This window comes from Corvus hawaiiensis, chromosome 5, assembly GCF_020740725.1.
Source record: "Corvus hawaiiensis isolate bCorHaw1 chromosome 5, bCorHaw1.pri.cur, whole genome shotgun sequence".
In the NCBI taxonomy this organism is placed as follows: domain Eukaryota; kingdom Metazoa; phylum Chordata; class Aves; order Passeriformes; family Corvidae; genus Corvus; species Corvus hawaiiensis.
Genome location: NC_063217.1, coordinates 31,877,244 through 31,949,332, shown reverse-complemented (window position 1 = coordinate 31,949,332; position 72,089 = coordinate 31,877,244).

Below are 72,089 nucleotides of genomic sequence, written 5' to 3'. Positions count from 1 at the left end.
CAGGTATGTGTTTTGCACTGAAATTAAAAACAAATATTAGAAGTGCTACAATATTAATACCTCTACTTTTAGACTACATTTAAGAAACAAGGCAGGAATATTTCTGTGTGTGAAACAACTTAAAACAGTGCTCACATGCAATAGGAGCTCATTATAGTAGTACAGCCTGCAGACTGAAGAACAGGAACTGTGCACAAAAATACCTTTTTGAAAACCAAGTGGATTAGAATATATTTGCTTCTAAAAGGCAGTAAGAGCCATTTTCACTATTATTTTTCATAAATTTTAGTTAGAACACCTAATGTGTTCAGTCTTTTTTTAACATATGTTGTTACTTAAAAATCTTTTCACAGAAATGCATTTATTTCTTCAAAACATTCAGGAACAAACAAGACCAAACATTTAAGAAAATATTGTCCCTGTAAAATCCTAGGATAGCTACAAAACCAGACTTGTTTCTTTTACACTTAGAGATGAAGCATGAAGTGAATCTAATGGGAAGATCTAAAAAAGCTCAAATAACACTTGAAAAGGCTCAAATCAGGACTAAACTGAGCCCCATATAACATTTAGCTATTATTTTGGCACTCTACAGAGAGAAAATCGTAACTTTTGTGAACTCATTAGAGTTTCAAACACCATAACTCAGACCTCATTGATTTCACTGAAAGCAGCTGGCTAGGTGCAAAAATGAATGCCTACATTTATGTGTGTTTCTCCAGAAAGCTTTGAAACATCTACCTTCTTATCCATATACCAGCATGTGAAAATTCCCCCGAGTCACACTTTTTCCCTCTTGTGTACTTTCACATTGAGTAATTTCCCATGCCTTCTTTCCCTTTTTGCTTTCATTTTTCAAATTCCCTGGAGAATAAGGAAACTTACACACTTGAGCACCTTTCTCACTCTTAGTTCTGTACTCCAGCTTCAGTTTATTGCTTCTATCAAAGAATAAAGGAAGTTTTCTAGCCACTTCCATTTAAATGCAGTTATTTTCATGCAGAACTTTTGCTCAGCAAGAACCACAGATGCAGTGGCTTGTGGCTGTCATTACTGTCACAGATACATGTTTAGATTGTGAAGCAAGTGTAGACTTTCCTAAATTATTTTTTGTTATTATGAAAACCATAAAGAAACCATACCATTATATAAAATCATTTCAACAGAAGTTTATTTTCTTTTGTATCTTTTAGCCACTATAACATTATATTTCCATCTTGCTTCTGTGAGACTCTTTCACATTTATTTACTTTAAAACTCTTCATTTATCTTTGGAATGGCATTCTGGGGCATGCTGGATTTGCAATATATCATCCTCCCAATACATAGATTGCTAGTGGATATGTATATTCTGAACTTTTAGTCTTCTGTTCGGGACTCTTCTCTGGCCAGTATCACCAAAATATTTAGTCAAAATATTGGGCAGCACAAGAAGCATAAAATGTGTTTCGTTTTTAGTTCCATAGCAATGAACTGCTGAGAAATGAAAGAAAATGTAAGATATTTACAATCTTGTCTTTTTACCACGACAGAAGTCCTTGGGACAGATGAGACACTGGAAAATGTAGGCCTGTTTTCTATATTTCTTGGAAACATATACAGTGATTTCCCCGGGCTGCCAAGGAAAAGATACACAGTTAGAATGCGAACCACTCCACATTATACCGAAATAAACATTGTATTTTACTAGTAAGTAGGATTCTACTCCGTTTCAAGGGTTTATGATGTACTTCTTATTTATGAAGCAAGGGTATAGCAAAACCTCAATAAACTTTAACCAGTTTTACTGTAATAGTTTTTTGTAGATGTATTTAAAATTGCATGAAGTACCAATCAAACTTAAAACTACCCAAAGAAAGCTATTTTGTATGAAGTAGAAATAATCCACGGCTAGGACAAAGTCAAAGAAATACTGCTTATAATAATAATAATAATACATGGGGTGAGTAAGTATTCCTGGGGTTTTTGGTATATGTGCAAAAATAGGCTACTTTATCTACTCTAACATATTTTTTGGACTTCCACAAGCAGAAAGAAAGCATCTCAAAAATAAATTGTTATTCATACGGTTATCTCAAGCTGTTTCATTATCTTGTCTCAGTTTATATGAGTTTCTTTCTAATATTTTCAAAGAGCTTTACTGAGAAATTCTGCCCCATGTGTCATAGAGAAAGCACAGCTGGATCAACATAAGCACTTAGAAAATGTTAGACTCAATGTAATCAATCTTCCAGTCTCCAGTGTAACTGCAACTGATAGGACAACCCAAACAGAGTTCCTTCAGTCCCTTCAAATTCAAAAAGAGCTCTCAGAATTTTCATAGCTCTCAGTTCCATTAACTGTTCCTTAATATTGCAGCAAGATTTAAAATTAAAAAAAAAAAAATAGAAAAGCTCTAAGCTAGCACAGCCTAGCAAGGACAGACCTTATTGTGATGTACAGCCATTCTCAAATCAAGCACCCAGACTAAAACTTTAGGATTGCAACTGCGATCTCAATCTAATTTCTGAGTTTACCTTAATTAGAATAAAAAAAAGAAAGAAAAGTCAGAATGAAAAATTTGCATATGTGAGAGACTATCCTAATACCTAAAAAGCCATAGAAAAAATTTACAAGTTCTCAGAGCTAATGCACAATTCACTGCTATTTAGATCCCAGGTGCTAATTAACTAATCAAAGCCTTTCAAGCAGATCAAGCCAATCAGGGAAGGACCTCAGTAAGAAACTTCCAGAAATAGTTATAATGCCAGATGCAGAATTAGGAGCCCCTTTATCAAGGAAGGAGGACTTGATGAAATAAGTGAGCATATAGGTTGGTGAAGATCTCATAATGGTTGTGAAGGCTGAAAGAGGTTTATTTCTCTGCGTTCATTGGTACCGCTTATAAAAGAGGCTGACTTGAAACAAGAACCAGGGTCTCCTTTCCATGTCAGAAAAAAGATATGAAGGTAGAATTATAAAAATTAGGCAACTGTTACTGAGATTTTTATTTCAATTACTATATTGCATAATTACCTTCTGTCTGCGTAAGTGATAGAGATGGACGTGTACAGTCAAGTTAAACCTGAAGCATTCAAAAATACTTTTAGTCCTCTAGGTATGAATGGGTGTCCTAAGAGACCTGAGGGGAAAACTAGTTTTTCTTTTACTAGAAAAAAAATCTGTATTCCTAAGGATGTTAGTTGAAAGCTAAGTGCTAATTATTAATAGTATAACTTTGAAATAGGAAGATACAGAATCTGGTATGTAAACAGCTGATCTTGTCACCTTAGCCATTATAAAGAACAATTTAAATATGAATTTTGTAAGTACTGAACTAACTTCTACAAGGATCTAAGCAGAAATTTCTCTGCTGATTAGTGCATTGTTTTTAATTTACAGGAGTTATACTTTGCATCTCTATTTGGGAACTGTAAATAAGCAAGGTATTTGGGAAGACCATATTTTCAGTCACATCCTGACTATAGATTCAGAGCTCCTTTCCTTTTTCTAGAACTCTGATTTTCAGACAAGTTTCTGTGAAGCCAGTTAAAACCCAGAGGCTTCGAGGGAGCCCTGGACTCCCTCATGGCTGTGGTCACTTAACCAGGAGAGGATGGGCTGTGTTCTGGTTGACCTAAAATTCTTAACAAATGGATAAATTATACGATGACTCGTCAGGCTTTATAATTCTACTTGGTGCCTAACTCCAAAAAAATCTATAACCTACTGGAATGTTTCTACTTCACAAGTATTTTCTAGTAGGGTAGAGAAAAACTGTCTGAAATTCAACAAAGGTGAATGCAGGGTCCTGCACCTGGGGAGGAATAACCTCATGCAGCAGCACAGTCTGGGGATTGACCTGCTGGAAAGCAGCTCTGTAGAGAAGGACCTGAGGGTCCTGGTGGACAAAAAGCTGTCCATGAGCCAGCAGTGCCCTTGTGGCCTAGAGGGCCAATGGTATCCTGGGGTGCATTAGGAAGGGCACTGCCAGCAGGCTGAGGGAGGTGATCCTGCCCCTCTACTCAGCCCTGGTGAGGCACATCTGGAATACTGTGTCCAGTTCTGAGCTCCTCAGGACTAAAGAGATGTGGAGCTCAACAAATATGGTTGGGCGACTGGAGTATCTCTCTTACAAGGACAGGCTGAGGAAGCTGGGCCTGTTCAGCCTCAAGAAAAGAAAACTGAGAGGGGATCTCATTAATGTCTATAAGTATTTGAATGGAAGGTGCCAGAGGATGGAACCAGGCTCTTGGTGGTACTGAGCAATAGGACAAGAAACAATGGGCAGAAACTGATGCCCAGGAAGTTCCACCTGAATATGAGGAAGTTCTTCACTGTGTGGGTGACTGAGCACTGGAACAGATTGCCCAGAGAGGTTGTGGAGTCTCCCTCACTGGAGATACTCCAGAACTGCCTGGACACAATCCTGTGCCCTGTGCTCTAGGATGACCCTGCTTGAGCAGGAAGGTTGGACCAGATGACCCACTGTGATCCCTTCCAGTATTACCAATTCTATGATTCTTTTACAGAGTTTGAGCTTAGTTTTAGGAAGCATTTCACACTTCCACAATCAATGCTGCACTGCTCAGGAACATTCCTGAACTGCACTGTAATGCTTCTGTAGACGTAAGTGGTAAATGGCCAGTGGATTTTATATTGATAAATAAAAGCTGTTAGATCCACTACAGCGTGAATGGTTAGTGGTTACTGCAAAGACTGTAAGAGAAATAAACAATTGTAAGGATTTTACAGGACCAGTTTACAAGGCACTAAGAAACATAATGAGTTTCAATTTGAACAGGACTATACCTTCTTAGAACTTATAATTTGAGGATTTTCTAATATTCAAAATAAATTAGAATAGCTGCTGGCAGTGTGCAAGGCTGTTAAACCTACTCAGATGCAAAGCCAAGGGATTTGATAATGTATACAGTTTTTCCCTTGAGGCCAAAAATGTAATTATGAAAAAGTTCTGAACTGAAAAATAGTCTTGTCATCTGTTTTTATGAGAGATAAAAGATCATTTTAAGGTGAAGAGGTTACATATAAGAAAGAAAATTAAATTTAAAATACTCAACATGACCAACACTACAGCTGCTGAAGAATAGTAAGAAGAAAATTAAATATTATATTTAGAAGGGGAAATCATTCTACCTGTACTAGACATATGCTATTAAAATATTTAACTCATCTCCTGATTAATTCACTGGATGATATGAAGATTATTTCAGAGGTGATAAATCAGTAGATTAATATGTATTCAGCGGGGATATATGAGATAAGACTGAATTATCTTCCTAGATCAATAGGAGATGAGATAGACCCTTCTCACTGTATTGGTCTCGAGCAGAGTATCTTATTTTTACATGTGGTTCTAAATTATCTTACTATCTCAGTAACTCCAGATAAGGGAATATGATTAGAAACAGTCTACTGGTGCAAGCAATTTTAGCTGCTACTTTAAATACTTTTTCCTGACTTTTCTGAATAAATTTTCAGGTACACTTTGGTAAATGAATTCTTCTTAATTCTCTAGTTAAAAGTGATGGTGATATTGCCACTAACCTTTCCTCAGCAGATTGCATTCCCTTATATTTGGAAAAAAATATATCCATCAGACATGCTGTGTGTTTGTCTTATTCCAATCACCACATTCAGCTGTGTTAAATGGCTTCAAACTTTGGAGTCCTACATTGTTACAAGGTTTCTTATGACAAGACTTCCTAATGGGAATCTGGGAAAACAATTCAATATGCAATATGCACATAAGATCTTTAACATTCTTCATTATTTATATAAGGAAGCCTTTCAAACTGGAATATTTAAGATGAATAAGAGCATGAGATTATGTGGAAAAGATGGGAGACAAAAAAAAAAAAAGAGAAAGCAGAAAAGATACATTTTAATTTATTTTTCTTTTTAAAGAAAAAAAATCCCTACAGATGGCAAATAACCAGATAGTGGAAAAATATAGACTGAAAAAGTATAGTCAAATTTAAGCTGTATCTGAACAGGAACATATTTTCCTTGTCCTTAGGAATTTTCAGGTATACTAACAAGTTTTTTGGAATTATATTTCAAATCTGAAAAGAGAAAATTTTGCTTTCAGTGTCTCTACTTCCACTTATAAAGAGTGCCGTGATTCTTTTTCAGTTGTCACTTCAGACTATTTGATAGTGCAAGAGTAGAATGAATGAGAAGTTAAAAAAACATGCAGAAGGAAGAAAGTGAGGAAACAAATTCATTGAAAGGAAGATAGAAGATATTGGAAGTCGATGTCCAGGAATGGATGAAAGGAAGATAGATAAAAAGATTAAAAGTCGTTATTGGTTTCTAGCATGTCTGCACAAAAGTCAGTGTGGTAAGTCCTTGTTAAAGTTTTTTCAGAGTTTGTCAAGTGATTTCTTTTGGCTTAAACCGGGAGAGGAGGAGAAGGAATGGGTCTGAGACTAATGAAAGAGGATACAGCTGTTTACTATGCCACACTACTTAATGAACTGACAATAAAGTCATGGTTTCACTAGTGAATATTTTAAATACTGCTATTCAAATGATAGTGGTATCATGCAAACACTGATTTTATTTTGGAGATACACAAGACTCGGAATGGAAATATAAAGCATTCACCATGGATATTTCATAGTAGACTAGCATCCTGATAATTTCTTTTTCTGGAAAAATCTAATTTGTTGCATTTTTTTTGTCTAAAACTGTATTTTATCTGAATCTCAAGTACTGCATACTGGGAAGTTTGGAAATTAGGTTGGCAATAATGAGGTTCAGCTGAGACTTTGAAAAGAGACAAGTCAGCTGGTTGTATGGAAAGCTGATAATGTGTCAAGAGAAATTAACATACCATTTTCTTAATGATCTGGTGTAGGTTGATTGCTATTGAACAAATTCATTAGCAAAGTTCATAAAAGCAGGAAAAATATGTTAACTAATTTTACCATTGACACAAAGTTGGAAGATGTCATTAGAACTGAAGAGTTAGAATACTTGACAGGAAGATGAGGGTAACTAAGGAATAAGGAAATAGAAATAGGATTAAAATAATCATATCAAATTCAAGGTCTGAGCTGACAGTAATAGATGAGCTAGTCTTTATTAGCAACTCCAGCTTAGTATTGACTTTGAGTTCACTGACTAGGAGAGAAGGAGGAATTTTCTGTATATTAACCAACAACTGATTATGAGACTGTAACACATCAAGACTCTGAAGAGTGCAGGTGCCTCTCATAATACTTCATGTGAACCCTTCTCAGCTGAGATGGGGGAATATCAGATATCTTATAGATGGCTGCAGAGTTTCTAGTACGCTTAAGATGTTTTCTCAACCTCCCTTAAAACAAAGACTTGCTTTTGAAGCCAAAAAAAAAAAAAAAACCAAAAAAAAAACCTGAAGGGACAGAAAAAAATAAGTCATGGGCTATAAATGACAATCCTTCACTGAATATCAAAGATGAAATGGTATTTCAGGCTGGTGACATTGGCTGTAGCAAGACAATGGTATGACGTTATCCTATGCATAATTCTCTGCTTTGATTGAGTACGCGTACTAATTCCCGTTGCTTGAGCTCCACTGAGGTTTTTAATTCATCCAGGGAAAAGACGAGCATATGAGAACTATACTTGATGTAAAATCTGTCAAAAGAGCAAGTAGATATAAGCTGACTCTTGAAAAGCAGAAGAATTGTTATCACCCAAGGGCTGAATCTGTAACGGTGTTTAAAAAGCTGCAGAAAAGCAGAAAACCTCTTTTACTGAAAAGTAGAACTTAAAAAAGGATAAACAATGTATTTGATTGTCATATGAGGGACTAAACTTGATAAACTTTCTACTTTCGTATTGTAATGAATACATAGGTACAGCTGGGATTACTTCAACAATTTTCTGGTTTCATAAACAGACATGAACGGAGATCTTAGGAATTTGGAGAATGTACATAGTCTGGTTCCTTGTAGAACAGGGTACCATAAAAGCCATGCCACACTGATCATTTGGTGTTTCCAGTGCAGATTTGATGTGTTTCTCCTTTCCATTGAAATGGGATACTGGAGTTGTAGGCACCTCCAGCACTGAGATCAAAATTCCAAATACTAATGAGGTCAGAACTGCACATTGCTATCTGCAATTTATCCAATATCTGATGCTTGGATGTGGTCCTATTTCATTTTTATTATATCTGTAAAAGGCATAGAAAATGGCACAAAGTTAAGCCATTGAAAGAGAGTTTTAATAAAAATAGTTTAATATCTGTCATTCTGTGATAACTTATGACCAAAGAATTACTAGAATTTAAACGGGTTCATCAGTATTGCGTTTGTCAATTCATTGAGTTACCATTGTGTTAGCTGTATTCCTTCTGCCAATATCATTAAAACCAGTTCTGTAAATGGAAGGAGTTATATTGGGGACAAGGCCTTTTCTGTTCATATCTTCTATAACATAGTCATGATGACTTTAATACTCCTGATGGACTATCCTTAACAGTTTTCCTGATATAAGTCTAGGATTATAAGTACCTGAGAAATAAATAAAACAAAAAAAAACCCCTATTTTTCTTGCACAATATTTGGATGCATTTTCAATAGGAAATTATTTTAGTTTTTTTCTCTATACAATGATAAAATTATACAAAGTCTGAATCATGGCATCTTATTAAAATACTTCCAAAGCATAAAGGGAAGCAAAAGAAGGTTTAACAATGCAAAACGTTTGTTGAGTTCAGAAGGATTTCTATTCTTTCTTCCATAGGAATGAGATTAAGTGCCAGAAATGGTGAATACACATATCCATGTTTTGGAGAAATTCCAAAAACCAAGATAACCCAGTCAGAGGTCTACTATACCTACTATAGCTTTACAGTGTCCTTCTGTATTCACTACTTCTCAGTTTTTCACCAGACTCAAGAATGAGGGGAGAGGAATCTCTAATTCAATAGCACAGAACACGAAGCCACTATGTTAACGAATATTTGCATATATATGACTTATATTTTAGCTTAAAAATCTGCTTCTTTTTGTGGAAGGATAATTTTAGTTCAGAGTTCCTGTTTCCTTCTAAGTTCTACTCTTACAGTTTGATTCTTCTTTTCAGGGGTTTTCTGAAGGTAAAAGTTATATTTGGAGTCCATGTTGCACAAAATCTAGCAATGTATTAGTACTTTATAAGCTAGTCTGCTTTATCTGCAAATTGTGAGGATCAAAAAGCACAGGGAAGATTGTGAAAACAAATGCCAAGTGAGCAGATAAAAGCAGGAGGAAGGTTTTTTCCATTCTATGATTCTTGGACAAGTGTATATGCAATTTTCCTCATGTAGAACTCTAATATATCCTATAGGAACATATTAGCTTTATGATTCAGGAGGAGGTGTTTTTTGAAAATTATTTTAGCTGCATGTACAGGTTTTTTAGCAACAACACTGAGCGCTAGTAGTTTTTGCAATTTAAAATAAGCCAACTGGAGGAAACAGACTGATAGTAACTTAACCCAATTGCATATAAACACACAGATGTCTGCAACAATATAGATTTTCAAATAACACTGAACACATAGTGATCACCTTCAAAAAAAAACCAATCCTCTGTTAGGGGATAGAACAGATGCCAGATAAGGTACTGAAGCAATAAAGAAAAAAAATCCATTTGGATCTACTGCAACAGATCCTGACATTGTTTTATATACAGAGCTCTCCATGGCTTTGTAATAATTCTTATCCACAGTTTCTGCACTGCTAAACTTGGCACTGAGCCCCATATCTACAAACCCCAGAACATTAAATATTTAGGTTAAAGTAAGTAAAGAAAAGAAAAGCTAGTCAAACAAATCTTGCATTCACTTGTATGAATACACTGACCATTTGTCAGTGTAGTACACACATTGTGTTCAGCAGCATCACAGAATTATAGTAGTATTTTACTGATCCCTTTGGTCTTTGCTCAGACAGAAAGACACCTGAACAAACAGTTTTGCCAGCTTTACTATTACATGATAGATAAAACAAAATAAGCTATTCACTTACAAATAAGGGATTTTTAAAACCAAGACAAGATAATAGCTGCATGTGGGATTTGGTAAGAAAAGGCTGTGCAACATTCTTTGTTTGGGGAAAAATCTATAAAAGCACACAGGAAAACTGTACAACTAAGAGTGTATGCTTCAGAAGAAAGCACATTTCAGAAGTGCACAGGGGCTGTGTGATCTCTCCTAAACTGTGCTTATGATAGTCAGAGCCATAAGGGAGAACCCTTTTGATCCTGTAAATACCATTTCCCAGAAGGATCCTGACAAAAATAGAAGGCTGCCGTGTTGAACAGACAGAAGATATAGCCATAAAACCTGTTAATAAGAAACTGGCAGTTTTTCAGCCCTCTGCTAGGGTGCCAAGATCTCTAAGAGAAATTATTTGGGATTACAAACACAGAAGATTTGAGACCGGCCTTGAAAAACTTCTTATGGTGATTCCTCAAAAAAACTTGAAGCTGGTAATAAATTAACATGTAAGTTAATGATTTAATAATTAAGAAATAATACGTGATGCCACTCTATCGTACCATGTTTTCTGCTTTATAAATATTGTGCAAATTTAAATTACATCAATTGTGCAAAGTATATCTTACTGAATTATTTGGAGAAACAGTGCTCAAATCTGCAATGGTATCATGTTCTTAACATAAAAAGCCAAGGAACTGGACACACATAAATTAAATTTTAATACTGCATGATGTGAGATTACTAATGCTGGATTCATTAATTAAAGTCTTAGTAACTCCATAAGTTTTATGAATTTAAAGATCCATTTTCTCATTATCTAAAATCCCACAAAACGAAACTCGCGTGATGACTAAACTGTTTCTATTTTCTGAAATGCAAAGTGTTTCTTGTGCTGCAGAAAGGATTGCTGCATTGTAATATCTATTTTTTGACAACAAAATCAGTCATTGGACTGATTACTGTTTGAAAAACAACATGAATGTACACAGAAGTAGATGAAAAGAGTATTTGGGAAAGAAGTCTAACATACATGGAAGTGAAAAAAATCTTGATTCGCTGCTTTGGGGTATCATGATGAAATATCCTGTACATAGTCCTTGCAATTAGCCAGGATCAAGCTGGCTGTAGAAGGAAAGCAGCATATTTATACATGTCTGGTCCTGTGTCTAAGTCAATTAACCTCACTGAAAGCAAGTTCATTAGTTCAGTTTTGCAGAGTCTTAACTAACCTGGCAGCAGAGTGTCCACAAATGAAACCAGTACGTCTGCACTGCAAAAACATGGGAAGACATCAGATCTGCAGATGGTGAGCTGAATGTCTCTGTGCTACTTCTAGAGCACAAAACACTTGTACAGTCTGTGCGATTCTTCATATTGATGTCACTCCTTTGAATGTGTTAAATGAAGACAAATTGCAGAGATGTAATGGAACAAATTCACAGAGAGCTAGACAGAGATATATCTATTGACAGCAAATGATGGAACTGGGGGAAAGTCAATAAAATGGTACTAAAAACTAGAGTATAATTTTAAAGAGATTTCAGTGGGAAAAAAAATGAAATTTTGATAACAAAAAAATGATCACAAACCAATTATTACTTCACTGAATTTTTGGGGTTTTTCCAAAAATAATGCCAGCATGAAAAAGCAATTTCAAGTGAAATATTCCAGAAGTGTATTTGAAATCACTTTTATGAAATTTCCCTTAATATAGGAAAGCTCAAAATCAGCAACTTAAAAATTAGATTAATTGAAATGGTAGTAAAACACCACTTTCAGTTCCACCTAACTAAGGTTTCTGATAAACATCAGCAAACATATTGCTTGTTTAGCCCTACTTAGGATTCATTTCTGTGAGTTAAAATAATTTAATCTTTTTCATTTGCAACTGTGCATTAAGAATATTACTTCTGAATTCCACAAAGTTGTTCAGAATATGTACATCATTGAATACTTGGCAATGGTACAACGTATGAGGAACTGTGAATCAGCTGGGAGTAAACCAATCTAAAAATTGCATTCTATGTGGTAATGTAAAGAAGACAATTAAGTTTTCAGCATTCATGAATATAACCGTGCTGATTTTTATGTTCTGATTAGATTGCCAATTATTTAAGATGTATTTTCATTCTGCTAAGTATTGCAAATCATGATAAAATGCTGCTTATGGGAACCAAAGTAATCCTGTGAAAGAAGGCATTAGGCAACCCAACCAGCAACATAATATGTAGCAAACTACTACTGGATCATATATGGGCAACAATGCAAAACAAACTCATGGGATAAGACCTGGCGTAGTCTTGTGAGAGCAGAGTGATTTAGCATTCGACAGGCACACGCTGTGTGGTTTGCTGACTTTGGCAATGTTTTTATGACATGTCATTCCAATAGACCTTCAGTGATGATGACTTGTCTTAACATAAAAGCACATACTGCTTTCATACACTATTATGCTAATTTATGATGACCACTTTTCCATTTCCTTTTCTATGGGGTGAAAAGAGGACATAACCTTCAGCCACTAGCCCTGTCTGACCATGAAAACTCATGAGGGTTTACTGGACAAACCTACAACCGTCAGTTGGTTGCTGACCTATTGGCTGAGACAGCAATGTTCATTTTGTATTAAATACTCATCTTATCTTTGCTATTTCTCTCTTCTTCTTTCCTCCTCAGTTATTTTTAAGAGTGGATCACCATTCCAAACTGTTACCCTGCCTTGTTTTTTTTTCTAGGCAAGAAATCCAGATTTCATAGACCTGATATGCTTTTACGAGTCTAGAGATTGCCTTTTCAAAATTCATGAGTAGTAAGTCAATAAACAGATGAGATCAATAAATATACCCATGACCCTCATTGACATGTTTTTGCTGCTTACCAGAATTTGATACCGATACCTCAGATATTGTGCAGGCTCACAAAATACCTACTCACCTCTGAGCTTCCACTATATACTTGCTAACAGTCTTCAACAATATTTTTTAGTCTTAATTAAATCCTGATGTTTTAACAGTTCCCAGTGGCACAATCTAACCTTTCCATTGCCTATTCTACTTAATTTAGGGATAGTTTCTGTTCTTAAATGGGCTGGGACTTGGGAAAAAAATCTTTCCAATAAACTGAAGTTCTATGCTTACTTATTCTTACAATAGATGTTCCCATTATGATAAAAATGACACAAGAGGAACACAAAGGTGTAGAAATATTAATTATATCATCCAATTCTCATTTTTATTTTAGTTTTTTAATAATGTCTGAGAAAGCTCCATTTGTTAAACTTGAGCCTCTTCTCAGTATATCCACTGCTAGTTTACTCTTTTTGTGTTCATATACAGTCACAGCTTCTTGTGGAAAACTGTGTGTGTAAGAAAAAAATTGCAATACTTTAAAGTAAACCAAAAAAACTACTTTTGCCAAAGGGACTGTAGGTGTGACTCACACAAGCAGCTCTAAAGATCTGTTTCCTGCAAATGTAAGAAATCTCTGAAGTATCCTGGTTGGAATGGTGCTCCACAATTCATAGATTTTATCTTCTAATCAATGAGACTTACTGGCAACACAATGACATTAATAATCATTAACAATAAATATTCTGATTGTAACTAGTGAGATTAGAATGGTACCAAGGCATTTTGAAGAGTCTAAATCATTGTCCAAGTATCTATTTCTTGAGAGTTGTAAAATTAGCTGCAGTGGTCAGCTCATAGTAACATCAAGGAGCACTAAGGGAATTAAGTTCTCACAGTCACAGGGAATTATGAAGATAAGTTACTCCAGAAAGGCTTGCATATCTGTTTTATCCATTCCCAGAAAACAAAAGAACACCAGAACAACAAGCAAAAAAACCACCCAAAACATAACAACAACAAAAAAGCCCACCCACAAAAAACCCCTGTCTTAGGAGCATGATATGACTGAAATAAGAAAAATAAAATCCACCACAGAAGTAATAAGTCAAATGACAAATTGACAACACTACAGATTTGCAGGAGCATTGATTGAAGAATAATAATTGCAATTCCAAAAAGGCTCCAAAGGACACAAATATATAGAGCTGTAACATTAAACCTGGTTATCTCTTTCACTGCTACTTTATGCCACAGGTGTGGAATAGGCAAAATTATGCAGTGAGGGAGTGATGATAGGTCTGTATCCATACATCATTCCTATTGAATTGCATATGTGCACCTTTTATTTATTTAGGTATTTTCCTTATTACTCTTGGACGTGTTTCAGCAAGTTAGACTTTCTAATTGACTTAATGGAAACATTCTGAAAAAAAAAATCTGTTCTGAGAACATTTTGCTTGTGCATTTGACATTTGCCTGTTTTTCTTCTTATTAGGAGTATTTGCATGAAAAACATGGAGCACAGAAGTTCATTTGGTTCCAAGATCTATTTCCCACCTGAAGTCAGAATCAATTCCATATTAACTAATTGAACTTCAATGGATTTTAAGTAGATTTTATAACTACAGAAATACTCTGCTTAATGCAGAAGAGAAGAAGGTGAAATTGGCCTAAAGCCAGTCAAGCACTCTCCTGCTCATAGGTTAAATCCCAGTACAAGTTAAAATAGCCTCAGGCTTTCTGTAACTTGCACCAGATGGCAGAACCCCTTAGAGGCAATTACATTGGCAGGGATGACTGAAGCATGGTATGCTCCAAGTATAGTCCTTCCTGCCCCAGTACATTTCCAATAAGCATTTCCTTTGCCAAAATGCTGCAATGACAGCTTTACACTGCTCAGAGATTTCTCCCATGTGGGATAAATCCCCAGTTAGTCAGAACAGGTTTAATTCTGCTTAGAACTGCTAAAGCAATATATGGCCAACTTGGCTTAAACTAACAATTGGCCCCACATCCACAGCTAATGAATAAGCAATAGTCCAGTTCTGTATGACATCAGTTTTCTGTGTGCATTGGTTTTTTTAATGATTCTATTTTTTCTTCATCCTTGTAACAGTCCATACTTACAGGTTATCTGTATGGAAAAATGATTTCTGGTACCTACCCTAAATTGCTTTGCCTCTAACAGCTATTCACACCCACTTGTCCAATTAGCACAGTTTTACTGGAAAAATAAACTAGTCCCCCTTCCAAAGCTCCAGGTTAGCATCCAATACAGCATTTCAACAGCCTGCATTTTCAGACATTACGGATCTAAACTCTCAGCCTGCCCTCATAGCTTATAACCTTTAATCCTGACATCAATCTTGGTGCTCAGTGCAATTACTATAGTGCTATGTTCTGAAAACTGGCAGAGAATCAAGAAAAGTTTGTGAAAACTTGCAATTTCTCATTCATTTTCATTAGAAAACTGGTGAGACACAAGTCTCCTTCAGATATTCTTTGAAATTCCTCCTACTCATCAGTGAGGGATAGTATCTCTAATCTGTGAGGTTGAAAAATCACAGAAGACTGTTCTGTTTGTGTTACTGATTTCTACAGGTTGGCACAAGCCCTGCACAGATTTTCTAATTCCTTTCAGGAGTGGCTACTAATTTATTGTTTTACTTTAATCTAATTTCTGGTGTGAATGAACAACTTCAACACTGAAAATCTTAAAAGGATGCTCACTAGAGTCTCCATGTGTATTGAAAGTTCACAGTCTGTTTCTAGATCAGAAATTGTACTGCAATAATTATTTCTACATAGTGGCCCTGTTCAGAAAACAGAAAATGCAATAGGAGGAGCTTTTATGACATATACATTCTGGCATTTTGGGAACTACATGTATTTTAAAATGAGAATTATATCTGAGATGAAAAAAGTGAGGAAAGTTTTGCAGTAATAAAGGTCTCATATTCCCTGATAATTTCTCCACAGTCTTTGATAGAACACACCTTCTCCTCCCTAGCATGCAAATATTCTGTCCTGAGCTTTAGAGCTCAAAAGACCAAAACCTGAGGGGTGATTCAGATAGTGAAAATCTCATCTGAACTGCACATGGATGGGGTTAAAACTGGACTTTTATTTTAGAAAGTTGTCCCCTTGCTGCCTGTATCTTACCAGCAACAGCAGCAAAACCAGTGATGGGCTGTCTACCCAGTCTGAATCCTGGAGAAAGCAAGGTGGCAAGTTTCTGAAACAGAGCCTATGCATCATCTTCTTAAGTGCCTTCAGCAAAATGAATTACTTGTTCAGGCTGAAGGTATCAAATTGCTTTTTGAAACAGAGGTCTCTAAGATAATAGCGAAAGCACATTTTCTGGAAGCTGTTTTTTTCTCTATCTGAGCTCAGCAAGGTACCCAAGTTTGGTCTCCGAAAACATTTTTGCTTTGGTCCATTAAGTGGTATGGCTTAGCATTGATCTGAGGCTTTATTTCCCTGTGCATTTTCATAGCCTTAGAGTATAATCCTACAGTAATACAAGAAAACACATCAGACCACCTGCTTGTATTCCACTCTTTCCTGGCCTCTCTGATACCTTCTGCCCAGTGAGGAATGACCGTCTTCATCTTCATTAACATCATGGGTCTCATGATGAAACACTTATTTTCTCAGTTCTTTATATTCACTATGTTACACCCACAGCAGTGAAACTAGTGTTGTCTCACAAAAACTTCACTTTTAGATAACATCACCAGATTTTCTGCCATTCACAGATCAAGGAAAGAACATTGAAAATGTATAATTTGCCAAATACACAAGTTGAATATTTTACTGCCAATTACATATACCAACAGTTATTGTAAACACATACATCATTTATGAGTGTCTTTTACTTGGTTTTCTGATGAAACTCTAAAAAATACTTCAGCCCTGAAGACAAGTTTCAACAAGGACTGTCTAACAGTATAGAGAAATTAAGCAAACAAGTTAATATTGCTAGTGTAATGTTCTCTGACTGGTAAAATGTAGTGGAAGTAAGGAACACAGTTTCTGGAAAAAAAACCATTATATAAAGAATATACATACAATTCTTTTTTTTCTGTCTTTGAAAGTTCAGGTCTATGGGGTCTTATGTATCATCCTCAGTTTATTATTCTACAATTTTGTGATATTTTAGCAGCTTGGAAAACTGGAATTCAACAATGTTGTAAATTATATTGACAGCCTTTTGATTCCTAAGATTCATTTTTATTGTGCCTGTATCTTGTACAAATTGGCACATGAGATCCCATTAGATTAGACAGCTAGATAATTTGACATACAAAAAATATTTAATGTCACTCTATTTTGATGAAGGTCAATCAATACAGTTTGCTAGAAAAATCTTAGTCAGATTTCAGACCTTTAAGTCCTTTTTTTGAAGAAAAAAAATTTGAAAAATTGAAGACCAGATTTGAAAATAAACTGAAAGCAGGGTGTTACAATTCTGATACACTTACAGAAGTGTATCAGATTCTGATACACTTTATAAAGCCTATAAAGTCATTAATTCATCCCATAGCAAATGATACAAATCTCTCAGTCATAACTGTCATGAACATTTTGGGGGGACCAAATATATTCTTATTATTAAACCTTTGAACCGTAATACTATAAGGAAACATGATTTTGGGACATAAATGTGAGTCACTGGTAGAGACCTGATGATCACCATTTGAGAACGACCATTCTAAAACATATATCATTTTATTATTCACAAACACTAACAAATTTCAGAGTTTGTGTTACTAAAATAAGCCTAAGCTCATTAAATATTTTGATTCAAAATATGGCATTAGCAAGCATAAATAAAAGCCTTGTAGATTTTATTTATTATGTTACCTTGATCCCTGTTTCTATTATTGGGATCATTTCCTCCTAAGGTGAAGTCTTTAAAAACAGTGAACACCCAAATGCAGAGTCCTTTCTGTGCATAAGTTGAGAAGTTCTTATACTGAGGGTTAGCAGGAGTCTTGCATTATTAATATTTTTTCTTCTGAAAAACAATCTTGTGTGATAGGCACATAAATGACAAGGGCATTTCCTAACTGTGAATTTTAATTTCCAAATACAAAACCACTGATATTTCAAAGTCATGGAGAAAAGATGCAATCCATAACATAGGTTAACTGGACACAGGGCAAATCATCCAAGGTAACTGAATTTTTATTTCTGCAATTGTTGTATATTTGCATGCTCCATATGTAATCAATAAGCATTTACAAGCTTAGTGATGTTTTTCATAAATCTCCCCTTTACACTATTTGTTCTGTCTCCTAAGGAACCCATTTTTAAAAAAAATAATTGAACAATATACTCAGATATTTATGCTAAAACCAAACAAACATTTTTACACCCTTACAAAGGTGTTCACACACTGGTTGATTTTCCTCCTTGAGACTAGGTCTTAGAAACATAGGTGTTGTAAAGTATTTGAACCATGATAGTGTGCCCCAGCCAAACTATCTTTAGTTATTCTTATCAGAGGCCTCAGAGTGGGACCAGGCTGGAATTACCCTCACTGGCTTCACCTGGCCTTTCCACCTTCAGCTGCAGCACATCAGCCCCAAGAGGGTTTTTGAGCTCCAGTCTGAAGGTTGGAGGGGAAATAGGCTTATAATCTACTCCCTGTCCTTTGCTGTCTTGTTGTTTGGACTTCCTGGACTAACTTGGCTGCTGATCACTGGATGGGTTTTGTTGCTGGCATCATCTCAATGCTGCTTGCCTGGATCAGGAGCCCCACCTGTTAGAGCCCTCAGGAATTCATCAATTCATCAATTCATCAGGACTGAAAGGTAAACTGTGCTTAATTGGAAAAGAATTGAGAAAGAAGAAGCTGAAAAACTAAATACCAAGGCAACAAGGAATAGATAAAAAGGACTGTGCTGCACTAGATTAAAACCAATCATCAGAGCGTGTGGAGCTCATGGACAGAATGGAGAAACCAATCAAGCAGTGTGAGATCTCATGCACAGCAGTTGCAAAATGTATATGTACTGTATTATGTAAAAGTTGTAAAATGTATAAGTAGAGTATCATGTAAAGGTTGTAAGATGTATAGGCAGAGTAATATGTATAAGTAGCATAAGAGAAGGTAGAATGTATAACTAAGAAAAGTGCATAAGTAGGGTATAATGTCAAAGTTGTGAGATGTGTGAGTGGGGTGTATTTTAAACAATAAGAAGCTTCTGTGAAATCATATTGATTCATTGATCAGAAGGCATGAGTTCCCACACATAGGTGTGTGAACTAACATATATAAGTAACCAGGGCAAACACTGAGCCCCAGCTGAAATGCAGAGTAGATTTATTTCATTACCTTACTGACAATGCTGGGTGGCAGAGACTCACAGGGACGCAGGCTTCCTTAGGCTTAGTTCATCCTATCACTGCCAGCCCAAGATACCCATTGCACCTGCAGTTTGTCACAAGGCTGTGCTTTTAAGATCTCTCTCTCTCCCCCAGCAGGAAGCTCAAGCATGTCCATGTGAGTATGTTATTTCTACAGAGGAATTCTACTTCTCAAAACAGATAGAGGATGAACAACAGTAGGCATAGTAAATGGAGTTTTCCCACACCAACATTCCTAGCATTCTCAGCTGCAAGGTCACTTTGAGCAAAACCATTTACTCCTCACCAAATCTTCTAGTTTGAACCCTTTCCTCTCAACAAAAGGTATTAAGATAAAATGAGCATGTCTTGTCTTAGTCTTGAAGAATAATAATTTCAGTTTTCTTGAGGACTTTTTTTAATTTCAGATTCAAGAAAAGAGAGTTTTTTTCTAAGAAGAAATTATTTAGGCAGTGTGAACCTACACACTCTGACTGGAGTAGGGGAAACTTGAATTGTCCTTTACTTCTTTAGATTTAGCATGGGAAAGACATGGACATTTTTCTGGGGTATCAAATTCTCTTTACTTACCTTCCCATTAATTTATACTAAGGAAGGGAAACATTTCAAGGGTGAAGCCATCCAGGTAGTCAGGCTTCCCTCCACTTCCAAGAGAAAGCCAAAAGAGGGAAGCAGTTGAAGGAGTAAAGGGAACTGCTGGAAAACTGTCCTAGGACACAGCATGTCAGGACACCTGGTTTCCTGAATCTGTGGTTTCCTCTCTGCAGACAAGCTTTTCTTTTTGGTGTCTCTTTCTTACTCTCCTATCTAGTTTCTCCACAGTAAACACCCCCTTCTGTCTCCCTGTGATCACTTTAATCTTTTCTCTTCCTCCTCCTATCAGTATTATAGTTTTTTATCCTTTCTCATGGTTTTCTTTTAACCCAATTCCTTCATAGTTACAAGATAAATCCAGAACACAAAATTTGTCCCACAGAGTATTAGTCCTACTTTACGTTTTGATTCAACCTTTCTGATTTCCTTTTGCCACTTTTCTCTTACTATACAATTTTGACAGTGCTTATTTGTGCATCTAACTCTCTAAAATATTTTTCCAATTCTCCCTTCCTGCTAAAAGGGATGCCGATGAAGTGGATCAATGCTAAAGAGTTGTGATAGTATCTCAGCATCCTTAGAGATGCATTTTCTTTCTCAGACATAAAGTAGAACTATAGAAACTTTTTTTTCTTAACTCGATTAAATATCAAGTTACAATAGGAGCCACACAGTGATTTTTACTAGGAGGCATTTAGAGATGAGTACAGTCAACCACAAACCAGGTTTTAAGTTTTAAATAGAACCTAGGTCCACCTAAAAACATATTTTTGCCTGTGGTTTTCAAAGAGAAAGTATATCAGGTGTTTTCTGTTCTGATTTCCAAGCAATACGCTGCTTGGGATCAACCTCTGTCTCATTACTGGCAAATTTAGAAATTGTGAGAACTTGACCTTCCATAGGTTCTTGCAGACTTATCAAGTTGCTTCAGAAAACATGCATATTCTCCCCCACTCCAAAGCCAGATTTCAAAAGCAAAATGAGGTGTAAAATTAAGGAGAGCAAATGAGCAATCAAGCAGGAAAAATGACTGGTGTGCAAAAGTACACACATGTGTTTACAATAATTGTTTTCAAATCAGACAAAGTTTGTATTTAACTGATTGGCTGAATTTGCAAGTATTTCCCACACCATTACATGACTTTCTTGGCTGTCAAAAAACAACAAAACCTTCCTGATCAGTAAAGCAGCCCATGGAGATGAAAAATAAGAAGTTTGCACCAATGTGCAGGGCATATGGTTGAAAATCAGCAGTTCCTATGGATAACATTTTATAGTGGGTGGTAAAGCAGTGAGAGAATGCTGTCAATTAATAAGGAATTTTTAGATTAGGCCTTTCTGCAACCCCTTGTCCAGCAGGCAGTAGAATGTTATCTAAAAATGAGAGCTAAAAAAAAATTAAATACTTTGAAAGTAATTAAGCTCCCACTTAATTATTTAAGAGTAAATTCTTACTCTCTCAATACCACAAACTTCTTTCATTTCAAAATTCAAAAATCACCAATAATTATACAAAAAATCTTGGGTTTACATATTAGAGTTGCCAATTTAATAACCAGTTACAAAAGTGCCATTTTCTGCTTTGCTCTATTTCATGTTTTTACAATGTGTTTTTCAGGCAATTTTATAATGTCTACGTTCTATATATATACTAAATAATGCACACTAATTTTCCATAAGTTTAATTTCAACCTTTAGTCTTTAGTTTTGTCTTAAATAGTAGAACAATATGAATAATAAAAAAAAAATAGATTTTTCTCCCAGCCTATGATGAAATACCCAAATAATGGAATGCAGTGGTATGGCATACCTATACTATGCTTTATACAATATAATTGCAGTTTAGAGTTGTATCTTCTCTAAAATTCCCTTTCCTCTAGGCTTAAGCTAGACTTATTAATATATTTATATAGAGATTGTGCAGGTGTGAGACTTAATTACAAAATATGTTGGTTCTGACTGAATAAACTGCATGACTAAATCTGACTTTGGATACAGAACAGTGCAAGTTATATTAAAAAGTCATTCTATTTGGATGTTGGAGCAAGACACTGTGGCTAAAAGGCAATTGGATTAAATAAGCTTTGAGATTACAAGACTTTAAGCAGAATTTAGTGAGTATTAGCATGTGCATTTTATTATAACCCTCTCCTCTCTTTTTTTCTTTTTTAGTCACTTTTGATGTCAATGAAATAAGACACATAAAAGACTCCTACACCAATTTCCACCATTGCACTTTGGCTCTGCTCAAGCTCATAAAATTGTTCTCCTGTGTCTCAAACACTGCTGAATCAAAGCTGAAGCCATCATGTGGGCTACAATAAACTCTTTGTTCTAACTTGTTTTCATCAACGATATTTTGTTTCCTACATCTGTGTGTCACAGAAAATATGCAGCTGTCTTGTACAGAGTTCCAAGTATTACTAATCTAAATGGTTAGCACTGTCTTCAAGGCATCATAAGAACAATCAGTGAAGCCCAGGGAATTCTGTCTTTTATAAACAAGTGTTTAATGCTTCAAGACTACTGAATGAGGCTGTGTAGGGCTATGAATAATTGTACCTGGGGGCTTATGCAACTTTAAAGACTGAGAAATGTGTATGCTATCACAATATCTTCTATTTTCCAATACCTCTCGGCTATACTGCAAGCCTTTCATGAATATTCTACAGAGCGCATCTTGTTTTCTATTGCTCTGTGTGAAATCTTTTGTTTTGATTCTCTGTGCTTCCTTTCGTGCTGGTAAAGTGTAATGAGTGCATGAAATACTTCCCAAGTGACTTACATAATATGCCCAATGCCAGTGAGGCTCTGAGCAAGTGCATCCCTTCTGCTGAATGCAAAAAGGATGATATCAGTAACAGCATTATAAACCACATGTTTTAACAAAAATAATATAATAGCAACGCATCAACCTAGCAGGAATTGCAAATAAATGATTTGACTTGGGAACTCAGAGCCGTGCATGGAAGATTAAATTTATTTTTACTGTTGTTTTTCTGTCTTTTTTATTCATTATGTATCATCAAAATTACATGCAACATCTCAGTCATATTTCTGGCGTGTGTCTGCCAAACCTTTTTTCAGCAGATTCTTAAGACTTCACTTAGATTAGAATTTCTATGGAAGGAAAGTATTTACCTGAACAAAATCTTCTACAGTTGCTCTTAGACTCATTGCAGATGTCCTTAGAGACATATTTCATTACCTGAGATGATTTGAGGTGAAACTACAGATTTGGGAGCAGACATGAAAAACATCACCCAATATGTCTACACGCCCACTGTAGATACTGGCCCCAGCAACCTCTAGAACACATTATGTCAGTACCTTGCCTAGTTTGTTTATGATACCTTCCATTGACACTACTGGATCAGATTTGGTCAAATAACTTCTAATGTGCATGCAGGTATCACTTGTGGGGGGGGCTTCTGTAAATGTGTATGTTCTGGGTTCCTCTTAAAAATTCAGTTGTTTCGCTCCAGCCTGTAAGTTTTTTGTACATGCATATATGAATTTTTTTTGGAATTGCATATTTTAACATACCTTAGGCAACAATCAATACCAAGGGCAATGAAAATAGTGACAGGACTGGAGTTATTATGAGTAGTGGCTAAGGGAGCTGGGGATGTTTAGCCTGAAAAAAAGGAGGTTCAGCGGTGCCCTTATCGTTCTCTACCACTGCCTGAAAGGAGGTTGTAGAGAGCTGGGTGCCAGTCCCTTTTCCCACGTAACAAGTGACAAGACCACAGGAAATGGCCTCAAATTGTCGCAGGGAAGGTTTAGATTAGGTATTAGGAAAAATTTCTTCACTGAAAAGGTGGTCAGGCATTGGAAAAAGACTCCTGGGGAATAACCATTCCTGCAAGTATTGAAAAATGCGTAGAAGTGGCACTTGGGGATATGGTTTAATGGTGAAGATGGCAGTGTTAAACTAATGGTTACCTTTGATGATCCCAGAGGTCTTTTCCAACCTTAATGATTCTGTGCTGTTACTGCTGGGGACAGTCAATGCTACTGTAAGGAGTAAATGGAGCTACTCTGATTTATAAAAGATCCAGTTATTGTCAATTTTGTTGGCTGTAGCCAAAATGTGGAAGTCCCTTTAAAACAATATTAACCTAAATAAGAACAGATATGTAGCCTAAATTATTCCTTATCTAACTGACTAAGACTCAAGAGGTAAGAAATCTATCTAGAAACTCAGCAGAAGTTTTAACTAAAAGCTGAAACAACCATTATCTTTATATGGAAAACTAAATCTTAAGATTCTACACCTGTTTGGTTTTCTTTAACTTATATACTGCTGTCCATGCATGTAATCACAAGAGATCACAGTGTATCATGAAGGTTCCTGTTGCATGAAAGGAACTACAAAATTAATCAATTTATTTCATGATTAATCTATTATTGAATACTCTACTATTTTCAACAAAATGTGGGGTTCAGATAATCTAAAAAGCAACACCCTTTCAAAAAGTGCTGTATTCAAAAACATAAGCAGTCTGAATTCTGAGAGATGCATCAATGACCCTCTGATCTCCACTACTGCACAAAGTCTCTGCAGGCTCCTGGATGGCTGTGACCTATGGGAGACAAATAGACCCATGATCTCTCAACCTGAAAAATTCAGGTGTTAATGAGTGGCAAAGGGATTAATTATTGTGATCAGTGGATGGCCATTTTTTAACTCAAATACTTGCTCATCCACAAAAAGGAAAAATATGTCTCTGGAGCCCTGTTTATCTTCTGCTAGATACAGGGATGAAATGAAATGTCAAGCCACAAAAATCTGTGTTCCTTCCTCATTTCATTCATGTTTCAGGCCTTGTATTTACTTCCCTCTGTCCATAGAAGCAAGGAGGGAAAGCATCTGGCTCTAGACCAAGTTTCTTCTGCCATAGTACCTCTGAAGATTCTCCAGAAAAGCTTCTTTCTAATGTGAAGCAACCAGGAATCCCAGAAGAGAGACAGTGTGTTGTAGTGTCCTATCTCAGTTGTATTATCAAGGTACACTTGGATGCACATAGGGTGCAAATGCTTAGTGACCCAGGTCTGTGTTATTTTGGTAGTATGTGTAAACTTCAATCCCCAGCTAAGAGTCAATCATACTCAGCTGGATGTTGAAAATCACAGCAGAACAACAAAAGAACTGAGCAATGTTGATCTCAGCCATGTCATGGTATTTTACTGGTTCATTACCATTTACAGTTTTCACTGCAGTTTTGCTCAAAGGCTCCTTCATGGTATCAAACCTTATTCTGTCTGGATCTGGAAGAAGAAGATATATATATATATATATATGCCCCAAAAATCCCCACAGTACTATCAACCTGGCAGCCATCACCTATTTTTTAGTTCCATACTACTTGGTTGTAAAATAGACTGTCCCCAGCTCCCCTTTTTCCTAATGATTCTTATCTCCTTCGGCACAACATCTCCCAAAGTGTACTTAACAATCTCTCTCTGCTCCCAGTTCACTTATTACTGCTAGCTTGTATAAATACATCACTATGTCCCTCTGGTTTTACTTGTTTGGAACTACAGATATATAACTATCTGTGTATACAGAGAGAGACACACAACATCTTATATTTTCTCTAGATCTGGTCTAGATGCGATGGTGCTTTTTATTAGGTCAGTTAACAAAATTCAATAGCAAGATAAACTGTTCTATATTTCCATATGTATTTTCTATTCTATGTGGAATTATAGGTGCTAAAACCAATTTGATATCAAACCAGAGTCCATACTGTCAGAAAGGTAAAGTCAAAGTTCAGGGTAGAAGAGCTGGTAGCATAAACATTAAATTTTTTCTTGTTAATTCTAATACTTTGGACTCCTAGACTCTAAATTAAAAACTAATCAAAACCAAAAATCATGTGGCATGATAATCTTGTAGTTGATGGCAGGAAAATCTTATTCAAAACAAGTCATTTCAGGGGGTTTCCAACCAAGGGGGTCCTGGTCTTAAATCTACGGTTAACGGAAATATGTACATTATTTCTCTATACTAAAGAAACACAAGTTATTCTAAGAACAGATCAGCTTCAAATAGGCCATATAAATTAGTAGATCAGTCACCCAGGTGAACATTCTGAATAGGAGACAGAATCTGAACGACACCAAAAGCATCTCAGTTAGTAAAATGTAAACTTAATACACTGAAGAAAAATATAAGATTTTGACAGGCACAACCTGTCATTAAATTAGTTTTAAAAGCATTATTTTTGTTGTTAAAAAGTTACTTTTTTCCCATCTTTTAATCCTTAGTTTGTGAAAATATCAGATAACCAAAGTCAAAAGACATAGAAATTGAACAAATCGCAGAAATGTTAGAAGTTTTCCCCAGAATTCCTAATCATATTTTCAGTGATTTGTTTGGCTATTAAAGTGTCTGAAGTAATATACAATATCAAACACAAAATAATTATATACAACTAATAGTTGAGCACTGACACTAGGATTTATGTATCTTGGTTTGACTATAGAATCTAGTCAGAAGGGTAGTTCTGTGAATGTAAATGTCAGATACACATGCTGCACCGAGATTGTTCCATCTCTTCCTTGCTCTGTGCTCTGATGAGAAACTCCTACCACAGCAAATGTTCTTTTCCAAATTTTTTGAGATTATCTGAAGAAAAGCTATGGCTCAAAGAAATCTTTATATAAATAACAACTGCTTATTTCTCAAGCAATGGTCATTTTATTATATCCAGCTCCTCCATTTCAGAACCCATTTCTGTGCAATTCAAGAACTTCTTCCACTGTCACATCTATCATCCAATGTGTATTTGACTGAATTTAATATAGATTTTAAAACAAAGTAGAACTCCAACTAATACTAACTCTAGGTATGCATGTATGAAATCTGTTAAGAGTGGAATCACAATAAAATAATAACAGCAAAAATTACAATAATAATAAAAATAAAACACAAGGATCTTCTGAGCCAGTGTGACATTCTAAAAGCTCTTCAAAACCTGCTGAGTACACGCAATTCATTAGTAGGGACCAAGTTTCAGGATACTAAAACTCAGCTCACTTTTCTCTGACCACAGGAGTAAAATTTCCTGCTTATTTCAGTGACAATTCACTATATTCAGTTGTCTCTGCTTTTAATAATTTTTTCATGCATGCAGTTCATATTTTTCAGAACATTTGGGAATAAAAAGAGCAGATATTACAGACAATTACGTGTGACATGCAAATAATTTCAATTTTCAGACCAAATCTGCCAGACAGATGGCCTTAGAAACAGCATTGTTGACTAAAAATCAGATATTCAAATTAACAGAAAAAGAGCAAGCAAATTACAATTGTCAAAAAGGGGATCAGAAACATTTCATGCACCAATGACCACAAGGTTAAGAATGAACCTGTAAGTGCAGATAAACAATACTGATGTGTGCAAGGATTCCAGGTTTTTTTGTGGTTTTGTCTATTTTATTGTTTTTTGAATGATTTCCAGCAAGAACAAGATTGAAAACTAGAAATATTTAGGTACTATTTTCTGAAATGTTTAGATGCTGCCGCCAGAGTTGTACCACTGCGTTCTACAGCTGGGTATAATAAGCACTGTAGCCTTTAGATCTTGTAGGGAGAAATAAAAGCCCCAAGCAACCCCCACAAACCCCAAAACTCAAAAAAAAAAACCAAAAAACTAGTGATGACACTCAACTCAAATCTGGTTTTTTAAGTGACTTAAAGTCTCACTGCATTACTTGAGGGGAGGGGTGCTCAGAGAATGATTCTGCTTTAGGGAAATGCTTTCCAGAGCTGTTGCAGATATATAACATGTAGTTACACACTCTAAGCTTGCTTTGTGATCCAATCCACAGAAGGAGGCAAAATTAGAGGTACTGGACTTTTCAGGCAAGTTTGTTTGTCCTAAAAGTGTATGGGATCTTCTGCTTTACAACAAAACAGGAGGTCGTGTAAACTACGCAGATGCCACTCACAACCTCCACCTACATTCTGGGAGCCAAGTCAGCAGGAGAAAGGAATAATAAATGAAAGTCTGGATAAAAGAAAGCATTATTTCAGGAATTATCAAGCAGATAGGAGACATTTGTCTTTGAAGGACCTGAGTGTGTTATTCCTGTGCCTACATGCACATCATGTATTTCTGACCTAGAGAGCTGACAGCATGCACTCAGCCAGTTTCAGTATTTCCATGCCATGCCAGGTCTTCCTCCTTGAGTGTAAAATGTTAAAAGCAAGTTTAAGAGAAGTATAGAAATATCAAAGCCATTACTAATCAAATAAGTCCTTCAAACCAATGCTGTTCTTGACAGCTGTTGAATATTAAATGAGGCTAGGCACAGACATGACTGAGAGCCTGAAGCCTTGCCCTTCTAAACAGTGCCTGGAGGAAGAGAGTTCCTGGCCACTGAAGTAGTCAACCAGTACCTGACAAGCCATTCATTAAAATGGAACAGTTTATTAATGTCTCTCCTTATTTCAAGGTTACCACATAAATCAAATTACAAAACCCAAGACCTTTAGAAAGATGAGTAGAGCGATTTGATCCAGAAAAATAGCAAAGTCTAGAAATTGCTTGCAAAAATAAAATAAATAAACAAACCTTGAAATACAAAAATAATCACTGACATAACTGACATAGCCAAAGTACACAGGGGTTCAACAATGGAATTTTAATAAATTTTTATTAAATATGTCTAAAAACAAAGACTGTTCTTAGATGATACTGTGCAATTCTTTTAGAGGAAAAATGTTCTTTAGAAACCTGTGGTGGGAAAATACTAATAAGTGACAAAAACAAATCTACTGTGAACTTTAAAGAGAAACTCTGTTCCACAAGACAGTGCTCACAACTACTGCCACAGAACTTTTATGTCCTTTTCTCAATAGATATATTTGTTTTCTTTGGTGAGACCTAGTAGATGAAGTCTGTTATAGTCCTGTAGTGCAAAAGTGAAAGATATTTATCGCAACATTTGTGGCCAAAAGCTACATTAAATATGGTCAATTACTTTCATTCAGGGAAACAAAAAAAAAAAAGATAACATGGAAAGCAAGTTTTCAACAGAACAATGAAGTCCTTGTGCCTACAGGCTACATGGAACATAAATTGCAACAGAGTGAGAAAAATGGACTTTGAAAGTACATTTATTTTCTCAAAACACCTGACAGTTACTTGTAATCCACCTACTTTGCTAAAAATCCTGTTGCTGACAGCATTAAAATGGTTAGTATTTTTCAGTGCCATAGATATACCTGGTTAAAGCTATTATTAACACCCACTAATGTATTTATAGATTAAATAACATTGTTTGTTCCTGGAATGGTATTTTACACAGCTGGATAAAAACTTGTAGTAAACTTCAAGGACTTCAGACTGCACAAATAATGTTCAGTACAATATCCAGTTCTGTAAACTGAACATTTTTTTAGTTGGTTTTCTCTGACTTTGTGAAACATATCTTCTGGGCAACTGCCTTAGCTTTGTGCTTCTACACAGATAGTAAACTTCTGTTCTCCGGACTAGGGCTACATGATCTCACCCGAGGTTATGTTACCAGCATCTTTCATTGCGGAACCAAGGTGGGGCAATACATGTTCTGTTTCAACATTGAAACAATGAGAGTTGGCTGGGTATCAAATCAATCATTTCCTTGAGGTAGTTTGTTTACACACCGTCATTTGTGGGTGATTTCTTTCAAAGTTTGCTTGGTCTATGCATGTCTTTTGGATGTGAAATATTTTTCTGGAAATCAGGCAGCAATCATTCATGAGAATGCAAGCTTTTTTTTCTTTCTGGTAGACCACTTCTAACCCAAATATTCTGAAATGCATTTAAAGTAACAAGGACAAAATTTAGTAGGACTTGATGCTTTAACACTATAGATTAAGTGCAGGTAAAGGTAGATTATTCAAGACAGCATGTCAGGACTAGGGACTAAAAGAATATCTGTGCAGCACTGAGAAGAAAGAAAGAAATTTTCTATCTTTGGGACTACTGAAGGCTATATATCATCAATGTCTATAGTAAACAAAAATAGATGGGGTAGAAATCTGGCAGAAAAATGCATGCAATAAATGATACTATGAGGTCAATAAAGAATTGTCAAGGCCTAGATCATACTAATGATGCAGCAAAGAAGCTCTATCAAGATCAAGCCAAAATGCATTAACTCTTTCTTAGAGAGCAAGTAAAATTACTCTGCTACAATCTTTCTTCTAAACATGTTTAATGTTGATGTAAACTAGGCTGTAAGGTAAATATTTTTTTTCTAAAGGCCTAGGATGTGATCCAAATATTTATCCAAAATACATACATGAAAGTGTACCACATATTTCTAAGTATGTATATATATAATATATATATTTTGAAGATGAGAGAAATATATTGCCTTTCCTTAAAACCACAGAAAAACACATAGTTAGCTGATATAGACTTGTATGAGAAAACTGTTTACCCTATTGTCTAAGCAAAGTAGCCAAGCCAAAAATCTGAATTCAATATAAAAAGCAAATCACAGACCAAATATATCGTTAGCTGAAGAAGCATTCTAGCTGCTCAACCAAGTTAAAAAATAACCTCTTAAAATTTGAAACAAAAACATATTAATATATGAGTGTAATACAGAAAACAACAATTACACAGATCATACCAGACAAACCATTATACAGCCCTCAGAGGTCCCACTCTGCAAAGCTAAATTAAAGCAGGCATTTAAAAATGCTGAAAACCTTTTCCAGTTAGTCTGATTTGGACAGATTAATTCAGATGCAAACAGCTTTTCATATAACTTGCAAGGAAGATTTTTCATAGACAATTATATTTCAAAGCGCTATAAAATATATATGGTGAGACTAAAACACCAGCATTTCCAGACCATTTCCTTACTGCTCTTACAAAAGCTTTGGAAGCCATCTCAGATACAACCAGGACATCAAAAGGACAGTTAGAGTCGGTATTTAAAATGAAATTAAATAAAATCTTCCTTTTAATCTGCAAACACAAAACCTTTTCATTTTGGCTTCATAGCTTTTAAAATTCTGATCTTTTCAGGTCAAGTGATTTTTTTTCTCTTCTATTTTTTTTCAGAGTAACTGTGTTATCCTTTCCATAGACTGAATGTTACAGCCATTAGGTTGTAGGATAAATTTCAGGCACCAATTCTTTCTGAGATAATGTCTCTTGTTTCTGAGAAACTTCCCAATGACTGCATCCTGGAAAAGAATGAATTTCAGAAAAGTTACTGCTTACTGGTATTCCAACTAGCTCTGTCGATAATGGCATATAATTAAAAAACATCCCTGAATCAAAGAAAAGTATGAAATAATTTATTACAGCGCACATGGGTTTATTACCAAAATATTCTCTATTCAAAAAAGAAAAAGAAAAAACCCCCACCATGCTCATCTGAAAGCATATTAGACTATAGCAAAAGGTCCAAAACTGATAAAAAGACACAGAAAAATTCTTCAGAAAACATCTTGATTCCAGCTTTGCCAGGCATACAGCCACTGAATATCATAGTCACTTAAAGTTAACCCTGTTATTCCAATACTCAATGAGCATGCTAGCTGTATCATGCATAAACTGTCTGGAATGATCCTTATATACCATTCACCATTGTTTGAAAGTCTTATGTTGCCTCTGCATTTTGCTACTAAGTTACCTGTATTTTTCTATGTCACAATATTTACCTCTGAAATAGTTTTCTCATAGGGATAATGATGAAATACTAATATACATACTAACAATGTGAAATACTTTGGGGTTTAAACTCTATTAATGTAGTGAAATAAGATAATAGCTCTGTTGGTTAACAATGGGCTCAGGGCTAATAATGCCCAGGGTGTAAGTTTGATCCCTGTACAGGCCATTCGATTGGGAGATGGGCTTGATGATCCTTGTGGGTCCCTTCCAACTCAGAATATTCTGTATGGGATATGCCAATGCTTCCAGTAGCTAACATATATTTATAGCAAATCAAAATTTCATCTTGATTTGCATTCCTTTCTCCACAAATTATACCCTCCAAATCCACTGCTTCTTAGCACAAGTGAATAAAAACTGCAATTTCACTTTAATTGCTATTGGAAAGAACCAAATATTTCTCTTAAAGCCAGATGAAATTAAATGCAGAGAAGAGAAATCATCCTTTGGGATAGAAACAAAGACAACTTGTAAAAGCTCCATGAATTTGTAAAATATCTTAATTTCAATGAAATGTCATATATCAATTTTGTCATTTCTATTTGGTAATAAAATACTACAACATTCTCACAGTGTTAGGGAAAATAAATATATTTGAAATAGATACCAGTTTCAAAACCGAAAGCTTTCAAAACTATTTTCAAAACTGCAGCAAAATATCAACACTAGATATTTAAACATGTTTTTAACTTTGGCAAGGAAGAGCTTTTTGGGTTGTTTTTAAATTCTGGTTTTAGTTTGAACAAAGCTGGCATTAGTTTTAAAGCCATTTCAATCCCAGTTAAGCAACAAATCCTAAGTGAAAGGGATTTTCAAAAATGTACTTTCAGTGATGTAAAGACAACTACTCTTCTTCCACATTTCTTTGAGTAGCTTCAATGAAGCACATCTAAAAGTGTACAAGGATTTCTTAGATGGGCCAAATAACGTTTTTCTACTACTGAGTTTGAGGTCCTGTTTTAGGATTGAAAGCTAGAATCTTGGAAATCATCAGGCACAGGCTATAAAGTGAAAAGTTCTTTGTGTGTCCATAAGAGTATTAATCACAGAAGGGTTTCTAGAGCATGGTCTTTTCACCACTTTGTTCAGGCAAGCAAATCATGCAGATCACTCTTTAGAAATGTTGCCTTCCTACAGCCCACAGCCACAACTGGTGACAGAATGCCAGTTTGCTCCTAAAGATACTTGGTCTTCACTTATACTGGAATCTCTTGCACAATGTGTTGCTATTTCTATTTCAGTAAAAGTAAACAATGAGCTTGGTAATAAAGTTCCTGGAAAGGCTAAATTGCAACTAGTCCCAGTGGGTGTCAAGTAACAGAAGCTCTTCAACTAGACACACATGGAGCTGGATTTTGGATGAAGAGATCTCAACCATCAGCACATAATCTCTCCTTTTTACACACCTTGCAGTGTGACAGCTGTGACGCTTGAATACTGAGAATGAAAAAGGCCATGCAGCACACTGAGGTTCATCCTTTTCTTGTATATTATTTTCCCAAGACATATACAATCATTATATGAATGACCCTAGTGTTTTCTGAGTTCACAACTTTGCCCTGTGGGGACTTCTCACATTCATAATTCAGCAACTGAATGTTTCTCATCGCCTTGCCTAAATTTATTATCATTTCACTTGTTATTAAAGTAGCGACTTACTTATCTGCAGCAACATGAACACAGTAACCTCAGGTTTAGTTTTTAAAGTGGCATTGCATTTTCATTCTTTAGGTTTAGGTAATGCTCTATTTTGGTGCTTTAATTTGTTCTTGAAGTAGCTGTCAATCAGCCAATTTACCTTTGTACTGGCTGGGTCCAGCTAGCAGATGCAGACAATAAATAAAGAAGAAAGCAGAAAGAAAACCCCTTCAGTAAAACTGAAACTTCAAAGTATTGAATCATCCTCACAAATTTTAAAGCAAAGACGCACAGGGCTACAGTATATTCCACCTGGAGTTGCATGCAGAGAGACAAATTTGTCCAATTTGTCCTTAAATTTCTCAGTGGTTTCAATGTAAGTCTCTCATTCACACACACATTCAAAATGGGGTCATAATTGGTTCATATTGGTTCAGTATTTTTGTCTGTGAAAAAGTTGTCCTGATAAAATTACAAGAGTCCTAAGAACAAATTTTTTGTCCTTATAACAGCCAGCAAAGGTTTCCTATTCATTAATCATGACATAAAATCTTTTCCATTCATAATCAAATGATCATCTTGTTTGATGAATTTGATTCTACAAGTGTTATTAACTAAGATGCTTTCTGACTTGAGGCTTGACAGCATTTTCAATTTAAAAGTTTCAGAAGATTTCAGAGAGATCGGAAATAACATGATTAATTTTCAACACTACTTTTGCATCTTAAATTTATAGCAATACTTATTTATTTTGGTTTTAATGTAAGAAACAGAAAAGATATTGTCCTTAGGAATTAAAATGCAGTGAAAAAAAAAAGAAAATTAGCTCTATCTACTAAGATTCAAAGTGTTCTCCATGTCATACTAGGCTTCTTAGTCAAATATAACATTATTTCATAAGATTTTGTAGCTTTATTATTTTTATACCTCTTTATCACTGTTAATTACATTGTGTTAGCATTACTGTTCTATATTCAAAGACTTAAAATTATAAAAATATTTTTATAAAATCCATAATTTTTAATAAAAATTAGTGAAAACAAAAAAAATTCTAGATAATATATTGAGGAAGATATCTGTGCAATAGACTTTTTCCCTTTTTCTTTGCCAATATTCAGTAGTATGATCTTACCAAAGAAAATAATATTCTTAAAAACCTTATTAACTAAAAAAAAACAGAAACAAAACAAAACTGAAAAACAACCAACCAACCAACCAAAACCAAAAAAGGAACAACAAAGAAAAATACTACATAAAATTGCAGCAAGGTATCACCTTGTATAACATTACCTATCACATTAGGACAGATTATTCCAATATTGGAATATCTACTATTATAATTTTTTTACAAGTTATGATTGTCTCCATTTCTACTCTTTTACTTCAATCAGCAAGAAATCAGAGCAGTTCTCTGGTTTGAGTGTTTGTTCCAACTGAAAACAAAAACCAAAACACCAAAACAAACAAAAATAACCAAACAAGAAAACCCCCAACCAAACAAAGTCAATCTTTGCAAGTTTGAGATGTTTGTAACATAGATCCCAATTAGAATCATAATTTTGCCCCCTTTTCATTAAAGATTACAGACAATTGGTACACTCTAGAGAAGTAGTAAGGTACAACAAATTCCAGTTATATTTCCAATTCTAGATTTAAAGAATCCATATTGAATACTGGTTTACAATCTGAAGAAAAAATACACACCACCCTCCCACACTTAGGATTGTGACTGTTACTATGTGTTGTCTTCCCCCCCCTTTATTTAGTGCTTTCAGAGATCAAACTTTCTGTAGCCTTTGTGTCTGTGCAATTTGTCCTGGAGAATTACAGGAATACATAAAATGGCACATGATTTTCAGAAAGCTGGAAATAAAGTTATAGCTACACTGAAGTAGCTGTGCTGCTGCCACACCAATGGCATAGTGTGTTACTTCCTGAAAGCACTGGATTTCCTGCGCATTCTCTGTACAGGTGTTTTGTACAGCTGTAAGGAAAATCAAAATGACCGCACAAAGTAAAAAAATATCTGTATTGTGCATAAGCAGTAGGTTTCAGGCTTCTTGTCAAAGACTTGTCAATAAAAAGAATCATGAAGAAAAATAGAGATTTCTTTTATTAACTACTTAGTCAGTCTTTGCATCTGACTGCATCTGACATGGCAAATAAGGCTCTTCAGATTGACTTTGAAAAATATATCTTCAGAACATCTCCAGGACACTAGGATACCAAGATCTCCAGCCTTTCAAGCCAATATCATGATGTCTGACAGGGAAATAATATCTTCTCAATATCATCCTACCAATGATGGTAGGAGAAAAAATATTCTCAAGTGCCCAAAATTAGTTAATGACGAAAGTTTCTGCCTTCATAATTTTCTCATGTGTTAGAATTGAAATTCTTATTCAGATCTTTATCAATGAGGTTTTTGTAATTTTGTCCTTACCATTTGTAGAATCAGGGACAATGAAGTACTTTTTTTTTATCCTGGGCTTATTAACATACATAAGAATAAACTTAAATATATTTTGTTCTTGCTACTGCTCTATGGACAAAGATGAATGCATTTTTCACTAGCTTTTCTGCTGTTGCCAAGCAGAGATTAATATTATCTTATCTTTTTTGTTTTGCTTAACACAATTCTGCCCCAAGATGAAGCCAAGGCCAAGGGCAGACAAACATTTCATATGGAAAAGAAAGAGAAGTAAATATTCGCCGTAGGTATATTTGCTCCTGCATGGAGAAGCTAGTAAGAATCATGTGAAGAAAGCAAGTGTGCATACATCTTTTGATTCTCTCTTTAAATTGGCATTCTTATTAGGTGCACTGGGACCATTTTCCACTATCTGGAAAAATCCTGTAAAGCATTCCTGCTCTGTACTGTGTTAGTGCCACTGACCTTTACTCACAAAGAGTGCTTAAAAGACTGGGTACATTATGACAGACACAAGAACTTCATTATACTGCTGAGAAAAAAAGGAAAACAGTTAATATTGTGTTCAAAGGAATGTTACTTCTTTCTCAATGAGCTTAGTAATGCAAAAGTTCACATTTTAGGAGTCTGATGCTGAAGCCTTTATTCGTTCAAATTACTTAAATGGAACTATTTTTGTGAGCAAAATTGCTTTCAACTGGACATGAAGATAAAATTCTTAGCAACTCCTTGATATGAATTGATACAAAGATAGATTTCAAACTATTCATTACATGGAAAGGAAGTTTCAAGTACAGAACTGCCTCTGAATATTCTGGTTTCACAACATTTTGATGTAGGTTTCTGTTCCAGTTTGTGAGTGAAGAGAATATTTGCAAGGACTTAAAACGTAGCCAGATATTATTTCAGGATTTGGTTGTATCACTGTTGGTCCAATTCCGCCATTATCTCTGGGCAGATTCCAGGGAAAATCAGACTATGTCTATGTCTGTGTGTGTGTGTGTGTGTGCATCATGTGTGCATGTGTGTGCTTCTTAATTTGTTCATTTGTGTTGTGTTCCCCTGTCACTGGGCCCTTTGGTGTTTAACAGAACAGATCCCAGAACTCCCCAAGAAAGTGGTCAGAGCACAAGCCTGCCAGAGTTTAAAGATTTGGACAACACTCCCAGGCACATGGCATGACTCTTGGGGGTGTCCTGAACTTTGATGATCCTTGTGAGCCCCATTCAATTTTGGATATTCTATGACTTGAGTTATCTTTGTAATGACTGCTTTGAGATGTGGGACATCCCTCCCTTATCTGACCATGACTTCTTTGTAAACCCCCACCTACACTTGATCATCACTGCTCTGATTAGTTTGATTTTGGGTCTTTTTCTGTTTTGTACTGAGGGTTTGTTACTGCGTTTTCAGTCACAGTTTATAAACATTCAAAAGAGTCCAGAAAGTGTGCTAAGACTCAGGATTCCTGCTTAATAATTTCACAAAGAATATGCCTTTAAAAAGCAGCTTATTTGAAATTATATTCATGGTGACTGCAATACTTGCCAATTGAAAATAGTTTACAGAACTTTAATAACAGTAGGATCAAAAAAACTCCTAGATAATAAGCAACTTTTTTCATTTTCCGAATAATCTGTAAGTAGGAAGTAAGGAAAACCAAATAAGGAAAAAGAAAGCCTTTGTCGTCAAACATATTTTCAAAATATGCTTTGCTCACCCAGTTACTTAAATTCTTTACACCTTAATGTTAAGGTCTTTGCTTTGAAAATAGTGTGTTTCTTATTTAAAAAAAAAATATATATATAAAAATAAACAAAAAATGTATCTGATGGTATTTATAGCCACATTATTACAATCACTGATGGCAGTTTAACTTTCATTTATGCAAAGTTTATGCACATAAGACTTTAATAGTTCTAGAAGAAAGGAACTAAAAATAAATGGAATTTCAACAGTAATCAAACCATTACTGTATTATGGTGGCACCATTTCAACTATTATTGATGCCACATTTCCAAAAGGTCATAAAATAAATGTATCTTTATTCAAGAAAAGAAATACAATAAAAATGATGAATATCAAAGGAATAAACTAGCAATGGTGGACAAATCCTCAGCACACTATCCAGATAGCAAAGTGGCACTCTGACCTGTTTTACTGTTCCAAATGATTGCATCTCCTGTGATTGAACTCTACTGAGTCTCACAAGAGCTCAGGAAACTTTGAGCTAAATCCTGCTAATATGGTACAGAAAGATGGGTGAATACTGTGCCCAACAGGTGGAAACTGACATACTAACAGCATTATCAGATGTAAGCAAATTTATACCAACAGGAGACAATGAACATACTCTTCAGTAGTTTTGTGTGAATCACACATCACAATGGCTAGAAATATTCTGAATATGAAAATATTCTGCCTCATCTCACATGGTTTTTACCAGGCAAATTATATTTCCATAAGAAATAGCAGTATGAGAATTCCTTAATAAAGAACACAAGATGTCATTTTGTTGGCCAGAAAAAGAAGTAAAAGCAAATATATATTTTATCAATATTTTTTTCCTAGGAGACATTGTCTTATGGGAAAAATTATTTGAATTTCTTTTATATATCTTCCAAAGATGCTACGTTAGGAGCAGAGAAATAGATTAAAGCAGTTCTCAAAAGCAAACTTATAAAAAAATATTCCAAAAGTTGTGAAGCTCTTTCTTGCCTTTCTTGGGGTCATTTTTATTATTTTGGTTGTTTTTTTATATTAATTTGATTTTAATGTAGATATTGAATTTAAAAAAAAAGAAAGAAATTTAATGATGATATTCATTCTTTGTTTGTTACACAGAAGCAACAACAAAAAACCTGTAGATTTTTCCTAAAAATTGAAAAATTTGGGTTTACCAAGCAAAGGAAAAAGGTTCCTTAGTTATTATTAATTTTTAGTGGAATTATATCTCTTATTCCTTCTACAGTTGCTTATCACTTATCAAATCAAACTACCATGGCTATCAGTTTCCTTTTGCAAACACCAAATTATTCTGAAAAAGTAATAGGCTTTCTATTTGCTTAATATTTCACTAAATGTTTGACATACATACTTGAAAAATTTCCATAGGCAATGCTTGTACATGGCACCCAAAAGCACTAAATAACAGAGTAAAGCCCAAGGCAGGGTACTATCACACAATGGAGAGTTCCAAACTTTCCTTCTATGAATAGAGGCATAACCTCAAAGTATATCTACTGATGTAATTGCAGAACTGCAGAATTATAGAATGGTTGGAAGAGACCTTAAAGATCACCTAGTTCCAGCTGCCCTGCCCCATTGGCAAGGACACCTTCTACTAGTCCAGGTTGCTCAAAGCCCCATCCAACCTGGCCTTAAACACCTCGAGGAATAGACCATCCACAACTTCTCTGGGCAACCTGTTCCAGTGCCTCACCACCCTCACAGTAAAGAATTTCTTCTTAACATTTAATCTAAATCTCTCCTTTTCAGTTTAAAACGATTCCTCCTTGTTCTATCACTATCTGCCGGCGTAAAAAGTCACTCTTTTTATGAGCCTTTTTAAAGAACTGGAAGGCCATAATGAGGCCTCCCTGGAGCCTTCTCTTTTCCGTGCTGAACAACCCCAGAGCTCTCAGACTGTGTTCATGAGAGCTGTTCCAGTCCTCTGAGCATCTCTATGGCTCTCGTCTGGACCCACTCCAATAAGCCCACATCTTTTCTGGGTTGGGAACCCCAGAGCTGGACACAACATTACAGACGGAGTCTCACGAGGGTAGAGAGTCAGATTCACCTCCCTCAACCTGCTGGTCATGTTTCTGTCCATGCAATCCAGGATGCGGTTGTTTTCTGGGCTGCAAGTGCACATTGCTGGTTCATGTCCAGCCTCTCATCCCCAAATCCTTCTCTACAGGGCTGCTTGCAATGAGTTCTACCAGCCTGTACTCATGTCTGGGATGTCTCTGGCCCATGTCGATAAAATGGGGTAAAAAACATAAAGAAAAATATTTATATTTATAATTTGATCAGGATTTTACTCAAGTAAAGGCTGTAGATTCAAATTCCAAACATATAATCTTTCTATATAGTCTGGTAGATTAAAAAACCCCTTTTTCTAGTTGTACCTGTATAGGACACATAGCTGCTGGCCACCATATCTTCATTGACCACTAAGGATTTTATTCAGCTGCTGGCCACTAGCATCCAATAGTATTTTAGATGCCTTAGACTATCAGGCTGAGGACTGATGAAGGGACTGGATTGTATATATCACCTGTGGAAAATTCAGATATTTGAATTAGACACTTTATAGGATGTGGGATGTTCTGTGTCATCACAAAACTCAATAGCTGCCTATGGGTGGCTATCCAAATTGAGGACAAAAGTATGAAACATTTAACACTTAAATGCTGAAAATCTAAGTAATTTTTATTTTTATATCATTGTAAACAAAAAGAATGCACACAATATTTCCTAATATACGTTTTCAGATAATGGGAGTAGGAAGGAAGAAAAGTGATGTTGATAATTAATCTGTAAGAGTTTCAAAAGAATTATATTGAGCACTACTGACAAACTGTGTAGATCTTCCAGTTTATTTTCTACTCTTAAGCAAAGCCCATTTCAAGTAAAATCACCTTTTTTTCCTATTTATAAATAATATCTAGCCAAAATCCAATGAAAACTCTTTCCAAATGGATAGACTCAAGAAGGATTTCAAAGCGATTACTCAGAGCTAATCAGATTTGATCTGTAATCTGGGATACTGGCTACTTGCTGCAGATCTTTTCCTCTCATAGAACTACAGCCCGTTGAAAAAAATAATGTAATCTTGGTTAACACTTTAGAAGGAATGTCTTTTACCAGTTTGGATGCTATCAACAAAAGAATTATTTCATTCAAGGAATGTTTGTACCTTTTAACCACCACTCAAAGAAACACTTTTCACACTGCCTAAAATAAAGGTAAAAAACAAATGCTGTTGCAAGTAGAGATGCTATTCTATAACTGACACAGGGTTTTCCCATGACTTTTAGGACTCAACCTTGGCCCTAGACACCTCCTTTCCAGTTGCCTAAGTATCATTAACATCAGTGCCCCAGTGTACTGGTTTTGCATGGCCAAGCTTTGGTAAACAGGGGGGCTACAGGGGTGGATTCTGTGAGGAGGTGCCAAAAGCTTCCTCTATGTCCACAGAGCCAATCTTTGGCAGCTCCAAAGATGGATGCGCTGGTCAAGGCTGGGCCAATTATGGTGGCAAAGCCTCTGTGATAACATATTTAAAAAGAAGAAAGAAAAAACAGCATTGCACAGATGTAATTGCAGCCAGGGAAGAGTGAGGTGAGAATAAATGAGAGGAACAGCTCTGCAGACACCAAGGTTGGTGGAGAAGGAGGGGCAGAAGGTGCCAGAGCTGAGATTCCCCTGCAGCCCGTGGTGCAAACCATGATGAAGCAGCTGCCTCCTGCAGCCCATGGAGGTCCACGGGGATGCAGAGATCCACCTGCAGCCTGTGGAGGAGACCCACACCAGAGCAGGTTGGTGCCTGTGAGGAGCCTGTGATGCCATGGGAGACCTGTGGAGAGAGGACCCCACACTGGATCAGCCTGTCCTTGAAGGACTGCACCCTGTGGGAAAGTGACCCACACTGCAGCAGTTTTGGGAGGACTGTTGCCCGTGGGATGGACTCACATTGCATTAGTTTGCAGAGAGCTGTTGCTCATGAGATGGACCCACGTTAGAGAAGTTCATGGAGAACTATATCCCATGGGAGGGGACCCCATGATGAAGAATGGGAAGGACTCCTCTCCCTGAACAGCTGGAGAAAGAACGTGTGGTGAACTGACCATAACCGCCATTCCCTGTCTCCCTATGCCACTGAGGAAGGAGGTAGAGCTGGGAAGGAGGGATGGGTTGCAGAAAGGTGTTTTGAAGGCTTTATTTTACTCCTCATTACCCTGCTTTGATTCTGTCAGCAATAAATTCAATTATTATCTCTAATTAGAGCCTGTTTTGCCCATGATGGTATTTGGTGAGTGATCTCTCCTGTTCCTTATCCAAACTCATGAACCCTTTGTTATATTTTCTCTCCCCTGTACAGCTGAAGGAGAGCAGTGACAGCAGCTTTGGTGTGTGCCTGGCATCCAGCCAGCATCAACCCCTTACACACAGGCAACAGCATAGTGAAGAACATGCATATATAGAAATATGGGTATCTGGGAAACTACAGACCATTTCTGCAAAACTCAACAGTTTCTTATCCTAGAAGAAAATCCTCCTATAGGAATGTATAAATCGGACTAGCAATTAAAATATGCATAACATATTAAAATTAATATGGATTTATTTTTCAAAGGGGAAGGACTGTCTGAAAAGATGCATTCTTTGTACCTAAGCAGTCTTAGAGACTGAAGTTTCAATGTAATTTAAGCAAGTTTCCCATTTACTGTGCTCTAGTCTTCATTGTGAAGCTTTCTGAAAAACTAGGAACTGAATTATTCAACATTTTTTAAAATAAAACTAAAGCAGAATATAGACTCCAGGAATCATATAATCCACTCCAGCTGCAAGCAGACACTCATTCTTTGGAACCAACTGCAAGAGGACCGAAGTTAAAAAAAAGTAAAATAAAAAGAAATGTCTTTCACGCAGACACCATACATGTAAGCACGAGTTTTCAGAATTGCTCAAGATGCTGTAAAAGAGTTTTTATATTATGATATTAAGTTCTGATATTTGAATAATCCTAAAGGCAAGAGGAACTACTGCATACACAATGTCATCAAACCATTTTTTAACAGTGATAGTTGACAAAATGTCAGTTCTTGAGCTTTCTATTAATATTAACCTGGAAGACTGAATAATCTCCCTTGTAATCCCAAAATCAAGATAACTGAGATCAGGGGATTCCAGTTGGTGAAGTAACACTTTGAGGTGGTAGCTTAAACAAATTATAATGATTTAAAAGCTGTTCAGAAGTTTGGCATTATAGAAGCATTTTGATTTTATTACTCAGCAGAGTTCCTAAAAATCTATTAAAAATGCATGATAAATACTTCTCAATTAACTATGAAGACAAACCCATCTCATCTGTGTAACAAATATTTTATATAATGTAAATATCTTTACATTGTAAGATAAGCTGACTACATTTAAAATTTGAAAATAATTTAATATTCCTCACTTCTTACACATGTGAATATTTTTTTTTCCTTAGTCTCTGAAAGAAAATAGTGGAATTAACTTCAGATATGATAAATGAGATTCTAAATAAATAAGAGCTGGGCTTAAAATTCTATCTGATTTTCTGAATTCTTGAGGAACACAAAACATTAATCATACATTATTGATTCAGGGAGGAAGCACAATCATTCAAAATCTATAGACCTGCATGCATTTAGCTGTTTATCTGGCTCACTGTCTTTAAAGCAGTCTGGAGAGCATTTTCTAACTCTTGGACTAATGCTATGAGCAGATTTCCAGAAATTAGGCCAGTCTTTACTAGGGAGTCTCAATACCTACCTGCAAACCTGCAGGAATGGTGTGTTGTATGCATATGCATGGAGTAAGCACTCAAAGAAGGCTTATTTACAGTGCTTGGGATTCTTCTGAGATTCATCCATTCGCTGTCAAATTCTCCTTGCCTTTTCTCTGGAAGCCCCTTTATGCTGTGGAAATTGTACATGATAGCTAACTGAAGATCTTGCAAACATGCCTTTTATGCGTGACAATGAAATAAGTAAAGAGACTGGAAAATATGTAATATTTCCAGATATTGCCAAAGCATGAAAAAAAAGTCTGTCTTCAAGAGCCTTGACACAAGAGCACTTACAAATATTAGTGTGTACAAGGAAGCTCACAAAAATCTGGTAATTGGTAAGTAACTCCCCCTTTCTTTGTTTTCAACTGGAAATAACCAAGATGAGATGCTGACTCTAGCCATATTGCTTTAGCATTCTTTTTGCACTGATGTAGTGTCACTTTTGAAATTATGCCAGGCTAAAATAAGCCCCAGTTTTCTGGCTTGGAAAATCTGGCTCCCCATCTTCATCACCTACCTGAGCTAGGATTGGTGTAGCTTTTGGCAAGCACAAATGAGACTTTTCACCCAAATACCTGAATATATATTTAAGCCAATCACATGCACACATACACACATTTGCCAAATACCATTGATTTTACTGGTGCATTATATAAAAATACATTTAAAATTCAGCTTCATATCCTTTTCCTTATATTCATTCTGCCTGTGTGAAAACTCCACTGTTTAAAAATATTTCTCCCTACAGGATAAATTATACATGACCCTTTTGCTTGTCCATCTCTCTTGAGATATAATAAAGACATGATAAAGATACTATCCTCATTATTTTCAAATCTATAGAAATAGTACTAATTTTATACACCTAGTTAAAATATGCTGGTTTAGGATATTGGAGGGACTTTTGTTGGGTTTTTTTTTTACTGTTAAAGTATTGCCTAGTGAGAACTTATGCTACAGTGTATTGAGTGGGTTTCCATTTTTTGTTCATACTGATTCATACTGAGTTTCAGGTGCAACATCTAATCTGTACACTTAATAATTTCAGTATTAGTAATCTCTATACAACCATAATATTCACTTTTACATCAGTATTTTCTAATTATTTCTTTTAAAACTGCATTTTATAGCTGCTGGGAAATTCTGTGAAATAGCGATCAAAAAGGGAATGTATAAATCAATGAAAAAGGCTTATCTGTAACAGAAATAACTCCAAAGAGTATCTGTTCCAGGCCCACACGGTATCTGCCACAGGTGCTATACTTTGAAACCAGCAAAAAAATAGATAAAACTCAGCATATAATTAATCACACTTAAAAATATTAAGAAAGCCTAGAGCACCTTGAGATTTGAACATAACTGATGTCTGAAATATATTACATATATTTCTAAGTTCTAAATTACACTTGAACTTGAAATGCAGAGCACACACAGCCACATAAACGTTGGTATAAAAATTTCTGAACAAGCATAGAGATTAATGTTATTGAAGAAATAATTGATCAATTCAGAGCCAGAATTTTGGTTCTGATGAGGCTACTTGGAAAAAGAGAAGGCTGACCACAGAACTGTAGACTTTTTGCACCACAGAGTCTAGCAACATGGAAAAAGAGGTTATCAATCACTTGCTCAGTTAATACCAGTGTCCCCATTGGATGACCATGTGCAGAGAACCCCAAACTTATCAGTGGTATAGAATCAATTTCTTACATGAAGTACATCCAACCTTGACAGAGTTTTGGCTGTTGTTAGGCCTACTGAAAAGTGCTGAGTTTTTGGCTCCAGCTGCCTTGTAGTGATTTGCTCACTATTTCTAAGTATAACGTAGAGGGGAAAAAATAAACCTCATCAACACAAATTTATTTTACAAAGACAGCAACAATGTTGAGTAATGGCAGCTTATTTTCCTTTAAGAATGTTTTGAGATTTGTATTTTTAAATAATTTCAGAAAATTGAATAGCATTTTAAAATGTATTTTGTATTTCTTCTCATATTTTCATAATGCCAATGTCTGAATTTGGAAGCAGAAACTCCACGGTTCTGTTCAATAATTATGTTTGTTGTTGCAACAAACATCATCAGAATTACAAGAAAACGTGTATCTCCATCAGTGACATCTGTGGCAGAGATCAAGGATTATCGTCCTGAATTTAGTCCACATCCACACTGCACTCGTGTTTTACACAGACCCAGCTAGGCAAGCATTTGTGTGTCTGGAGATGGCAGGTTAATGCACAGCTTAGAGGGTGAATTTATCCTGTCTGAAGTGACTGGGAGAGTGAGGTATTGAATAGCTGTATTGAGCTTAGAAGCATAGGAAAGGGTGAATGAAAAATAGGAAGGTAAGGAATAAAGTGAGAAACAAGAAAGGCTAGAAAATGAAAGGACTGTATTCATGTGTACTAAATGTGTGCCAAGTCACTTGCCATTAAGCACAGTAAAAATTAGGAAGGACGTCATTTTCCATCTGACTCCATTTATCTGATAATCAACACTTTTTATGCTCATAATCCTGAACTCTCATTTTAAATCCACATTAGTGAGATGATCAGGCTCTCTTACTCTTACCTTATGGACCTTGCCGAGAGAACTCATTTTCTCACATCATTTCTGCAGTATCAGTCTATTGTTTCATCCTGATCAGACTGGTATAGCACTGCCTGTCTCACCTGTTAGTTTAAAATTATACAGATGAATAAATTAAAGTGATTTGACATTTCAGTATTCACTTTTTGGCTGAGGAATACGCTTCTGATTTTCAGCAACAGTAACATGGTTTCAAAATACTAACATTTATTCATTTTAACACAACTAATTTCTTTTTAGTGATCACTTAGTTTCATACATATCAGAGTTTTCTTATGCTCTTCTATATCTTTTATTATTCCAAGTATTTCAGCTTGTGTGTGCAAAGCATATTGTTACCATCTTCCTTTTAAACAAACACCATGAGGTTCATTTTGACCTTTAAATCAATGAGAGTTATTCCAGAAGCAGCAGTCTTGTGTGACTTTTTTTGGGTTGGCTTGTGTTTCATACATACAGGGTTTGCTACTGTTGAGCCTCAGACTTCTGGTCTCCATCTCAAGTTTTAAAGCACATTACGGTATGCTGCGTGTGCCGACCCCAGCTAAAACTATGCCAGCATTTCCATAATAAAAGCTCTCATTTCCAGAAGTTCCAACTGTACAGTCAGCTGTAAAAATGTGCAGTAAGCTAAAATTGGATATACGGCATTTCAATCTGGAATTAATACAAATTTTAAAAAAAATTTCCACTTGATTCCAGAAGTTCTTTAAAAGTAGCAGCTTGTGAGATCTCTTATTGCCCTCTCACCTTGTAAATAAAAAAGAAATTTAGCTTTTTAAAAATAATTACATAACCCTGACGACCCTGCTTCTGCTTCCACAGAAGTATTGTTTTGTATCTTAGACATGGATATTTTTATTCACATATACAACACAGGTGAGCATACACAGTTGTTTACTGAGAAGAATTTAAAAATAGCACACCATCATCCTACCTGCACAGGTCACTGCTACTGATGGGTTTATCTCGTCAGAATCCTATTTCTGCAAAATCAGGGATGTGTACATCGATATATAATTTTGGTTTCTTGGCAGGGGGCAGACCCACAATGCACTGTCCCTTAAAGTGGTAGTGAAAACCTTGGTTTTGCTTTGCTTACTGTGCTTTATGCAGTTCTTTTACTTTACTTCGAATAAAGTTAGAAATAGCATTAAAAAATAAATTCAATTGTGGCATGTTGTCCTATTTTGCTGTATAATTCCATGAGGGTTGCTTTGGCACATTCTCAGTGGTGCCGTGCCATGCACTAAATGTCAAATTTTGACTAAGGTGATGTACTTTCTGTTTATGTGGATTTTTCTCTCTGACAAGGATATCTATAATTCATCCATCCAAGAACCTAATGTATATAACTTTCAGAGAATTAATTGCATTCATTCTACTAGTGGACAGATTATAATGTGCAAGGCATCCCTTCCACAGCTTTCCCCACAGCCTGTGACTCTTGTGTGTGAAAAATTGAGGTTAAAGCTATCTAGGGCAGCATAATATAATGACTTAAAACTTCTCTATTACTGATAAGGCAAATGAGCTGCAAACAAAACATTTTTATCTATCAAATAATCTCTCGTACTAATGCGTGTGGAAAGGTGCAGATACACTTCAGAGAATTTGGGGGTGCCCTTTGCTTCATCTGAGAAAGTTAAAATGAAACAAAATAAAACAAAAAAATGGGCCAGACCTCTGGTTTACATAACTTTAGCTTATATCTATGCAGGAGTTTCAGATAGTAGCCAACTACATAAAACAACAAAGATCAGAAGACTACATTGCCAAATCAAACTACTCCATTTATTATTTGGTGTAAAATACAAAACTGAATGTGGCTATTACTATAAAAAGAAATAGGTTAAAATTCTGAATGTTTATGATGGCTTCTGATTTTATCTTCCACAAGCTGAAATCTATTTTGCTTCATAGCACTCAAAATAGTGAATTATACTACATAGCCTAAAATATAAAATAAATAAAGAGGAAAAGCTAAGGATTCCACACTGGAGAGAGAAAATGTGTTTCCTAGCTTAAGTGAAAAGTATTTATTGGTTCTATAATATCAATAGAACACAGAAGTACTTTGAAAGTATGAAGACTGTTCCTGCCTTTCGAGCCCAATCCAAACACGATGACCACTATGATCTCATTGTGATCCACTTTTTTAAGACTGAGTGAAGGTCAAGAATCCTTAGAGTTATGTGCCTTATTTCATGTTCTTGGGTGTGCCGCCTGTAAGTAAGGCTTTGCTTTTCTTTTAAGGAAAAGTGTGAGAAAGGAAAAGAAAAAAAAGAAAAGCAAATCAAGACTCCTTTAGGAATTTAAATATATGGCTGCTAGCCATCTGCTGCTTGTACAGGGTCAGAGTATGACTGTTCATAAAAATCATCACCCCTTTCTTGTTCTTTTGTAAATGTGAAAATTCTGGGGGAATGGACAACAGGATGTGGAAAAACATGCCTTATGAGCCAGGACCACCAGAAGTCACACTGCTACCGACAGATAAAGTAGATGTGAGTATCCCACTCCTTGATATTTTAATGCAACAAGAAGGAATTTCATAGGAAAGTAAAGCTGGACTAAAACCATATTTTATCATCCTTGGGGAGAGGTCCCAGACAGAAAGAATGCATACACATTTTTAATAACATAAAATGTAACACCATCTTATGTATCTATTGCTGTATGGTAGTTAATCTCCAGATTTCAGGAAAGAATCATATGGAAAAAGGCTTGCAGGCCACTGATACATCACTAGAATCTCACAGGCATCTATGAGCATTTTCAGGAGTGTTGGTGAGGCAGGAACTAACATTGCAGGAAGAATCAGAATCTCCAACCCTCCTACTATGTTGGAATTATATGTAGACACTGGACACTGGCATATGGCTAATTCTGTATACAATACAATCATATTAATACAATTTCTGTTTGCCATTTGAATCCCTTAGCTGGTGTCTGCAACATCCTTTATTGGTAGCAAAAGGCAAACAACGATCTCCTATCAAGTCTATGTATAAAACAGGACTTTGGAGGGGGGAAAAAGACCTACCAGCAAGAAAACAGCAAGAATATTTTGTCTTCTATCCTTTTAGTCTGTACAGAAGTACACAAAACATCTTATAAAGCATCAATACTACCTGTGGGTTGGGCAGGAGAATGGGGAGCAACTGTTTTTAGAGACAGAGGAAAACACTGATACTATTAGAGCTAATTGAGGTAAAAATCAATTTTAAAGGATTCAAGGCTTCCCTTGGATTCTCTTTCTCTTGATAGTCAAGTAATTTACTTTTGCAACCTCTAGAGCACTTTGTTATTGTAATATACATTTTTATATAAATATCCTCCCCAAATATTACATGGTCTAGTACTCATTTCTGTTCCAACAAATAACTCTTTTTATCGTGTAACATTGACATACATATTGACTCTTCTTTCTGTGTTTTTAGGATGAGTATAGGGTTAGAGTCTTTCAGAAAAGCTGGAAATAACAACAAGCAATCACTAAGACTCCAGCTTTTTAAAGATCACCACTGAGCCATGGAGACAGCACTATCAGTGAAGGATGGACAATATCTTTGTGTTATAAAACTGAATATTAGACTTTGCATAGATTTAGAACATGCTATTTTGTTCTAAAGAAGTGGTATTTTGTCCAGCAAGATAAAATTCTAACCAAATAGTGTCTGGAAAAGCAGAAGGATCTTTAAGATTAACATTTGATCAAGAAACATACATTTATTTCATGCATAAGGAATCTACAAGTACCTGGAATGTGCTAACTCATTTTCAATTGAAGTTATGGACTTTAAAGTAAATTCTTTACAATATTTTGTGGTTTTATGGATACGTGCATGCAAGAAAATCCAATTACTCTTTTTCACTTTTCTTATTCTCTTTTCTTCCATTGCCTATTCTTTCTGTTTGACTGAAAAGAAAAAAGCATAGGAGTAACAAGTCAGAATATAAGAAAGGAAGGTTTCTTTGAAAGTCTTTAAATAAATTTTTTGCATTTAATCCCTAAATTTAAAAGAATAATCTGGAAGTATGTAAAAAAATGTTGAAGAAATTGTTGAATGTTTTGAATAGACAGTTATTGTACTTATCAAGTCATATTTGCTGGCAAGAAGTCAAAGATCTTAGTTTTCCCCGCATTTTCCCTCAGTGTCTTCACACAATGAAGCTCTGTCCACCTCTCACTAATTAGGCAGATTTGTTCTTAGGAGTAAAACTAGCATATATATATATATAAGCATGAAAAAGTGGGTGAGGAAAACCTTTTATTTTCTTTTGGAGATGAGGGCCACTGAAAAGAACCGTATTAAATCTTTCAAAAAGGAAAGAAACTGAACAGTCCAAATCACTGCATGGCAAAGAGCTTAGAGTTAAATCCCCAGTCCTCTGGAGTTGGAAAGGTAAATTTCCTGGAACCCGACTGACCAGCTGAGTCCCAGCTCAGCAGAGTATTTTTGTGGTGTTGTTACTCCAGTGTAAGCAAAAAATTACTGCAGACACTCAGGCCAGTTTCGTGTACATTATTCTGGTTTGTTGACTCATACCTGTACACTCCCCTTGCACTACCTGGCTTTTTCTCCTCAAAAAACATATCCTGAGTTGGCAGCTATTTTACCTTTCTCCCTCTTTACCTACTGCCTGCATTTGAAGAACCTTTGATGTCTGTGTGTGAAAGATAAATGTTGATCTTCTGCAACCTGGGAGAAGCAGGCTTCAGTAAGAGACACCCTGCAGTGGTCTCAGCTGGGGGCGGGAGGAATTCTCTTAATAATAAACCAAGATTTGCTTTAAAAGAGAAAGACAGCTATTGAAATACTTTCCCCTCTAGCCCCTCCCTTGTAAGTATACAAGTGTATTTGGTACTTTCTTGTTCTCTAGTTCTTGTGTCTTAAAACAGAAATCTTTTTGTTTTCTACTGTGTGCAACATCAAACATAATACCAGCACTGAGAATATTTATTATCACAATTGTTATTCCTCTCAGTATGTACATGTTAAATAGCTTCCATTCTAAACGAATAGATATGAAAGGAATTTAATTTCATTATGGATGAAAGTCCTGAGAAGGAATTCTGAAATAAATATTTCAGTGTAAAGAAGAAATTCTGGTGAAATAATAGGTGTTACTTAAAGGCTTATATTTTCATTAGCTGTAACTAAATTTCTCTGTGGAACTTCCTGTAACAGTTAATCTTACTCACACTCCCTACCTGTAGGTTATTTTGGAATTTCTGCAACAGGTAAATGGAAATTTTCTTTACTCCTCTGACAAATATGTGTGCTACATAAACAGGAACAAAAGAAGAAAAAAACCCACATGCACGTTTAATTCTTAAGTCCACCACTCATCATCATTCTGCTTATTTCAGCTTTTTACTGCATAAATTGATGCAACACAAAACTTTTCCAATACTAGGGGGAAAATCTGAAAAAAAAAACTCCAGTGTGAATCATTCCAGTCAATCAGAAGAAACCCAAAAAATTTTTCTTTGTATCTGTCACTAAAATATTATTAATACAAATACTCTATAGGTATAGGTTAAAATAAATATAGTTTGCAATTCTTTTAGTGGTTCCATCTATCTGTATATTGCAGTTGCAAATGTGTTGAACAATTAATAAAATATGTTTACATATTGCATACACATGCACACTAAATTTTCATGGATATTGATTCACAGAAAAAAAGAGAAAATTATCCACAAAGCCTGGTTTTGGAATTTTTTAATTCTGAAAGTGAACATACTAATAGCAAAAAATAGTACTTTTAATTATTGTATGGAAATATTTGTACTATACTAAATATATGTACATGCTATTGGTTGCATTATATACTACATATACGTACATGCACATATGCAAACATATGTACATGCACTAGGAATGCATGCATTATATTTAGAATAAAGATTCTGACTATAATTGGTCAAATCCATTATCATCCCAAAGTGGTTAATGTGAGATTTCAATGGTGAGCTGTGTTTATTTTCTTATCCTACTTAACAGTATGTATAAAAGAAGTTTACTAGTGTTCACACTGATGTAAAATACTAGATTCAGTAGAAAAGAGCTTGTGTAACAGGATTATGAATGAAAAGGACTCAGTTTCCTATCCTATCTGTGATGATCTAATACCTGTCTTCTGGCAACTGGGCTGGTCCTACTTTCCTTTTCCCTTGCTTGCTCTCACAGATAGGTTCCATCGCTTCTCTTGTATTCATCTACCAGTATAATCTACCTTTCTGGTTAGCTGACCACAGTTAATAGGATAAAACTACTTCTTTCACAAGAAGAAAATAAGTTGCTGGGAGAAAGATTAAATGCCGGGACTACAGGGAAGATTTCAGAGGACATGTAGGTTATTAAAGATGACGCAAATGTTCATGAAGTGGTTCTTTCTAATGAAAACAGCTTGAGGTGTAAGTTATAGGAAAACACAGTCCCTGGCAGAGAATCCCCAGGAAGATGTGTGGGAAGGGAAGACAAAGACCTCTCTGGTTTAATTTTAAGAGAAATACACAAAATGAAGTTAATGCAGTTTTGAATTTTTTTTTTTTCTCAGCATCTGAGGGAGTTCGTCATGGTGACCAAATCCAGTAATTTCTAACACTTGAAGAAAAGTCAATTGTAGTCCCCATGCTTTTAAGTGTTTTGATTCAGGTCTAAGCAGGATCTGAATATCCGCCAATATGATCTGTGAGTTAATGTTTTGGCATAAGAATCAAATTAATCAATTTTCTAACTCTTCATGGCCCATATGTGACAGCATTACACGTATATTATATATGCAGATATAAATGTTTAGATATATGACAGGTGTAATATAAATCCATACAAACACACACAAACATATAAATATATTTTAATTTTAAAAACCCCCACCCTTATGCTCATCCTAATCAGATAAGGACATGTCTGTGTTATACTCATAGGTCCTTCATGAAATGGGTCAAGTTGAGCCTTACTTTTCCTGGAACTGTGCACAGCTGCCTCAGGTGTGTCTAAGCCCAGCTTTAAAGAGACAGTGAGTTGGTGTTTTAAGTACTTAAAGAGGAAAGGCTGAGTACCTGTAGTTAGTGTAAGACAACGTTGACAATTTTCTCAGCTCTGTCATGGCTATAAAAAGTTCTGAGAACCATTTCACTGTAATTGCCTGAATTTGGCTGTTTGGTAGGAAGCATCAAGTATTAAGCATTTTTGCAAATGCCTGAAAACTTTAACAGTTGCAGAGATTTTTGAATGTAATTTAAAAGGGACTGAAGTACCAATTGGAGGAGATTTGACCATAATCTGAATTTTAAAAATATTTCAGTTTCTCAGGCACCGAAGATTCACCAAAATGCTGATCATGAAAATGCTATCTCATCTAAGTTAACAGCATTTTTAAATCATTTTTTGATAAGAACTACCAAATAACTTGCCTAACATTGAAAAAATTATCCTGTATATTTGGTCTCAATACTACCCTAACTCCAGTTTCAAGAGACAACCTTTTATAGTTTCCTGTGTTTAAAACCACAAGGAAATCTGGGGTCAAATCCAATCTTTAGGGTCATATAAGTTCTATCTTCTGTACTTCTCTAGCTACAAAATATTTTTTTCCTCCTGTGTAGAGCCCTCTAATTGCATTAACTCTTACAAGAGTGGTTTTCTGTCTTGATATGAAAATGTTACACAATAGATAATCTAATACATCCCTTGACAGAACATTCCAAATTCAGATTGTTTTTGAAGTTCCTTTGATTTTAATAAATGATACATATTATCATGAAAATAAGGTAGTAAAAGTAATTCCAGTTGGTTTGTATATGAAGTGTCACTAAAACCAATTAAAGGACCAATGCCTTTTTGATTATCTATGTAAAGAAATCTGTATAAATGATAATTGTAGGTTTGGGTTTATGTAATGAAGAGTCTACTTTTAGATATAATCCAGTTAAATCAAAGATCATCATAAATCTCAATTGCTTGGTTTTTTTCAGATTCCTATGGGTTTACCTGAAAAAAAAAAAAGTACAAAGTTATTGTAATAGTAAATGAATTAATGGAAGACTTAAGAAGTACTCCGTGTTGAAAAAGCTGCAGACATCAGAGGAACATGAAAAAAGCATCATAGGTAAGGAAGGAAACAAAGAAACCCATCCTAAAAATCTAACATATTTGTGAATTCTGAATGTCTTCTTAACAGAAGGGAATACTTTGAAGGAGGTAAAACTGTAGAAGACTTAGGCACAGTTTTGGCAAGAAAAAGAAATATGATCTTGAAAGGTCATACAATACAAACAAAACCGTGATATTTTGACCTGCTATATAAAAATACTTACAGTCAAATACGTAGTTTCTTTACATCATTGAAAAGGAGATTAAACTTCCTTTCGATATAGCACTAATTGCACATTTGCAATATGACGCACACTTTTGGGCACTTCAACACAAGAAGCTTGTCAAGAAATTGGAGGAAATGGTTAAATGACTAGAAGGCTTTATTTATGTGTTACAGTGTATCTGAGCATTCTGTACAGTGTATCTGTACAGAACATTCATAAATCTTACTAGGCTGCTACAGAGGAAAAAAGATTGACAACTGTTTGAAAAGGGTAAAATCTTTGCTCATGCCACTCAGATCAATGTTGTTCTCAGAGTAAGACACTTCACAGGAAGCAGCAGAGGTAGAATCAATCTTAACACATATAAAAAGTTGTTTGTAATTGTATATGTCATAGAAAAAACTGAAGAAAACTAGACATCAGAGCTGAAAAAAATCTTGATGATCCAAGTTAACTTGAAAAAAACAAACAAACCAACTCAAAACAAAATATCACAACTCAAAAAAAGACCTCTAGAATTGACAACAGGTAGCCTTCCTGGAATGAAGATCAGTGTACTTCACTGTTCTGGTTCTGCAGTTTGTACTATATTCTGCTCCCATATTCTCCTGTCCCCAGTTTTCTGGTATTATACCCATTCATAGTTTCTTTGCAAATATCATGTATTCAACTCATTACTTTGAATTGTTTCTTTCTATACACACAACGTACAGGTTTACTGTTTTTTGAAAATATACAGGATACTGTTTTGTTTTCTCTTTGTAGTTAACCCAAGCTGTCACAATCTCAGGTTTATTTTATTCACAGACAGACAATGCTTGGAGTCAAATTTATTTTATTTGTTGTCAGACTAGTCCATGTGTTTCATTTGAAATACTAGGTGGAAACAAAAAATGTGTATAAAATATTAATAATCTCATTGTTGTGCATTCATTATTTCAATAAGGAAAAAAATGAGGCATAAAAATCAAATATAATGAGACCATTACAGAAGAAGAAACGAAGTAATCAATTTCTAATATATAACACCACTACAATGATATTAGCTATAATTTAAACAAAGTAATCTGCTTTTGTTTGATATCCAAAATGCAAATGAGACATTTTAGTAATGCTCCCATCTCACATCAGTGATGCTAATGAGGAGATGATAATGTTAATAAATACTTTTATTATAGTTGGGGTTTTTAAATCTGTATTTTGAGTTGACAATTTCCTTTGCAAACTTGACAATGCCATTTCTGATAAGACTAAGCTTTTCCTTTCACAAACACAAACAGAAAATTATGTTACACTTGCATTTTTCCTGAAGCAGTCATACAGTATCAGAACCACATTTTATCTCTATATATATGATAAATCATACAATTGGAACTTGCCAATACATTTTCCAATGCTTGAGAAGTAAATCACTGTAAAATGAATGGTCAAATGTACATTCCTATGCTATTAATAATTTATCCTCTGTTTGAGTTGCATTTGAGGTCATATTTTACCCTCTGAGAAGAGGGTATAATAATATCTATCATTAGGCTTGAATGATACCATTTAGAGAATCAGAGTTTCAGCAAGAACTAATGAAAGAGCAGTACAGAAAATACACTGAAATTAAAACAAGAAGGAAAACCCAGGAAAGGAGGTCTTTGCATTCAATTGTTTTAGTGTCTTCTAAGACAACTGAATTCTCATCTCTAGCAGGGCCTAAAATTAAAATAAAATAAATGAAATAACATAAAATACACCACCATAAATTTTAATGGTAAATCTTGGGGATGCTTAAAAGTGTGGGTAGATTTATAAAAGAATTGCACAGGCAAAAATGGGTTACAATAGAAGGGTCATTATGTCCCTGAACACTTGTCAGTGAGAAAAAACAGCCACTATGCCCTGAAGAGCTGACAGAATATATTTAACCTAAACGGGGCTGCAGTCGTGCCTTTGTCCGAAAATAAGCTGTAAAGGAAATTCTAGAGTAAAGTTTAGTATTTCCATTTTATTTTTAAACAAAAGGTATTTCAAAGCTTTTAATACACCTGGAATGCATATTCAAGCACATGAATGCACATCTGAATCAAAAATCTGAGGACAAATTTGTTTCAGCAGGAATTCCATTACCACCTTCAGCAGGGGTAAACAGGAATACTTTCAAAAGCTTTAGCTCTAAACTTCTGAAGTTCAGACTTCATTTATCAAAGTACTTCAGCCAGTTTCAAATCTTCAGATTTTCCATGGGAAATTAAATAATATTCATAAATCTAAAACTTAGAGCACAGTGACATCTACTATTTTTTCCAAATCAAGCTTCCTGAAGATAAATTGGTAGCTTACAAAGTTATGTCAGCTACATCAGCTCAAAACCTCTTCGTATGGTAGCTACACTAAACAACATTAAAGTAACAGGTGGTATGAAGTATATCTGAAACACAATTTTAACTGCAAATAAGCTTTTTTCAGTTAATAGCTGACAATAACCATCTGGAAAGGCGTCATCCGTGATACTAACTAGTTTTAACACAAAGTCTTCTCTCTGCTTCGATTTGGAACATGTAATCAAAGGAGCAATTAAAAGTTTACTGTTGGTCTGTTGGTATTACAGCTTTCTTCTTGGATCTTAAGAAATATTTAAGGTGTGTTTTAAACAACCTCTTCAATAGTTCAGATATATATATATAAAGAGAGAGAGGGAGATAGAGAGATAGAGATCATAAACATGGATCTTATAGATCTTAATGAATGTTAGAATGATTTTATAGCCATTTCTAGAAACATTCTAGAAATTTAAACCTAGTCTTTCTGGGCTAAAAAAAACCAGGAAGAACTTTGTGTTAAAATTTAAATTTGCCTTTGAAGTCCTTTCTACTTTTTTCAAGGCCACCCAATGTACTGCTTTATGTCCATTGCTGGAACTTCATACATAAAGTCACCAAGTACAATTCAGTCATGGCTTCTGTGGACGGATGCTGATAACTTTATTCTACACCTTTTTGACCTCTGGGTTAGATTATCTAAAAGCTTTCTTTTATTATGCTGTCTGTGTTCCTACTAACACAAAAAGCTGTTGAAAGCATTTTAAGTCACACTAAGCAGCCTCAGTTTAATCTGATAGTCTTTAAGGAGTTAGTTCAATACCCATTGTTAAACATTTATTACATTCTATAATTGCAATAGCTTCCAGCATACTCTGAAACATGTTTATATGACTTGCTGACCCCAGATTTTCCTATTCACAGGCAAAGAGTTTTATATTCTACATACAAAGCAGTACTGCACATCTACTTTTAATTTGTGTCTCACTTCCATACTAGTTGGAAATTCATTCAGAGACAGCATTCATTGCTGGTTCAATAAATTTGAAAATCAAGAAAACAAAAATCTGAACTCCATTTTCTTTCTTTTCTTTTTTCCCTTTCTTTTTTTTTTAACTCTAATTAACCCTAGCTTAAACTGGTGGAATGACTTTGTCGTGGCATTTTTTTACAAGTTAGAGGGAGCATGAGTTTGCATGAAAGGTATTACAAAAGCTTGGTTTGCATTTTGCTGTCACAAGAGCACACTGACTCTGGATTGCCAGTGCAATCAGTCAGATGAAAGAGTTTCTTGAGCTCAGCTTAACACAGTGTCTGTAATAGCTCCATTACTAAAGCATCACAAAACACAGTGCCCATCCTTTGGGGTAGTCGAAGAAATAAATAAGCACAATGCAAATGGATAATGCTGGTCTAGGCACTATGTATGAGACATAAGACTCTCATACAGTAGCAACTGAGGGAAATCCTAACTAAGATCTTGTCTTTTCTTTTACTCTTTCACACTCCCTCTCTCTTTTAGCAAAAAGCATTAAAGTATCTGAATGAACACTGCTTGACAAGAAAACACTGAACAGCTAGACACTTGAACTTCTATGTACCACAAAATGATCTCAGGGGAAAAGAAATAATAAAAAAGAGAGAAGAGCCTTATGTCTCTTTAAAAAGGTCTGTCTCTTAAAACAGGCTGTGAGGTCGCTAGTAAGGCAACATGACAATTGCCACTGACTTACACCTAAAACTCCAATGTAAAGACCTTTATTGATATGACCTGTTGACATTTATCTTCTTAAATTGGAAAAATATAAAATTATGCATGTCAAACACTTAACAATATTTCTCGCTCTGGACCCAATTAAAAAGAAGCAATGTCTGTAGAGAAAAGTAACAGTCCTCTGGTTTTGGTATTAAAACCAAACACTTCATTCAGCATGCTGTAGTCTATGTATTTCATGGACATCTATAAAATACTGGTACCATGTGATTTGTGTGACTAATCCAATAACGAGACAGACCAATCAAACAAGACTTTGAAAATACCCAAAAGAGGGAAAATATGTTCAAGGACAGCAGATCTATATTTTTAAAATAATAGCTAAAAAGCTGGATACTTTAAAGAAAATAATAATTTATCATAATAAAACAAAGCAAGGTAATTAGAAGTGGGATCTCAATTTAGATGTAGAACATAGTAGAACACAGTTCAAGAATAAAAATTATTTTCTTGTCCAAATAAAAATCTCCAGAGATTAAGACATCCAGAAGGATTATGGAAGGAATAAACAAGAAAAAAGGGATGAACACTGAAGAAAACACCTGGATTATTTTGAGCAAAAAGGATTGTTTCATAAGTGTAAAAGAGATATGTTGGTTTAAAAGTTGATTTAAAAATTCTTTTGATTAAATTAGCCCAAACACTTGCGTATTTTATGTACCTTAAGCATTTTTGATACCCTGTTGATGATAGCACTGTTTCTGTCTGACATACTGAAAAAAAATCACTATCTGGGTGAATCTTCAGTACCCTGTTCAACCTCATTTGGTGGGCGTCTGAGGTAAAATTTCCACAACTGCCATTTTATTGAAAGTGCCAGTTGCTGTCTCCACTATACTGCTAAGTCAATCGACCACAGAAAACTCAGAAACTGGCAGCTGAGTCACGCACATCATGAAGCTCCTGTAGTTTCTCTGGGAGACCCTTAAAGTACGTAATGGACGTATTGAAACAAAAACTAAAATGCTATGAATCTAAATGATAAATTTGAGCTAATCCCATTATTTAGTCTTATTCCTTAAAGGTTTCCAAAGGAAGAACATTTTACTCTCTACATCTGTCTAGCCTTGCTTCTCCCCTTTGTACATGCACACACACACACACACACACACACACAGAGAAATGCTCATAACAGTTAAAACAGTGTTCACTGAAAGCTTTGCTATACCCCGAGTGTAGCTATGTCATTCAGTACATGATAAGTTACGCAGTATGCTGACATCTCTATTTCTGTGATTAATTTTCTTTGACACTCTAGGCAAAAACCTTTCACTGAATCGTAACCATTTTTTTCCTTCCTATTACAGAAAAGAATTTGCTTCTTTCTGCTTCATTTTTCTAGGGCAGGGGCCAGGGGTCTGTAGCTAAACCCTTAAAGTGCAACATCTTGGAGGATTCTTTTTCCCTTAATGAACCAAGTTTTCTGTGTCTCATATCACCTTTCATTTCTGTTCATATTTTGTCACAAATGTCCCTTCAGAGTACAAGGTGAATGAACAATTTAATTTGGGCTAGAGTATTCTTTCAAATGAATTTTAATGACATTATCTAAAAGGAAAATAATATTTCTTAGTAAAATGAAAGCTCTGGGGCTAAACACCTGGTTGAGAAATTTTAACCGTATGTATGTATAATCAAGTGTTTCAAAAGTCTCTCCACTTTTTATGGTTACTTAAACTCAAAAAAAAATAATGTACAGTTAAATGCCCAACAAGAAACAGGCTTCTATTATAATTACTCCTCGTATATTTACAGAAACTACTCTTACTTACAGTCCTGAGAGCTCAAGCTCTTCAAGTTTGCAAAGCAAGAAGAGGATCTAGAAAAGAAGGAACGACTGACTAAAACAAGCTCCTGTTTGGCAGAAGGTATCCTCTCCCTAAGCCTATGTATGCACACTAGATGTGCATACATCTGTGTAAATTATACCTCCATCTCTTCAGAGCTTTCTCATATTGCTTCTGTTTAGTTAAAGTTCTACAGATTTGTATGATAATTTTCTGGGAAATACAAATTACCTACATGTCAGAATTTGCAGTCTAAAATACATATGAAGAAAAAACAAGGCAATTGGAGAAACTATAACAAAATAATAATCTGTACTCTCTCATAATTTAAACTGAGTTGCTACTTCATGTTATCATGGGATTGCTAGGATTAATGACAACAGAGATGAAGCACAACATTCAAGGACTGGGGGTTCAATCCATGACCCGATAACAATGTAAATGATATAAAACTGGTATATAAAACAGTTAAAAAATATGAAATAATATTTATTTACAAAAAAAATTTGTTCCTCTCTTTTCATGGTGGTTTGGGTTGTTGGGGGTTTGCTTTTTAAAAAAATGTTACTTATCTTTTATATATATAAAAAATAAGATTTCTAACAAAGACTGGGATGTTAAATTTAGAGTTGTAATGTCTTCCAAGAACACATAAACCCAAAATGTCACTATCTTGTAAAGCAATAAGGAAGCACCACCCACAGTATTTTCAAGAATTTGATCATAATCCCACAGCTAACAGAATACTTCATAAAAGAGGATGTTTTCTAATGAGAAATGGGTTTAGTAAATGCCATTGATTCCGTATTATCTACTCCATATTTTTGATCTACCTTTATTCTTGCCATGGTCCTCCAGCAGTTTAAGGGACTATGATTAAAATTTTTTTGTGGTGTTTTGGGGTTTTTCCCCCCCACTCGTTACTATACCTTAAGATTTAATTGAAGTGTTCTGCTAAAAGGTTGGAACACTATCATTAATATTGGACCTAACTGGAAATCTCAAAGCTTATTTTTAAACAAATGAAATTTCCTGAAATAAATTTTGCTTGACTATACTCAAGTGATCTTGTAAGGATGTAGACTATACAGTTCTTTAATACACGAGCCATAAATAAATGAATAATTGCATTTAGATGTTTTGTTGAAAATATTTCACATATATCACATAAGGACCTATTTTTTTATTTTTCAAGCTACTTTCCACAATTAAAGGTTAATTTTCTCTTTTCCTTTTCCTTTCCATCTTCTCTATTATTCCAGATTGATCTGGTTTTGTTTATTTATTTCACCTTTTTTGTCTTATCTTAGGAAAAAAAAAAAAGTATGTTTTATATTTCTTTCAAAAATTTAAATTTTTAAATCGCTTTATTAAAGGTTTTTTTCCACTCCAGGCTGACACTCACAATATGCTAAACAGCATCTATCCATCTGGAAATGGTAAGCCATAGGTAAAGCATATGGTGTTCATTAATGTGAAGGTGCCATGTTTTTAGGCATACCAAGAAGTTATATACATACACATTCCCTTAAGGAAAGATGCTATGCCAATAAGCTAATAAATTAAATTTACAAAAAACTTTTAGTCAGCTACTCAGTGAGTAGTTTATAATCTGTGCACCTCACATAAAGAAGTACCTTCCTTAGTTACAAGACTGTATACCATAAGTTCTATTTTTTAGAATGACACATGTTCATATTTCATAAACTACTTGAAGTAAAATGAAGTAATCAGACGAAAATAAAGTCTAACAACAAATAAAGAATAATAAGGGAGATAAATTGTTACCTTAATTTAAAGGAGCTAATAGATGAAACATATGCATATGATTCACTGGACCAGAGCTTGTTGTGCTCAGCACTAAAGAAAATAATTTGTCTTGCAAGCTGCTTTGTGCTCACACACATTCCCGTCACAGCTGAACTACATCACAGCTTCAAGCAGTGCCACTTAAAGTTCAGACAGGTCCTATTTTAAATTCCATCTTGCCTTATTTAAGCATCTGTTTGCTTCTATATTCTGTGTTTTCCTCCTAGTTGTAGCAGTTGATTTGTCTCTCAGCTCTGTAGTATATACTGCCTAATTCATATTAATCTAAGGGATAAAGGTTTGTAATCTCTACCTCTTTTTTTTAAAAAACCCTCTTTGTCTTTCTCCAGAGGAGGAAAATTAATGAATATTCCAGAAAAAAATTGGTTTAAAGCAATTTATTCTGAAATATCAAAAGTTCAGAGAATGAATGATTAAAACTCTCATATCATGAAATTGCAGAAAAAAATATTTAGAAACAAATAATAGCTATATACATGATTGCAGAAATATGTATTAATTATATATAGCAGAAACACACATTTATTCATAAATACTTAAATGATAAAACTCTTTTCTCTTGTGTTTTACATGAGAAATATGCTTTCATTTCATTTTATCACATGTATCTAGTCCTTCACTTCTGTGCTGGAGGTATGATCTCACATTTGTAACTGGATTTTCAGCTGTGAGAGTGCTAAAGTCATGAAGTGAGAAGGAAGACAAAATATAGAAAGATAAAAGGAGATTTCGGAGAAATAAGAGTAATAGTCTCAGAATAAATTAAGTACTTGAGAGTCAGAAACAACAGCAATACAGATATGTTTCTAATTAGAAAGCAGCTTCTCTTTCATTTAAAAGATATTTTGATGTACCCTGTGCTTGTATTTGGGAATGCAGATGAGCACTAAGAGTCTGTATAAATCCTGTTATGTATAAGTCTGCCCGGATATTTCACCACATGAAGAGCAATTACCAGCACAGGGTTACTGTCCTTGTGTTACCTCACTGCCCAAGCGGGTGGGCAGAGCAGCTGGGGAAGCAGATCCAGCCAGGCACCAGCCTCGTGCCTCGGGACAGTGACCAGCTGTGTTTGCTCAGGGAGGAAAGTCATTGCAGCAGGAAAGTCTTCCCTCCTTGGAAGATGGAAGGCACAAGTGGAAGATTGTTTGGGACAGACTGCTTCTATGAGCCAAAACAGATACACAGTGCACATGGGTAAGTTTAAATCTACCTCCAAAAAATTGTATGTATTATACACATACATTTTTGAAAGGAGAGAAGCGTAAATCTTAACCATTGAAGTCCTCTAAAAAGATAACTCCAGTAGGAAGAGATCTAAATATAGGGTGAAGTACTCACCCTGCCTGCATTATGAGCCTCTGGTTCCACTACATTAAATGCAACAAGATAAAGACTGATTTAGAGCACATCCTACTCTCTGAATAATGTAACTTCAAAAGCTTCAGGTGTATCTTATGCAGAATGAATCCTCTGGGCCTTATGTTCTGCATGAAAACATCAGCTACAGGTAGACTTGCTTCAATCTTGTTGAAAACTAAACCCCTGTCATTTCTTTCGAGGTCAGCATAGGTATCAGAAAGAAAAGCTTATAACAAAACAAAGACTTGTCTGCAGGTTCATATTATATCTTTTTTAAGGACACGAAGAAACCTATTCTGATTCTGAATCTGGCCAATTACTTTTTAAAAATAACATTTTTAATCCTATTTAATTACCTTAGTCATCTGATACTAATCTTGAAGAATCAATTTGTTTTAATTTTAAGCGTAAATTTTAAAATTGACATAACCAAACATATGGTTACGAGTATTATTCCTAGGCTTACCACTGTTTCCTCCTAATATTTATTTGATTGATTTACTTCAGCTGATCTTTAGAACCCTTACATTTTTATCTTGGTGCAATAAAGACTATGCTCTAGTCCAGGAACAATATTTTTAAACAAAAAAAAATTTGGAGCAATACCAAAAACAAAAAATGTGGAAACTTTGAAGAGAATACAGAATTTTGTGTTTACTCTTGGTAGACAGATTTAGAATTAGAAAAATCTGGGGTATGAGGGGGAAACCCCCAGCTTCCTACATCTGTGATTGATGTTTACAGAGTCATAAAACATTTTACTGCAAACCATGTGCCTAGGGAAATTTCAGCAATTTTCCAATTTTCTACACCATATCTGCCTCTATTAAGGAACAATATGATTCTTCAGGCTCTTTTGTATAGTGCATTGCACAGATTTATCTCAAAGCACTTCACAAGTCAGTCCAACAAATAAGTAGATACAACATGAAAGCATGACAGTGAATAGATATTTAAGACGATTAAAGGGAGAAATTTTCAAAGGAACTCTAAAGCTATTGATAGCCCTTAGCTTCATGAGTTTCTATTTGATTTTACAGAAAACTGCACTTTTATTTAGAAATTATATTTCATTTAAAGAAGAGTGTACAAACAGATTCTATCTGAAAGTATGGCTAAGGGTGATTTTTTTAGCATGTGTGTAGCTCACACATGTATGTAATACTCACAAATTATAAAATTACTAGGAAGACCTGGCAGTAGCAATCAGCTTGCAGAGATTTTTGGTTTTGTTTGTAGCTTTTTCATTGATAAAATATCAGGAGATAGCTTTGTGGACTCCCTGTTTATCATTTTTGTGCACTGAAGTGGAAACTGCAAGTACTTGTCAAATGGATTGATATAATGTCTATAAGTTTCAGGATAACTCCATAGCATTTACTAAATGCTGAATTATAGCTTTCCTCACTTCTAATCCTCCCAAAAAATGTCACTCAAAGTGAAAAACCAATTTAAAGTAAATAAATTAAATAGTGACTTTCAATGTATCATACTGGGTCAACTATTTTTGTTTGATTTCTTCTTCTTGTATTAGCCTGCAATTCCTTTTTGCATACGGTCCAGTAATTCTATAACACCTCATATTTTCTACTACTGTGAAAACTGACAGATTTTCTTTCCTTATTTCTTCAACCCTGCAGTGCAAAACTGCCATCAGTTGTATACAAAATATCCTCAGCAGACCACTAAATATACACATGTAAAAGTCGTTGCGTTTACTATCTTGGTTACTCCTAATGGACTATAATAAACATAGCAAAATAACATGTCCCTGAAACAGAAAGACACCTATCTACCATACTGCACCTCCCTTTCCCGGCTATCGATGCTGTGCCTGAAGCACCCTAGGACACGCCCTCCTGGCTGCCAGGGCACTCCCGACACGTGTTCAACTTGCCATCAACCAGGACCCTCAGGTCCCTTTCCACAGTGCTGTGGAAACTTACTATTCCTTTGAGTCCTGTGTCCAAGGTGTTAATGAAGGTGCTGAAGAGAACTGGGCTGAGGATGGATCCCTGCAGAACCCCACTAGTGACCACTTGCCAGCCTGATGTCACCCCACCCGCTGTAAGCCTTTGTGCTCGACCTGTGGGCCAGTTGCTCACCCATCACATAGCACAGTTATCCAGTTGTGTGCTGGATATTTTGTCCAGAAGGACACTGTGTGAGACCATATTAAAATATTTGCTGAAATCTAAAAAGATTGCATCTACTGGCTTTCCTAGATGGGTTACTGTATTGTAGAAGGAAATAAGGCCTAACAACAGGACCTTCCTATCATGAAGCCATGATGGCTGTGACAAATGACTGTGTTGTCCTCCAGGTGTTTTTCAGTGCCTCCCAGAATAATCTTTGCCATGAGTTTTTATTTAACATGCTCAAAACAAATATATATTTTTATAAATAGAAAGTCTACTTTGCTTTTCCAGTAAGGGCCTTCTTCATGACAAATTCACCATTTATTATATATTCTTTCCTTATCCATTTAATGATTTTTTTTTTTCAGTAGAAATAGACCATTGTCCTTTTGTGTGTGTTTGTAGGGGCACATCATTATATCTTTCTTCAGGACCTTTTATATGAACAATTAGCTCTTTCAGCAGGTTATACAACATATCTAAAACTATTAGCTTTCTGATTTGTTCTGTTCTGGATCCCTGCCACTGTGTTTGCTTGTTTGTTTTTTAGTGTCTTCCAAAGAAAACTGGACACAGTAGTCCAAGCCAAAGTCTCCCCAGTGCCAAGTAAAAAGAAACTTTTGTCAGTGACATACAGTAGTGAATAATACAAGGGTGAGGGAAGATAGCATAAAACCACCGGATTGCTTAGGAGAAGATTTAAAGCAAGAATTTTAATTTAATAGCACTAGACTATGTTTCCTTTTTTTTAAGGAAATATTAAGCATTTTAAATACAAAGAGAATTTTATATTGTTGAGGATAAGGCTTGGTCAACAAATACTACGGTAGAAGTTTAAAATTTCATTTAGAGAATCAGGTACAGAATACTCATAATATATCTAGGACAAGATAGATTCCCTACCTGATATTAGAAATAGTGGGAAAACCTTTCAAGGAAAAAAACCACAATAACCTGATGGCAGCACAGCCCCCAAATTCCTAGTCAAGCAGAGGGCTAAACAATAAAGTATTTTTCCAGAATGGGAAATCTGCAAATAAATGTAAGAACGAAAAAACCCAAGTTAATCTAAAATGTTCATTGACAGTATGCAAATAGAATATTTGTGTAGATGAAGCCTTCATTTGGATAGACTCAGATTTTTCTCAGTGCATCAAAGAAAAGGGAAATAAAAGAAGTAAGCTATTATTCCATGCACCTGGAGCACTTTTGAGATCTCTAAAAGCAACAACAAAATTAATATATCTAATCTGCTCATGTATGGAAAGGGAGAGTTGGTAGTGTTTCTGTCATACAGTGCTCCTTCAGCCCCCTGAAAATTGGCCAGTGTTCTCTCAGGAAGAAAGAGTCACATTATGCATAGGTCAATGCACATAGATTTTGGGAAGGAAGCAAAGAAAGGAAAGAAAGAACAGCTGCAACAAACATGGATATGTTGATAGATATGCATTTATTTTTTTATAGCATATTCCGAAAACATCATCTAATTTTTGAAGCTACAAACCTGTAACTGCCTCAGGTAAGCAAATGAGCAATGGTTTATAAAGGAAATACTCTGTCAAATTATTTTATTACTGTACAGAGTAGAAGAGATAATTACACCATCAAATAAGATATTTTCAACCAGACAAAATATTAGAGACTGGTCTAGAAAACTAATCTTGACTACAGATCATGGACTAAAATATGAATATCACAGACTAAAACACTTCACGTATTTTTTCTTGTATCTTAAACTCTCAGATTTAATGCTGGTGATACAGTTTTAAAGGCCAATGCATTCATTTTTCTCTGGCACACACAGAGAAAGGTTTTGTGTCCAGGTAAGCTTATTTCAAAACATACAGAACCTGCTAAAACTTATTCACTTGTTTTATTGCAAAATACATGGGGTTTATATTGAAATTGAATGAATAGTTGAAACTACTTCTCAGATATAAATATGCATGGTAATGTTAAATGTTGGAAAACTCATTTAATGTTAGTCCATAAGCTGCATTATGTTTTATACAAAATTATTTACAATATATGTTATCTGTGTCTTCATATATGTCACAGATTTTTGTAATTTGCTACAGACAATATCTGAAAACAAATCCAAAACAAAACAGAAAAAAATCACAAAAAAACCTATGTAAAGAACAGATTCTTTCTAAATCAGACTGAATAAAGAAGTGCACATCAAAAAATAGGTACCATGAGTACCATCAATAAAATAGATACACACTATGTGACGAAATATCTCATATCCAGGAATACAAAAGTGGTCTCAATACTCTGGATATGAATTAAGTAACTATTTGCAACAGCCCATTAGCTACACTTTTGATAATTCTGTCCAGCAAGCAGTTAGCTTTTACCAAGACTTTCAAAACAATTTTTTCTTTAGAAGACTGTTAAATTAAATATAAAAGTATAGTAGTTTTGAAGTTTTTTCCCAAGGTCTGATTTCCCAGGAAGTTTTGGAAGCTTAACTCTTATCTTTCTGCATAAAATCGTGTGAAAATGGTGGAAATTTTCTTTGAAATGAACAAACAAAATAGTAATAATATTTCCCACTGAGTACCATTGTGTAATTTCTTATGTAAGTACAAATTTCTGCTGCAGTGACCTTTCTGAGCTAGAAGGTTTGTCACTCTTAATTCCTACTGAAGCGATGGCAACCCAGTGAAATAACTAAACTCATACAACTGGTACAAAATGGAAGGGTTAGCAGCCACTGGGAGCTGGCAGAAGGGGGTTCTACCCCTCGCGTGCTGACACAAAGAAGCCCGGAGCTCAGCACTGAAACCCCTCTGGAAGGCGACAGTGCCCAACACACAATGAAAAAGGGGCAGAGCTCCTCACCCAAAAGGGGCTGTATCTTCCTGTCGCTGTTAAGCAGGAACACAGGCGAAGGCAAAGAAGTAAAGAGAGGGGACTCTCCATATATGCTCCACGCAGGTTTATTCCCATGAAAAGACAGGGACGAAGACGCCAATTGGTCGGAGGGTCCAGGGATCTTATACTGGGTACAGAATAGGTGGGGAAAGGGATCTCAGCCAATGGGATAGGGGCAAGCAGGTGGGATTGACAGGAAGGGAACCAATGGGAACAACACATGGGGGGGGACTCAGGGAAGGGTCCAATGGGGCGTCGAGGAACAAAGAACTTTCTAGAACTAATACATATTAAAGAAGGGAAATGAATATACGTAACTTCATACATAAAACAAGAAGAGAAAATATTAACCAATCAGGGGAAAACATGCAAAAGTAAAAACAAGGGAATCAGGGGTTCTCACCATGACTGAAAGTTACATGCTAAAGTTGGGTTGCTGACCACCGTAACTAGTTATCTGGGTTTTTCTTCGGAGACAGAGTGGTTGGAGCCACCTGCATTGCCACAACAAAACCCCATATTGGGATGTTCTCTGTAACTTCTATGCCCTAATTTGATATAGGACAGAATTCCAGCTTCTGAGAACTTTCTAAAAAATTGTTCTTTCCTTCTCCCCATCAGTTACTATGGATAAATAGAGGATTACAAGTTAGGCAGCTTATTAAGGCTCTTACTAATCCTATGGGTTATCACAAACTTGAGGGGTAGCTGTAATTGGGTTTGTGTTGAACTTGACCAACGCATTATACCAGCAAGGCTCTACTCTTGCAAGACTGGGAAATAGGCTCATACATTCACTGACATATTTACAAACAAAATAAACAGCAAGAACCAAACAGTCTGTTCTCCCGTGTTTGTTAAATATGCTTAAAAGCATATTTGGTGCTGTTCTACTCATTTCAATTGTCTCAGTAGTGATGAATTTGAAAATGTACCTCTGCGTCAGAGGAAAGAATAATTTCTGAATGTTGCATTTTGTACATATGCTTCTAGCATACACTGTTTATGTGGAACTTCAAGAGCCAAAAAAGAAGGAATAGCTATCAAAGATCAGTGAGGAGATATAGGAAAAGGAAAAAAAACATTTCCTCAAAGCAGTCTCATTTCTTTCACAAGTAACCTTTTATTTTCTTTCGGCATAATAAAATTCTTGGGCAAACATTTGCTCACAGTCAACACATATAAAAATTTAAAGCAATGTAAAGCCTGCTACATGTACCAACCAAATCCCCTATCATCATGATAGTCATCAAACCCAATAGTGTCACACTTTGTTTGAGGTAGAAGCTGACACTGGGTGAATAAATGACATTCTCCATACCCAGAACAAATACTGTAGAGTAGTAATCAAATAGAAAGACACTTTGATGTCTTAGGGGGACAAATCCTTTCAAAGAGGATTTGGTCATTGAGTAAGAATTTACCTTCTAGTTCTTACTTTTCATCAAGATGAATGAGGTGGAATAATATATGGATTTATTGACTCTAAGGACTGGAAATAGTAAAACTTGTTCTTTTTTAAGTAAATTAAAAAAAAATTACTCAGAAGATAGAGTATGTGTGTAGTCCATTTCTTCTGGTGACTTTTCAATCCATAAAGGAACACTTTGGAATTAAATACTTCTTATTAGCCAGGAGAAAAAGTTATTTAAATAAAAAATGTAATGCTAGTTTTCATTTAACAGTTTTCTGAGTCACACTCTTGCAATTATAACAGTATAAGCTAAACCAAATGCATGGGTTTCAGAGAGAAAGTGCCTTAAAGCATGAGGTCCTTTGAGCAAGCAGAAGTAAGGTATAATTACATAAGTGAACAGCCTTAAGGGAAGAACTTGGGAACAAAATAAAACAGGAAGAGGTTGTTAATAGTTTTCACAAAGTTTTTTGTTGTTTTAGTGGTTATTTTCCATTGGGGTCTTTGAATTTTTTTTTTTTTACTGACACCTATTTATTTCCTGATCTTTCTAGAAATGTTAATGTAAATGGAGAGATACCAGAGAAAGGAACACATTTGAAAACCATATTTTTGTACTGGCTACCAAGGAAAATGCTGCAACTCAGTACATGTGTCAATGCAAGAGAGAAGAGGATGGGAAAAGATAAGAGGAATTAAAAAACAAGTCCTGAGGTGGCCCTTTGGACAAATAAAATGGGTCATTGTCCCTTTTATTGATGCATTTCAAGAAAATTTCTATATAGCAGATCTTAAAATTCCAGCACAGACATTTTCATATTTATCAATGTATGTGTCCACAATGCATTCTGACTGAGAGGAATGGTATTTCTCTCTTTCCTCTCTTGCTTTTCTGCTGTACATATATAAAAACTCAAACTGATGCAAAAAACTTTGGAAAAATGTATATATTGATGAAAAAAATCTAAATAATAAAATTTATTATGCATTTGCTTGTCATTAGAAACAGTGCTTTCCGGGACATTTACTGATTGGTATGTGCACACGTATCCTAACAACACACAGTCCTCTAAAATTCTGCAAGGTTAGTTACATGAAAAAGATAAGGGTAGACATAACTAGTTGTTTGGGGTTTTTTTATTCCTGTAAACAAATAAATAAATTATTGTTGAGGAGAAAAAGAAAAAAACCAGGTTGCTATTTAGTACATAGTCTGCTGATCTGCTTCAGGTTTGGGTATTTTTATGCTATCAAAATAGCCTATAGTTCTTAGTATCTCACATAAAATAATTTCAATCAGAAGAAATTAAAAGAAAGCAGTAAGTGAGTACCTGGTGGCACAGAGAGGTGGGTATTCTGTTACCTCATAGGCATGGTTGTTTCATGTGTATGTTTTTCTTCAGCATAATCAGTCTCAGAGGGACCCTGCTGAATCTAGTGATCAAAAAGGGCATGCATGATCTCTTAACAATTTGATGGTTTTTTGATATTCAAATCCAATTTATTTCATTTGTGTTATGATGGAGGGAATACCAGAAAACTACAGTAACTTTAAAGTAATTTAAATCCCTTAGAAGACTCAGTTTTAGCTGCAGCTCACTAAATTAAAAAAAACTTAAGCAAAGTGCAGATGTTACCTACAACTTCATATTTGCCTTTGCAATAAATTTTATAGTAAAGCAAAAACTATAGAAGGGCACACTTTGTTGATATTTCATTTTGCAATAATAAACAGAAGTGTTGACACAGATTGTATATGTAGGACATATTCAAGTGGGTAATCATTTTTAATAAATTAATTAATGAATAAATAAGTATTTTAAATTATTTTGCTTTCAATGTTTAGATAGGGTCATACAAATAGAGATCATCAGTGATCGATCAGAAGTGGTCTCTATGCAACTATGAATAGCTTTGAATACTTAAATGCACAGTTTTCTGTAATTCCTCAACTCTTTAGTGTAGTGAACAGATTTGGCTGTCAGATTACAGTGTTTAAGTGACTGAAGCCACCATGTACCCATACATCTTTATAGGTAATTTTTTTAATGTGAGAATCACCAAATGACTTATTAAATAAGCTTCTTAACATTCCATTGACTTTATCACATTGAAGACTGAAATGCAAACAAAATTAATTTTCTTCAACAGTCTTGTTCCTCGTGCTTCCTTCTGTTCAACTGCTTGAGGCTTGCTTCTTGGATGCAGAAAAATAACATTGGTATAAACTGCTGTCTTGGGCTTGCAGCCTCATCCACTTCACATCCAGAGGCTGTAAACGTCAAGGTGCCACTCAAAGTGATGAACTTAATGAGCACATACCAGGCATGATATTAGCTCTAATACTGCCAATGAATGCAGGCTTTTATGAAAGTTTTTGTGGACTTGCATTCCTTGGCCAAATTAAAAAGCTCTTACTACAATCTATAAACCAGTATAAATAATAGCCATTAGCCCTCAAAGTTGTCTGTATATTAACTCCATTAAGTAGTTACAGATTTTATAACTGCATGATGAAATGGAGCTGACAGATTTGCTTATGTTATGTGCAGAGATTAAAGCACATTTTTCAG